The sequence below is a fragment of the Corapipo altera genome, unplaced genomic scaffold (genome assembly GCF_003945725.1).
Source record: "Corapipo altera isolate COAL_440 unplaced genomic scaffold, ASM394572v1 61167, whole genome shotgun sequence".
NCBI lineage: Eukaryota > Metazoa > Chordata > Aves > Passeriformes > Pipridae > Corapipo > Corapipo altera.
Window position 1 is genome coordinate 571,290 of NW_020884949.1, and position 72,089 is coordinate 643,378.

Genomic DNA, 72,089 nt, shown 5'->3' on the forward strand with positions numbered 1-72,089 from the left:
CGGTAATTTGATAGGATTTTTCTTTTTAACAAGTTTTCTGGGGGATAGGTTTTTGGTTTGGTTTGGGTTTTGGGTTTTTTTAATAATAAAGTTTACCATTAGTGATGCTATTGAGCATAGGTCTGTCCTGCACAAAGGTACTGCTTTAATAGCCATACCACTTAGTTGTGTTATGCTGGTAATGCTATGCTCCTTCCTAAAGGTAAATTGTGTTACAGGGGAACTTCATTTACTGATGTTGAGTAAACTATATTGGTGGTTAAATATATTTTCCCTAACTGATTTAGTATCAAAATGGTTAACAGGGTTTGATGTCAGACATGCTTTAACTGAGAACTGAGTTCAGGTTTTTTTGTTTATGTTTTTATTTAGAGGAGGGCTTTGCTACTTCATTACAGAGATGGGCCCCAAATCTGTGTGGCGGTTGCTCTTCCGGAGTATACTGCATACATAAATCACCTAGGGTAGATGCATGAGGTCTCAGGAGCTACCAGATCAGCAAAAGACTATCAACAGAACCCAAAAATCTCACATCCTAACCTGGTGCCTTACTCAGTTGATTTTGCTGCCCACCATGTAACTTCTACACACAGTGTTAACTGGGAGGTATTGCCTCATGCAGACTAAGAAAGTTGGCTCTGTATTTTCACTTAGTTGGTGTGGAACAAAGAAAATAGTGCTAAAAAACCCCCTTGTGATCGAAAAATCAGAACATTTGTTTGCCAGTGACAAGACACAGGCCGTTTTGGTGCTGCTTTTACTAAGTTAATCATGCTTCTCTCGAAAAAGCTAACTTGCAACACCAGGTGTCACTGTAACAAAGTGAAAAAGTTTGCTTGAAAGTTAGCTTCACATTGATCGATGATACTCCAGACTGGGTATCTCGAAAGAGCTTTGTTTGCATGCCCCGGAGTTGGCTGGCCAGCTTTTATCTCTTAGAGAAACAGCTCTTCTTGATCTATGCATTGAGCTGCAACCCAGATGATCTGTGCTCCTGGCAAGTTGCTGAGGAGAGGAGGTTGGCATTAAGAGCAGACACCTGAGCTTGGAATCCTGCTTTTAATGTGGAGTCTGCTCTTATGGAAACTTTAAAAGGTCATGCTTCCCAGCCTGGCCAACCCACCTGCAGCTGCAGTATCACAAGCAGACGAATATTGAATTTCCAAAAGTCAGAGCTACCAAGCTCATACAGTATGTTGGCCTCTTGTAATGTGAATAATTACTTAGAACCCAAAAAATCCCACCCCAAAACAAACAAACAAACAAACAAACAAACAAGCCAACGGTACACAAATCATATATCGATCACAGCAATTATAAGACTACACATTGTTAGATGAAGCTCAGCTCATGAATATCCTCAGAAGTCTTGGAGAAACTGGTGTAGAATTGTTGAGAGAGAATGAAGCCTGAAAATGAAAAATGCTGCCACCAAATAATATTTCACCCACAATATTTATTTTCGGCAGCAGCTTCTCAGGAGCACCCCTGAGCTGCGAGTTAAAAGGGCATCAAAGGTAGTGTGTGTCAGGGTCAACACAATTTTTACTTTTCTCTTTAGCTAACTGAAAAAAAGAACGGAAAAGATTTAGTTTGGTTTCCTGTGGTGAATTCCATCTCAATAAACACCTGCTCATTTACTATGCTGGGCCAGACTTGGCTAAAAGCCAAATCCCCACACAGCTGCTTACTCACTCCCTTCTCCCACAGCATGAGAGAAAGTAGAAGGAAGGCAAGGAGACAACTGAGATTGAGATAATTACAGCTTAATAGGGACAGCAAAAGCTGTGCACAGAAAGCAAATCAAAAAGAGGAATTCACTTGCCACTTCTGGGAGCTGTTTAGTTGCTACCAGAAGAGCAGGGCTTTGCCATGTGTAACACTTACGAGCTGCTGTGAGAAAGTCAACCCCATCCCAGACAGACCCAATACATTCATGTATTGAATTTGCTTTCTGAATTTTTTCAGTGTTACAGCAAACTCAGCTCTGAGTGACAAAAATAGAAACAACTGTAAAATTTTCAATACAGATCTTTGTTGATGCAAACTGAATAAATTTGTAAGAAAATATATCCACATACACATGGGAACCATATGCACCAATCTGATGAAATGTTTGCCCCTCACTAAAAGTTAGTTTATATATTCACTGAGGGATAGAATGCATGGTAAGCAGCTCTTTTCTTGAAAGAAAGATTTGAACCTGTATTTTAAAAAGAATGACTTCCTCATTAGTTAGCTACTTGAAGACTGTGAACAAATAATACCTGTAAGGTGCTGGATATCTAGGATTGTGTTATTTAGAATCAAAGATGACATTTGAGTTTATAAATGCTTGGTGGTTTGTCTTTTCCTCTTTTGGAGGTTCCTCAATCACTTCATTTCAATAATGTGTGTGTGTGTGTGTGTTCTAGAGAAGTTCGAGGGTGATCATGAGTTGGACAAGTTACAATCATAAGTGGTTAGGAGTAGACATCTGGAAACTACTTATTGGCCACTTCTCTTCAGACCTTTTCAGAGCCCCCTCTTTTTTATTTCATGATTAATTTCATATTTTGACTGAGGATATCTAGCAGATAGCCATGTGCATGACAGCATTCAAAACCACACCAGCATGTTGTTTAATGTAGTATTAAAGGTCTATGTTACTATAGTGCAGCTTTATAGAGCAGCACTGCAGAAGATTTTTGTTCTTGATGTACTGAAAGGCTTTCCGAGAAACACGGAATTGTTAATTTATCACAGGTGTCCTCTTTTTGGCTGGAATAGTTAATTTTCTTCCTAGTATTTGGTACAGTACTGTGTTTTAGATTTATGATTTTTGAAGGAAAAAGGAATTTAGAGGTTTAACACCACCTGGCAATTAAGCCCCTCGCAGCCACTGGCTCATTCTACATCATCTGCTTCCCCCCTGCCCCTTCCAGGGGAATTGGGGGGGTGAATTGGAGTAAAACAGAAGAGTCATGGGGTAAGATGAAAATAGTTTAATAAGTAAAGCAAGAGTGCACATACAAGAAAAGCAAACCAAGTAATTAGTTCACTGCTTCCCATGGGCAGGCAGGTGTTCAGCCAGCTCCAGGAAAGGTGCTCCATTACAGGTAATGGTGACTTGGGAAGACAAACACCATCACTAAAAACCTCCCTCTACCTCCTTCTTCCACTGAGAAGGAGCAGAGCATGACACTGTAGGGTATGGGATATCCCTTTGATCAGTTGTGGTCAGCTGTAATGGCTGTGTCCCCTCCCAACTTCTTACACACCCGCAGCCTTCTCTCTGGTGGAGTTCAGTGAGATGCAGAAAAGACCTTGTTTCTGTGTCAGCACTGCAAAAAATTCAGACTGTATAAAAATCAATGGGAGTTTTGATACTAAATCTACTGGTGTCTGGAGCTGACATTTTCAAATCTGTACTCTGCTAATGGTTATTTTGACTATGAAGCCTTATGCATGACAGCATAACAGCACTCAGAACAAAACTTGATTGTGCTGAGAAGACCTTGTGGGGCATATGGAGTCTCACTATAATGTGATGATTCACAAGGGTATTTGCTCACAAATGCTTGTTCATCCAAACTGGTCACACAGAAACTGCTTTGAAAAGCTGTTATAGCAGTGTATATTTCTGATGCGAGTGTTTCTTCACGTGAAGGTTGAGCTGAAGGATCCATCTTCCAACGGTGTAAGACTAGTGGGCAGAGAGGCGTTAAGTAAGAGTGTTATCAGCCATTCTCCTGTTTTTCTAGCCCTTTCTCAGCAGCACTGAAGGTTTCAAACATCCCTGCTGCTGCTAACTAGACTTCCACACACCCCAGTGTGCTGTCTGGTGGCCACAATCTATACCACTACATTGTCACGACAATAATCAGGTCACCCATTAAAACACTCCTAATGAACAGAGGCTTGATATTTTTCTGCCTCTGGGGGTATTTTGTGCACTGAAAACATAATACATGAAATTTAACAGCATCTGTTACATCTTCTCTAAATTTCCACATAATTTTTTGTTGTGAACTTAAGTGATTTCTATGGTAACAGCAGAAGAGTGTTTCTATATTTATAACATCACACTGGGGGTGGGCATCAGTGCTCTTCTCTGCTGAAAGATATTTGCAATTTGACAATTATAGGAAAAGTCTAAGACTTGCTTAAAACAGATGATACTTTTTTATTGTTTTACTTTGTAGGGAAGATATAGCAGTCAAAAAGTTCTTTTTTTTTTTTTTTCAGAATTTAGTTCATGAATCACTTCACTGCAGCAAATGTGGTGACTGGATTAGCTATGCTAGCAGTGTTCAGGTGTCAAGAACTTTTCCTTTACATAATGTAAATCATAAAAGTGTCAAAACCAAATGTCTGGTCATGATCATAGCTGATGATATAACCATGGTTTTATCAAGAATACGAGCGTTTTTAATTAAAGACCAAATCAAAAGCAAGAAATGGAAATGCACATGAAAGCTACAACTTTCACAATGCTGTAACGATTTAATGAAATAGTAACAGTATTAATATTGAATTAAATTAAGTAAAATTAGTATTTGTTATCACAGAATAAATCTAATAGTTCTTGACAGATATTCTAAGTAGGCATATTCCTAGTGCTTTTTGAAATGGATAAAGTAGTGGCTAGGTTTCCATTAAGTGTTGAAAGCAGCTTTTTTTCCTGAGGAGCATTTAAATTTTATCCACAGTGTTCCTTGAGTTGCGAATGGCTCTACAGTAAAAGGCACAAGCCATTACCTAAGTAAACTGTATATGGAACAAAGTAAAGGGAAAAAAAACATGTTGTAAAGACACGTAATATACCCTTTTAGGAATTGGATGTTACATTGGAATATCATTTCTCTCTGCATGCTTCCTGGTTTACGTAAAATAACACAGAAGCATATAAGGGTTTGAGTTGAAAGGGACATTAAAGGTCATTTAGTTCCAAATCCCCTGGCATGGGCGGACACACCTTCCTCTTCCAGAACTGTCAGTTCTTTTCCTTCCTAATTAGGAGTGAGTGGATGAGAATTTGAAAAAGTGGACAGGAAGAGAGAAAGAGTGTCTTTTTTTTAACCAGTAGACAGAAATTAATAAATAGAAAAACAGTTTTCAATAATATTTTCCTAATCATATTTTTCAGACACCAACTTCTTGACTAGCAATTTTTTTCTGATAGAAAAGACAGCTACAAAGACAAACACATCAACATAGAAGGCCTAGAAAATGTTCCATGAAACACAAACCACTTGTGTGTTAAACTTAAAAACTTAAATATTAGTCCTCTGGGCCTTGTGCAAACAACTGGAGTCTAATTTCACCTTCTGAAAAAAAATCAAATCTATTTTTGTACCACCTTTAAAAAAACAAACAACAAACCAACTTCGACTCTTTGAATGGGTCCGTTCATTTTTTTTTTGTTCCTCTCTTTTACAGTTGCTGTTTGCAGAGTGCAGGAACACTCTGATTAATGTCTGCACTGTTTCACATCAAACACAGGTCTGTTCCTTTCAACAGTTTTACTGAAGTGGGTCCAACTCGTAGCACAATATATGGAGCAGGCCAGTTTAAAAATATTAATTATACATTCACTCCCTGTTTCTGGCTTACAAATAAGTAACCATGGTGACTGCAAAAGCTGAACTCCTGCACAGATTCTGAGATTATCACCTCTCACAGCTTTCTTTCCTCCTTAACTCCCCAGAAAGAATTATCTTGCCAAAATAACTCCACTACTCCATGATGCCAATTGCAAAGCATCTTATAACTCAGTCTACCTTCAAACTTTTGCCATTTTATCATGCAGCAGGTTATCTCTAATCTCATATCTACATAGCAATTCTTATGGCAAACTAGAAAAAAAAAAGCTGACCAAACAAGTCCAAAGGACATTCTCAACATGCAAGATAAGGCTTTCAGCAACACTCCTATGCCTGGGGAGCCCAGTATGTGCTGACTCCTTGACACAAAAAGCTTACTGATGTGACCTCTGCAGCTCATTTCAGAGCACAGCGTCAGCCAGTGCGCAGCAGGTTTGTACCCAACCTGGGAAGTGTCTCCAGGATCACCACTGCCAGGAAGTCCAGCTTGGAAAGGCTAGAAGGGAGTCAGTCTCCAGAGAGAGGCAGAATGGGGACAGCTGGTAGTGGAAGGAGTCCCTTGCCTTCAGCCCTGTCGAGCCATAACACTGCCACTACCACTAAACACCCCAAGCAGTCTCTCTGCCTGGCAAGGGGCACGATCTCACTTCATTTAGGAATACACATCGGGCTTTCTTGTTCAGTGAGGTATCACCCTAACAAAGAAAACTAATGCTCCTAGAGTTGCTTTCCCATATGTGTGGTATTTACAGTATGTACATCAACCTGAATTGTGCATGGTCATTCCATGAAAAATCATGGACTGATCTACACATCTTTTGCCCTATTATAAAAGCATAAAGAATCACACATCTCATCAACAGATGATGGTTTTTACCTTTAAATGCATATGTCCATAAATGATTCTTACCATAAAGGGATGTCTGCAAGTGAAATGCTCTGTTTACAGGAAGTGCACTCAAATATATCACTTCACATGTCTCTGTCTGACAAAACTGGAGCAGCAACTGTTCTACCTGAGTAGCTTAGGTCAGCCAATCCTTGCTTCCATGAATTTCCTTGCATAAGACAAAGCACTGCCAGCCAGCCAAGGGAGGCGATTGTCCCACTCTGCTCTGCACTGGTGAGGCCTCACCTTGAATACTGTGAGCAGTTTTGGGTGCCACAATATAAGAAAGATATTAAATTATTAGAGAGTGTCCAAAGGAGGGCAACAAAGATGATGAAGGGCCTTGAGGGGAAGCTTTCTGAGGAGTAGCTGAGGTCACTTGGTGTGTTTGGCCTGGAGGAGACTGAGTAGAGACCTCATTGCAGTCTACGACTTCCTCATGAGGGGAAGAGGAGGGGCAGGCACTGATCTCTTTTCTGTGATGACCAGTGACAGGACCTGAGGGAATGGCCTGAGGTTGTGTTGGGGGAGGTTAGGTTGGATATTAGAAAAAGTTTCTTCACCCAGAGGTTCTGTGGGCACTGGAACAGGCTCCCCAAGGAAGTGGTCACAGCACCAAGAAGTGTTTGGACAATACTCTCAGGCACATGGTGTGACTCCGGGGGATGGTCCTGTTCAGGGCCAGGAGTTGGACTCAGTGGAGGTCCTTTCCAACTCAACCAATTCTGTGATTCTGTGATTCTGTGATTCTGTGAATTGTACACCTCTTGGAAGTGTAAAGAAAGACTTTTGCATAAAATTGCTTTTATACTCAACACCAAACACACTCTTACTTTCTCAGTTTCAATTGGCTAATCTGTCTTATGTTGTAAAGCCTTGTCAGAAAGAAGAAACTCAATTATCAAGATAGACATGGTGCTATTTTCCAAAATCACTTTGTAAAGAAGCCTCCAAGTCTTTAAAAACTTTGCTAAACAATCATTCTGAAAAAATAAGAAAAACACCTTCAAGCAAAGTTGGAACAGAGGTCCCACAGTAATTTTGTTGTTCATCTATATAACACATTTCTTCAAGCTGGTTCAGTATAGCTCCTTTTAAAAAGGACAAAAGTTCACTAGAGTATACTTCATGGAACAAAGTCTCAGCCAAGGAGGAAACTTGCATTTTAAGTACCTGCTGAACTGTGACTGCAAAATGGAAATGGAGGCTGCCTGTTTTTGTGATCCAGATGTAGTTTTAAAACTGAAACAGCTCATCTCTGCAGGGCTGTGACAGTATTAACACCAGAAGTGGACAGATTACTGCATTTTGGTGGAGGAAGAGAAACAGGAATGCTGCTGCTACCTATAAAATCAGACATCTGATGTGGTATACATAAGGTCTGACTAATGTATTGATTATGATTGATTTTTAGGTGCTAAGAGATTGCCTAGTCCTCTGTAAGACATTGGATCCTTATATTAATTATTGGCTCAGACCAACTTAAGTGTGTGGGGGTGGGGCAGGTGAGATGACACTCTGTCCCATACCCCCACCCCTGCGAGTGTCCTGGGGCAGCCCTGGAGCAGCTGTCAGTAAAAGGTAGCCCAGGAGCATGCCCACACCACCTGGAACCCCTAACCCAGCCTCTGATCAGCTGGCACAGTGGGAGCACCACCCCTCACCCCACCCCAGAGCGGGATGGGAGTCTTACCTGGGAGCGGTGACCACAGGGGGCCAAAGCACATAAAACCAGTAATATGTGCTGTTCATGTTGCTTGAACCCTCCCTCTTCTAGACTGCTAGAAGGTAAGCGGACCTACACTGGATCTAGGGATGAAAGAGATATTTCTCTTTTTCTCTTTCTTTACTTTTTCTTCTTCTCCTAATCTTCTTTCTTAATATTTTGGGTTAGCATGTGTTAAATCAGTGGTTGTATGTTACCCTTTAAACTTTTGTGAAGTACTCTTATCTTCTAAAAGTTTACCATTAGAAGTACCCTCTGAGAAATGTGTGTAGCTTTCCTCCTATGTACTCTCTCTTACAGTGCTAAAAGAATTGAGGGCTCTTTTAATAATTCAGTGGGTGAATTTTTGCAGCTTTTTATGTTTTTAAAGTAAAACTCCTTTGGTGAGCTCATAGCTCTGGAGTCTGTGGTCTTACATCTTTGAATGTAAGTAAAAGCACAGTGGAAATTTTGAAGTTTACCTGCTCCCATCACAGCAACCCATAGACATCTAACAACAACAGCCACATCACTGCCAAAATGCACTGCTGTTTATGTCCTCACAATGGTCTTGGGACCCAAGATTAACACTACTGTGGGGAAGATCTGAGGAACAAACCTTCCTCTTACAAATAATGTCTTTCACACATTGTGTTAAAATTTTTAGCTGCCCTTATAAATTTATTTTCCGTTGTTATGCATGCTAATATTCAAGTCCTTCACAGACCTAAGAGAATGTAAGCGCTATCATGATAACCATGGTTACATTATTATTACAGTTTAACTTTCAGATGGCTTTCAAAAAACATTGGTTTCAGCAGTGCTGGTAATCAGTCCATGAAGTCTAACTGTAATTTTTTCTGATTAATTAGACTGTTCCTATATCTCAGCCTTGTACAGCAAACTTTCTGATTTATTAGGACTAATTTTTCCTGGCTGTGCTTCCAAAAACTGGAAAGATCAAAATTTACTTCATGACTGGCAGGAGGCTGCTGATGTGTGGTGACTCATCACTCTGGCCGCTATTGGGGACCTCACCCTGGACTCCATGACCACCATTATATTACAGCCTTCAGCAAAGACCCCAGGCCTTGCTGCACCCCTGCTGCAGACAGCACCATGTCCCTCTGAGATGTCTTCGTTCTCTATGACCAGGAAGCAGTTGTAGAATTATGCTCAAAATCTTGTTTATGGCAAAGAGGAATCAAATCTTACATACAAGTAAAGCTGGAAATGTATTGTTAGATTATTGGAAATCTTAAAAGTCTAATTCATAAATCTTTAGGCATGTACTGGATGTGAGGGTGATCTGTCTGTGACTTCTGGCACCCCACTGATTGCAAGGGTTGGTTTGACTGATTTGGGTAGCTGGGCAGGTTCCTTTCTCCTTTTTTCTTCTCCTTCTCCTTTTTTCTTCTCCTTTTCCCTTTTTTTTTTTCTTCTCCTTTTCTTTTCTTCTCCTTTTTTTTTCTTCTCCTTTCTCCCTCAGTGTTCCCTGTGTGTCCCTCCCAAAGTTGTGTGCTCGGCTGATGAGGACAACCTTCCTCATAGAGATGGTATAATTCATTGGTCAAGGGTATACAGTAGCTGCACCCCCCTTCTAGAAACTCCAAACAAGTTCAAGGTCCATTTGTTTTGGAATGTAAGGTAGTCAAGCTTCCAAGACTGAAGACACATCTGAGTGAGGAGCTGCATGGAGCAGTCTGCCACTGCTTTTTTAAAAAATAAATTTTTAAGGCAACAATGCTGGTGAAGGGTCTAGAGAATAAGTTTTATGACCTGTGTCTGAGGAAGCTGGGGGTATTTAGTCTGGAGAAAAGGAGATTCAGAGGGACCTTATTGCTCTCCACAACTACCTGAAAGGATGTTGTGGTGAGGTGGAGACTAGTCTGTTCTTCCAGGTAGCTAGTGACAGGGTAAGAGGAAATGGCCTGGTTCAGGATAGACATCAGGATGAATTCTTCACTGAAAGTTTTGTCAAACATTGGAACAGGCTGCCCAGGGAGTGAAGGTGTTGAAGAAATGACTGGTCATGACACTTAGTTCTATGGTCTACTTGATATGGTGGTGTTCAGTTAAAGATTGGACTCAATGATTTTGGAGGTATTTCCCATAGAATCTTAATGATTCTATGAATCTATGGTCTAGATCTAATAATTACAGAACATGAAATAATAGTATTTCAGTCAATAACTGCTGTGGAAAAGTCTTGGTAATAATAAAATGAAAATTGAAACACACACATTCTGTAGTTTCTATCCCCCTTTTCCTGGTGCTCATCTTTCCACTAAACTGCATCTTTAAGTTAACAGACTTGGGCTTCCAGAGAGGACAATGTCAGAAGCTGTCATCCTCATGAACCCTTCAGGAGGAAAAAAATGTTGATGTTGCTGGTTTCTTCTTTCTGTCCCCAGGAGCCACTTGAGGGCACTTATACACATTTGCTAACATGATTTTCTTTTCATTTTCTTTTTTCTTCAGTGATCTGTAGTATCATGCTATATCTAAATTTACTATATATGGTGCCCCCTACATGTGTTAGTTGTCATTGATTTGTTCTCTTTGATATCTTTTAAACCAGTTTGTGGACATCTCTGGGTCTGCCTCTCTTTAACTGATCCAGGAGAGTTTTTCATAGCTGCAGAGTCTCTCCCCAGTGCTAAGCCCATCTCTTATCACTCCATGCCTATAGTACTCTACACCATATCCTGCATCTCTGTTTTTCAAGGGCTTTGCTATTGCACTAGACATGGGTTTCTCTGCCCTACATCATTATGTAAGAGATGTAATTATCCCATCCTGTATAGAATGACTGCTCATTACCCCATCTATAAAAAAAATGCATACTTACACAAGTAAAAGAGATTGATCATCAGCACTTGGTCAATTAGAGAAATTGCTTTCACAGCTAAGACAAGAAATACAAAGTTGTAGGTCAAAAAAAAAAAAAATTCAGACAGCCCAAGACTGACAAGCCTCAAGACTGACAAGCCTCAGACCCAAGACCTTGTGAATTCAACACAAAGAGTAAGTGTGGCAACTCTGAGACTCTGTTAAGCTGCTCTGAGCCACTGTGGAAACAGACACCATTTCTGCCATGTCTACCACAAAAAAGCCAAATGCCAAGTGCTTTAAGAACATACTTATTCTTGAAACTCTTGACAGGAGAGAGGTGTCACTTCCCAGAGATATTTGATAGAATCAGGATTAAAAAAAAAACCAAAACAAACAAACCATGATATTTTGCTTTATCTCCGAGAAGTAAAAACACTATGGGACTGTCTGGACATACCAGGTTTGGATCAAGGAAGGAAAATAGAATTGGCAGTGGCAGAATGAAGGATGAATGGAGAGCATGGATGGCTTCATGATCACAAGTATAAAACACCTATTGTGAAAGCCATATATCACTGTACCTTAAAAAATCCAAAACAACAACCAAAAAACCAAAACCCCAAATCCAAACTGTATATTAATTGAATACTCAGACAAAAACCTTCAATGTGATTCCAAATTAAGTTATATAAAGCTCATGAGTTGATTACCTTAAGTCACACTTAAAAGTTCTAGGAAAATACCACCTTTCAGATTACTTTTTCAACTCCTATAAGTCTAGTGAATGTCAAGTGATGGTGCAACTCCTATTATGTGCCTATAAGTGAACAAATAAAAATAGCCAGTTGTTCAATGATTACAGTTTACCTTTGTATGTTCAAAAATAAAGTAGAAAATGTTTTTGGATTAGAAAGATTGATGGTCAAGTCAGATCATGCAGGAGCACTCAATGCCCACACATGCCCTGGGATCTATCAGGCTGCACCCCAGAGTGCTGAGACAGGTGGCTGACATCCTTGTGCAGCCAGTTTCCATCAGCTTTCCAAGGCTGTAGAGACCAGGGAGAACGCCTGAAAGGCATCTGTTACACCTGCCTTCAAAAAAGGGCGAAAGACACCCTGAGGAACCACAGCCTGGCAGGCAGTATCTGTCTGAGGCAAAATCAAAGAGTGAGTTCTCTTGGAGCCCACATTTGGGCACATGTGTGAGCAATAGGGATGGGAAGCAGTCGGTAGGATTCAGGAAGGGTCAGTCTTGCCTCACCTACCCCACTGCCTTCTGCAATAAAATCATGGGGACGAGAGGAGAGCAGCAGATATCACCTACCTCTGCTCTAGCCAGGTTTTCTGGAGTGTCTCTCCCCCAGCATTCTTGTATCTGAGCTGAGACATTGAGGTCTGAGAGGAGTGACATGCTGGCAGGTGAGAACTGGTTGGGTGGTGGGCTCACAGCATGGTTGTTGATAGGTAGGGTGCTATTTTGAGGTCAGTGTGAACAGGACATGACCACAAGAGCCAGGGGAGGGCACAGAGTGTCCCTTGCCTACAGCTTGGACCCCTAACCCAGAATTCCTTTGTTATCATCTTTGGTTTCAAAATACCAATACAACAGTTAAAAAATATCTGAGAAGAAACTCAGCATCTATGTTCAGTTTGGAACCGGTAAAAAGATTTGGTTGACATTTGGATCAAAAGGAACACAGGTACAGGTCAACCAAAGGAAATATCAGTGCTAAAGGCAACATCTTATGTCTGAAGGAGCCTGGCATAATAATTTCAAGGCTGGTCCAGCAGAGTGAGATGATTTTTTCAGGAAAATTTAGACTGCTTACTGAGTATTTACAAAAGTGGGCTATCATTGTAACCAAAGATGCTGCAGGTTTTGACACTAGGCTTAAACTGAAGCTGCAGTCTCAGGAGGTATGAGCCTCAGATCACCCTGGAGATCCTGGCTAGATTAGTTGGAGCACGGTGGAAGTCTATCCAGTAGAAGAACTATGAGAGAAAACTGCATCTACTGATTAACACGAGCACAATCATGACATTTATAAAGGGGATTTCAAAACCCTCTGTCCACTATATCCTTTTTCAGCCCATTTCCTACTTATCTTCATTCAAACATCCAGTTAATGTGATGTATAAATAAGAATAACAAGCTGTGAAAGTGTTTGTTATGGACTGATAACTATTGCTACCTATCGAAGGGAAGGGAATTTTTGCCTTGAACCTGAACATTGTAAATTACAAAGCCAGATCCCTGAGCAGGTCTTCAGACACAACTTGTATTTGAACTGCTCAAATACAACATGATGGATTTTTGCATATCCAGATGTAGTGGGTTTCTGTGGCTGAGTTTTGGTAGCGGTGGGGGTCTACAGGGGTGGCTTCTGTTAGAACCTGCTAGAACCTTCCCCTGTCCCATGGAGTCAATGCCAGCCAGCTCCAGGATGGACTTCCTGCCGCTGACCAAGGCCAAGCAAATCAGGAGTAATAGTAATACTTCTGTGATAACATATTTAAGAAAAGAAGATTGCTGCACAGAAAAAATTCCAGCCAGGGAAGAGGGAAGTGATAATGTGGGAATAACAACGTAGACACCAAAGTCAGTGCGGAAGGAGGGACAGGAGATGCTCCAGGCACCAGAGCTGAGGCCCCTGAGGGCCATGGTGCAGACCATGGTGGAGCAGCTGTGCCCCTGCAGCCCATGGAGGACCATCGGGGTGCAGAGACTCACCTGCTGGAGCAGGTGGATGCATGAAGGAGGCTGTGACTCTGTGGGAGGCCCAGGATGGAGCAGGGTCCTGCCGGACACCTGAAGCCCATCGAGAGGAAAGCCCACGCTGGAGCAGGTTTTTCCTGGGTAAGACCTGTGGCCTCTGTGGGGGACCCACATCGGTACAGCTCATTCATGAAGGAGTGACCCACGGGACAGCAGTTTGGGAAGAGCTGCTGCCCAAGGGATGGACTCATGCCAGAGAGGTCCATCAAGGACTGTCTCCTGTGGGAGGGACTCCACGGGAGCAGGTGAAGGACTCCTCTGCCTGAGCAGCGGCAGAAACAACAACTGACCATAACCCCCATTCCCTGTCCTCTTGAACCACTGGGGGGGAGGAAAAAGAACATGGAAGGAAGGAGGGGTGGGGGAAGGTGTTTTTAAGATTGTTTTATTTCTCACTCTTTGGCTCTTATCCTGTTAGTAATAAATATAAGTATTATCTCCATTTTGAGTCTTGTTTTGCCCACGAAGGTAATCAATATCTGATCTCTCCCAGCCTTTATCTCTGCTCATGAATTCTTAGCTTTTTTTTTTCTCTCTCCTCTGTCCAGTTGCAGAGGTAGAGTGAGAGAACGACTTTAGCAGGTACCTGATATCTGGCCAGGGTCAACCCGCTACACCAGAAAATGGAAATCTTCTGGGAGCACTGGTAACTTTTCCTCAGGGAATTATTTCAATATGTCCTTGTGAGAACAACTTATTTAAATCTAACTAGTTATCATTGTCATGGAGACACATACTGCTGGTCAAACAAAATGCCTACAAGGCCATCCTGCTTCTCTGTTTGTTTATTATGCTAGCATTTACAACTATTTGTCCTTCTGTCTGTTAAACAAAGAAAAGGAGGGCCTGGTTATGTGCCTGGTTATGAGCAAGCCAGAAGGATAACACAGATGGAAAACCCATTGCACATCTGCATTGTGCCTCTGAGGGCAGCAGCATATAACAGACTTAACGCAGTGTCTGAATGCACCATCTGAAATTATGCCCTTTTCATGCTTAAAAGCCTGGTCTGCTTTCATCTAGCCTCTTAGTGCTTTAGTAAAAAACAAACTTTGAAAAAAACCCAAATGAAATATTTTTTTTTCTAGCATGTAGAAGCACGCAGAAGTGCTGGAAGAAGTATTGAGGCTAAAAATCCCTTTCTACTTTACCCTATGCTTCCTTCAGTAATGCATGCTATAACAGCTTAGAATTACAGAGCATTTGTATCCTGATGTCATGTTTCTGAACAGTTATGGTCTCCATTTCTGTTCCCTTCATAAAAATTAAAGCAAATAGAATATGTAAGAGTTCTGATAGAAAAGTTTTTATTTGGAACCTGTAGAAAGCAAGAAATAATATCAATTGGGAAACATTAATACAGTTTTAGTGTTGTATGAATAAAAGTAAAAACCAAGATAGATAATTTGCAATGAATCACTAACTGGAATCTCTCTGATTTCAAACCCACTGGTGGATGGAAAGAATGTATCTGTATTTTATTTCATCCATAGACTAAGAGACCTTGCTCATCTATTATATGAAATGTCCATGAATACGTTTAGCCTAGAAATTAGAAGAGAAATCCTTTCCATTAGGCAAATGAGGATCTAGAATGTGCCACTTCACAAGAGTCAGGACAGAAATCCTATCTAGCTTTAAGATGGAAATGGATATTGCATGGCTTTATAGGACTTCGTGAGATGGCTGATCTCAGTGACTGAGGAGGTCCTTCCTGCTGGAAAGTATCTGTTTTTAAGCACTTAACTGAGATTTTTCATTGACTCTGTAGTATGGCAAGGTTCCTAACTTTATGAGCTAATCCCTCTATCTGTTTCTTAATAATGACATGAGTTGTGTTTCTTCAAACATAGTGCAAATTGAAATGTGCCTTGGTGGGAGCAGTGATTGAAAGGGTCAAAACTTTCATACATGAAGTGCTGTTGGCTTAACAGTTACCAACACATGTCCAAACCAGCCTTGCAAACATACAGCAGAGTCAGTTCTGCTTTTCAAAGTAGTTCAGCAGGTGAATAGCTCAAAAACAGTGGTGTAGAACAGGTTGGTTCATATGGGCTCTGATGCAAGAAAGGAAGCCCTTGATTTGGTGAAGTATCAGTGTTCACCCCTATTTTGTGCCTTCTTTGCAGAAAGGGTGCTGGAGCTCTTCTGCCTACAAGCCCCAATGGAGCTGAACTAATGAAAGGAAAAAATTATGGAACTGTCTTTCTTGAGCTGTGTTCTTTGATTGAAGCAAGCAATGCTATTAAAAATGTGAAGGAGAGAAGAGTGATCCATTGGTATTAACTAGCCATGGCTCCACTGAAATGTCCTCTGCCTGAGCACCGGTAAGGTCTGGACTGAGATGATTTCATGCCATCGCCAAATGCTTTTATTGCCTCATAGCCTCTATCCTGGTTGCTGCAAGAGAAAGATTCTTAGTAAAACCCTTAACCCAAACAATTTACCTTGTGCAAAAATAAATGAGGCATTCAACTGAAGTAAACACAAATTGAGCTATATGATATTTATTTTTGCTGTGAAATGCTTACTCTTTGTCAGAGGTTGGGTGATTGGAAAGTGTGAGCCAATGCCAAATTCTTGTTACTCCCAAGACTAGATAGAAGATCACCCAATTTTGTTTTTATTCAACAGAAAAGATCTTTTGCTGCATTTTATTGTTTTGTATGCAGGCTGTGATATGTGGGCTGCTGAAATACTTATGTAATGTACAAATGCTTAGGCTTCATCCTATGCAGAATATCTCTTTTCCTGCTTTCTGCCAAGTCTCCCTGGATACAATGAACGATCATTTTGTAGGATAGTCAATATGTACCATCTTAGTAGCAGCACTAGTCGCACTAATTTCTAAGTAGTTAAGACAGTAAAATGCAAAGTGCTTTCCCATTATTTCTCTTATTGAACAAGAGCTGAAAATACATGATTCAAAATACACATTTTTTCAAGGAAGACAAAGACCCAAAAGGAAAGATCTGTAACAATATTTTAGATTTTTGAGTATATGTTCATCCTTTACTGTTCACTGAGTCTTCAGGATGATTGATTGGAAATACAAAGCCTCATTTTCAGCTAGTGGGAGTCAGATCAGCTCCATTAAGGACTGATGTGTGAAGCAAGGTGGCCTGTGAGTGTCAGGTTCAGTATAAATGCAACAATGAAGATTTCAGAAGGGAAATGCAGTGTAGCCATGAAAATTATCTCTTTTTATGTGCTGATAATGACTTTTATGAGATAAGGGTTTCCCCATTATTAAGAACTGAAACGAAAATTTAATCACACTTCCCAAATAGTTAGCTAAATATAAAAACACATGAAAAAATATGATACTGTGAAGAAGAATGGTCTGGAAACACACGAGACATTTAGTAATTCTACATTATTCCCTTGAGCAGAAAGCAGTCAATGATTTTTCAAGCCCTGACTTTCAGATACAAAACCAGCCAGTTACTCAAATATCTTTGCATCTGTAGAAGTAAGATGGGAAATAATGAAGAAGTAGTTTTATGTAGTGTAACAAGATAGAAAGAAGGGAATTATACAAAGGCAAAATTCTATTCCCTTTCTTCAAGGACACTGGACTGATTTTTTCCGTAATAAAATGATCAACTTGTTTAATTTTGTCCTTCTTTATTATGCTATTCACAAATCTTACATATGTAGTCTTGATCACCTCTTACTGTTGCAGCTGCAGGGATGTATAATTGGGTCATAGCAGGTGAGACTCGCATTACAGCCTCCTCTTATGGAACTCCTAGCTGGAAATAAAGCATTTAGTTTGATGTATCATCATTTAGGAATGGTATTCTCCAATTTAATGGTCCCAGTAAAAGCCTGTGCCACCTGCTTCCCCCTCCCCCTCCCTCCTTCCTTGTTGCAGGCTGGAGAGGAGAACTGGAGGCACAAAAGGCGAAGAACAATTTACTGAAAACAGCAATGAGATAAGAAAACAACCAGTAACAGCAACAATATTAATAACAGAAGTATACAAAACATAGAGAGTGATTCACATGCAAAATGTTCACCATGGAGCCTGACCGGACCACAGGCATGTCACCTCAACCAGAAGAGAATCCTTCTCCTCGAAATGTCTTTCCCCGCAATGACATGAGGTGGTATAGAATAACCTCCAGGTTCTGGCCATGCCCCCTCCTGGATACTGCAAAAATTAACCCTATCCTGGCCAGAACCAGGACAGAGGCGAAATAGGTTTATAGCTTTTTCTCTTCTCTCTTCTTTTCTTTTTCTCCAGTTACTGAAATCTCAGATTCTCCATCTAAAGTTCATCCAGTCATGATCTGTTGTAACTAGGACCTTCAAATGATTTAGGGAACAGGTATATGACCTGAAGTCAGATCTTGACATGACAGAAATAGCTGTAGCCATTATGATTGTGGAAGAACAACTTATTAGCCGAAAGAACAAACTGAAAGAACAACTACTTGTGTAGGTCACCTCACTATAAGAGGCTGGGTGAACTCAGTTATTCCTCCCTGCACAGTCCTTGAACTCTCTTCCTGAGGTAAAACTAAACTTTTAAATTTTTAAATAGAAACCTCATAAGTCCTTTAGCAAAAAACTTTGGGGGCAGGAGTCTCAAGGCTAGTATAGTAAGCTGTTTCACATCCTCCACATTGAAACCGCCTCCCTGAAACTTTTTATACCTCAGCTGACGATCTGTTAAGCAGAAAGCTATTAAAACTCTTTCTTTTTTGGTTATGAGAGCAAGTACCCAATGATAATTGGACAGTCACAACAAAAAGCATTGCTGCTAAGTGAAATATACAATTTCAGAACCTTAAATCAGAAAATAGGGGGAAAAAAGCAGGCCCAAAAGTACTGATTAGGTTTGCATGTACCAGCTTATCTACATCCCCTGTGAAATAGATATTGTCTTAGCAGGCACACTTTCACTGCAAAAGTATGTAATATGTTATCACTCTTTAAAAAACTCAAGATTGTATTTAAGCAGGTGCATCTGAGCATGATTTAAAGGAATGAGTTATCGACAAAGTGGGTGGTTGCATGTGGGAAGTGAATGAAAGTATTCGGCAGTGAGGAGTTAACGAATACTGGTGGGTGTTGTGATCTTTCTTTAAGGCACATGGACTGAGTTGCTGCTAGTGTTCATACAATCTTCAGCTAATGAGTTGCTTAGTTTTAACTGTTACAAGGTATTAGAAAAGGCATGTTCTCAGTCTCAAAACCAGTTCATTTTAGTTGCCTAGAAAATGCTACAAATTGGCTTTTCAGATTAACTCCTTCACTCTAAAAAGTTGTTTCACAATGTAAACATTCCTTATCAATCTTTGGCCTGGAGAAATAAGTGGTCCGTATCAGTAATAAAAGAAAGATTTAATACACACAAAATCTTGTAGTTCTGCTGTATTTTACTGCCAAAAGTATAGAAAAGTGTAAACCTTAGTTTCAATTTGTGAATGAAAAACACCCTCAATTGACCACTTTTTCATTTGTAATTTGCCTGTGTCAGATTAGCCTAGCTTTTTCAGTTCAAACTGTAGAGTCAATAATGCAAATAGGGCTCACTGTGCAGATCAGGTTTCCTTATAATTTGATACTTTGTGGTTACACAAGTGAAGTAAAATCAGGAAGTCTGACAGCAACCATTTCAAAATCACTACCCATTTTTTTCAGTTTAGCTAGTTCCAGCATGATTCAAGATTCTCAAACATACATGGGACTTAAGTTTTGCTGTAACAACAGAGTGTACTTTTAGGGCAATGTTTGGGGAGGATCAGCACTCATAGCAAGTGATCAATAAGGGTAGCTGAGATGCTCATAACACTTTTCACTCAGAAACTTTCTTGGATATTTTACATTTTGCATGATTCCTCTGGTGTGGCACGCCAGACCTGGCATCACTGAAACATAGTTAGTTATTGTCTAAAGCGCTCTAGATTTTGCTAGCACATGACTCTGAAATAGCCCACACATCTAACTTCATTGGTTTCCCAGTGTCCTCCAGCACTGCCCCAGCTGTGCAAATGCCTCTGAATCATACCATATGTTTCCTAGAAACCAGGAGCTGCCACACATCTCTTGATCTCATACCATCAACTAGATGATCAGTAGATACTTGGAATTCTCCCTGAATATTGGCAATCCCCTTCTGCATGATGAAGATGGCCTTCCTTCTCATTAACGATTGCTGTAATACTGGAGACCAGTTACATTACAGTTTCAAAATCTCTCTGACTTTATAATGGAATCCATCTATCCAGACCTTTCATCGAAGAATGATACATATATGTGACCCCTGATCTTTCAGGTTTGGGAAGTGTGTAATTCTTGCAAGAACAGATACAAGCTTCTCATCTAACTGTCACGTTTTAGGCAGGCAGGCAATGCCTTACCAAAATCTCTTGGAAAAAAAAAGCATTTAAAAAGCAAAACACAGAGTGATGCATTTTCTATAGCATCTATTTTGAGAACAAAATTTGAAATCGTTGCTGATACTGTGAGACTTACAGAACTTCTCCTGGGTATGTATGGGAGTATCTGTTCTTCTCCCTCAGCCCAGCAGATGCTTCTGCTTGCATCTGCCTTGGGAGCAATAGGGTTGGAACACATCAAAACTAGTGTGGCTGTAGAGTCACGGTGTAGAAGTTCTCTTTCTCCAGTGCCACAGCTAGAGCAGAAACAATACTTTTGGCTGGTACTTGTCTGATTTTCCAGACCTTAATTTTTTTCTCACTAACAGGGCAGTAGTATAAAACTACTTTTCCCTCAGACACTGAAGCTCCCACTGAGAATCTGTGGTAAGTGCCTTAGCTGTTTTTCTGCAGCTCTGTGTGGAGGATTGAGAAAGAGGAGCCCATTTGATTTGCATAAATTAACTGCCTTTTACAAAGGCTTAGTTTGTTGGATTTTTTTCTGCTGTTGTATCTAACAGAAAAAAAATTACAAAATTACAGTGGTTTAATACTTAAAGTGTGTGAATGAGTGTTACTTACCAGGGACCAACATTCTGGAAGGAGACAATCCACTTTGCCTGTTTCGTCTTGTCTTTCTGTCACAGTGTACTATTTAAAGCGTCATACTTGCATATCAAAAGGGCCTGTGAGTCATGAAAGTACTTCTGAATCACAAAAAGTCTTGCTTGTGCCATGGATGAAAAAATAGCTTCACTGTGAATGCTAGCAGGCAGCAGATAATTGAATGCCTGTGTGTATGTGAGTAGACATCCAAGGCAGAACTTCTACATTCCCAAGAAGCAGCCTGCTGCTTCTCTACTTGCAAGTCATGGGGTACAACTGTAAATATTGATAACACCTGGTCTAAATACAGATGGCAAGTCCTGAATCCTCCAATTCATGAAGGGACATGAGACATCATTTAAGAGACTGATCACACAATCTGCTTCTGTGTACAGACTATTCAGGCTGGAAAAGCTGGAGCCTAGAAAAGAGCAGGTGAAGATCCTGGCTGAAGGCAACTTTCCTCATACGAGGGAAGATTCTGGAGATCAGAGAGCTGGGTACACATGAGCACGAGGGAATGCCAAGCATCCCTAGCCAGCAACAAACAAGAGAGGTAACTGCACAAGAGAGGTGGCACAGCAGGAGGACTTTCTGCCTGACCGTGTTGCACCAGTAGTGAGCTCTCTGCTATAGACAGAGGTCGACAGCTTGGAGCTTAATGCCAAGGGAAGTGAAGATGTAAGTGCATGGGTCTTAAACAATCCCCAGATCCTTGATGGGCTGTCATTCAATTTGCCTCATTTGGGAAACCTTGACAGGTTGCTTCATATGCTTTATAATTTAATAATTTTGAAAGAATTTCAGAGCTGCCAGTTGATGCATGCAGTTGCTTTGGAGTGAAGGTCCCACTGCTCTCACAACATCTGAATGTTTAGCCAGCCTGTTACAAGCCAGCCTGTATCAGATAAAACACAGGATGGGGTACCATACACAGTCTGCTGTTGACCACTCCACCAGCTCATGAGAACAAAGGCAGATCTCTAGCCATACTATACATGTGGAAGTACATTATGGGTGTCTCTACTAGAATTGTGAAGATATTGCTGTTTGACTCTACACTCTTTTTACTAGTCACTTGAAAAAAAAAAACAAAACCAACCCAAATTGTCATTGATAGAATTTGCAAAAGACACAGAGATAGGAAGAGTAGCAAATAATACAGTCCAGTTCTGTGACCTTGACTGCCCTGTCTCAAGCGAATAGTACATACTTCAACAAAAAACAAGTGTAAAGTATATCCTCAGGAGGGAGGAATAGGTTGCTTTTATTCTGTAGCCAACTGTTCCATAGGATTGATTGTGATTGATAAGTAAGACAAAATGACTTGTCAGTGCAGTAGCACAAGCAAAATGGCAAATATGCCGTTTTCAGATGTATAAATAGGGACATTACATAACCCCTGCATTTGCCTTTAGCATGATTGTTTCTGGCATATGGTATTCAGTTCTCAATGTCCACAACAGAAATTGAAATCAGAAAAGTGACATAAGGAACATTTAAGCTGGGAAAATAGGTTGCATCTTGAAAGACAAAAAACATGATCTATTTAGCTTATCAAGGTGAAGGGATCTGCTTGATCTCAACAAAATCACAGCTTTCATAAAGAGTTTTTCTACTCAATATAAGCATACTGTTTGTTTGGAAACCCAAGGTGAACAAATTCAAAATATGAATAAGGTGGGTTTTTCCTGATTTGTTTTTGTTTGTTTGTTTTTTTCCAGGAAAGGTAATTAGCAATGAAAATAGTTTGGCACATCTTATTGAAAGCCATAATGAATCTCTACTACTGGCAAATTATTTACCAAGGTCTTCCTAGAGATGTTTGAGTAAACACGAGTAAACACACATAACCTCAGGTGTTGCCAACGGTGCATATTACATAGCTGATCACACTACAGGATCACAATTGTCCCTTCTTTTTTATATAAAATTTAGTTGCATCTATGGTCAAAGGGAACAGCCATGGAATACATGTGAGTCATGTGTTCAGTTTTGGGCCACTCACTATTGGGCAAATATTGAGGTGCTGGAGCATGTCCAGAGAAGGGTAATGAAGTTGGTGAAGGCTCTGGAGCAAAAGTCTGATCAGGGGTGGCTGAGAGACCTGGGGGTATTCAGCGTGGAAAAAAGAGGCCATTCACTTAGGAGCTGAACTTGATCTTCGTGGGTCCCTTCCATCTCAGACTATTCTGTGTATGTGAAATGACTGGACGTGGCACTTAGTGCCATGATCTAGCTGACGAGGTGGTGATAGGTCAAAGGTTGAACTCAATGATCTTAGGGGCCTTTTCCAACTGCAATGGTTCTGTGTGTGTGATTAACAGCAGGAAAAACACAGCATAAACAGGAATCACATTAAAACAAAACTGGAAAAGTGCTGTTAGTTACCATCTAATCAATAACTTGAGAGAAGTAAAAGATGACAAGCATGATGAAATGATGTTCTTGGACAACACTTGGCTAAACAGGGCAAGTGATCCAATGCTTCTTAACACTCCTCTGTAGCCTCTGCAACACTTCTCTATGTCTTCGTGTTCTGCTTTGTGGCAGTATGCTGTCTGTGTATGTATTTATAATGCTCCAGGCAATAAAGCTTCTCCACAGATGCAGATTCTCTGCATTTTGCAGATGCATTTCCAGCAGAACAATTTTGCCTTGGCATTATTTTTGGCAGAAGCATTTTGAATTTTTTGTGAATTCTGTCAGGGTTCTCTTCTGGAGTCATCAAAACCAGCATGGGATATGTGACTGCGTTTCCCTGATGTAAACTTGAGATTCAAGAGGAAAAGCACACTGTAAAATTGTGAACACTGATATTACTTCTGGGGGGAAATAAAAAGAAAAAAGGAAAAAGATAGGTATCCTCAGAAGAACGCAGATACTTAGAATCGCAGAGTGGTTTGAGTGTTTTTGGACCTTTAAAGTTCGTCTAGACCAACTCTCCAGCCATGAGCAGGGATAATTTTCAATAGTCCAGGTTATTTGAAGCCACATCCAACCTGGCATTGAACACTTCCAGGGATGTGGCACCCGCAGCTTCTCTGGGAATCTGCTCCAGTGTCTTGCCACCATTATAGTACAGAACTTCTTTCTCTCTTATGTACAGCCTCAATCAACTGTCTTTCTGTTTAAAAATGTGACCTCTTGTGCTATCACTAAAAGCCCTGGCAAAAGTCTTTCTTAGAAGAAATAATTATATAAGATATATGTAATAAAAATATATATGGAAAGGACAAAGTAAAATCTCAATTTCTCTTCCTCAGGCTAAACAATTCCAAGTTTCTAACCCTCTCTTTATAGGAGAGGTGCTTCAGCCCCCTCCTCCTCTTTGTGGTCCTCATTTGGACCCACACTGGCAGGTCCTTGTCTTTCCTCTGCTGGAGATTCAATGAAACTATGTGCCAAGTTAGTTAATTCAGTTTAAACACGTTGCTAGTACCACTGGAGTGTCTGATTTTTAATTTTTAGGGTTTTTTTAATTCTCACAGTTTATACATTTATGTTTTAATACTTTCTGGAATAAAGTGATGAAATAATAATACTGTGTTATTAATTTTATATTTCTAGTAGACTGTCTCCAACATGATCATGAAACCTTTCATGACAATTTTACTACTATACTGAACACTGGCACACATGAAGAGATCCCTTGAACAGCTTAGAAATGCAATTGCTGGTTGATACATTGCAATTATTAAGTGATTTTACAGATGTATGTTTGGATACCTATGTTATTAATTAAATTTTTAAATTAGATTCGTCATCATGGTTCAGTGTTCACAAATCACTTTAGAAGAAAATAATTCCGGTATTACTGGAATTTGCTTCTAAGTAAAGCAGGAAAAGTGTTCACTTGTGGACAGCAATAAATGGGAAATCAATAGTAACAGCTCATTTGAATTCCTTATGACAATTTATTTATGTTTACATGTCTGAAGTGTTTTATGTTCTGTTAGCAACGAAAAGTTAGGTAAATCTCTAGTCACTTAAGAATATATGAAGAATATTATTTTTTATTGGTTTTAAGCATAAAAATGAGACTAGCAAGAGAGTGACTTTTGAACAGTTACATGGAATGGTTTATAATGTTGCCATGACCAGAGATTGGCTGATCCCATTATATTAAGTGTGTTGCATTCACCATGCAATGTAATTCCACAGATCAAGTTCTTGTCAGTGAAAGGTCTCAGGGAACAGGAAGTCATGTCCAATTTGTTTTCCATAAACCCCTGTTAACAAGAGCAGACACCCAAATTGCATTCTGGTTTCTTTTAACATGATCAGAGGTTAAGTCTAGCAAATGTGTGGATTGATCCTGTGTGTCTTGTGGAAAACAGAAAGAAGTTTGCCATCAAAACCTTTTGACATATTTCACCCATTCATGTTAGTGCTTCTAGTGAGAGATGACTTTTACTGATATTGTATATTTCCTGGCTCTTCTAAAGAACTTTACTGAATTAGTTACTACAATTCCTGTTATGAACAAGCCTTGGCAGTAAAAGAGAAAAATTTCAGAAGTGTTAGAACTAACATCGGTCAATCTGTGTTTCAGTTAATTATGTATCAGTGAATAAGTAGGACACACCATCTCTAAATTCTAATTATGGGATATTTTATGACAGTACTATGGACCCTTTTGGAGGTAGAAGCATCAGAAGGTAACTCCAGCTTCCCCTTGCAGTGTTTGAGGCTTGGCTTCCCAAGCCTTCCTAGAATTGGATATCAAAGGCCGAAAGCTCTATCTGGGACCTGCAGACTGAATACCCATGGTGGTAAATGACATGGAGTTGTGTGTGTGGTCATTGCTTCTTATTCTTTTTGGGTGGGACAATTTTCAGTTTTAGATGGAGTTGGAAAAATTAAGTAATAAAAACAGATTCTGATTATATAAATGTTTGTGGGGAAATGAGGTGTCTGAAGTAGCCTATGCTGGATTATCATCTAGCTCTTGACTTAATTTCAGACTTGAGAAGAGATATTGAAATCATGCTTAATTTTTTTTCTGAGTAATCCCAAGTATTAACCACATAATCCGCTCTTTCTTATACAGAAAAAAAAATCACTTCATAGCAGATAAGTCAACTGTATTTTTTCAATCCATTTACCTAGTTGCTACGTTACAAATTATAGACAAGGTACATTTTTCATAACAAATGCTATAATAACATTCATTGCTACATCAGAAAAATAATAATTTTTGTGATCTGGTGCTCAGGCTCCACAGGCACTGGCCTCAACAGACTCTTGACAACAGGTGTTTTTGGCTGGTGGAAAATACCCCATCAACTACTTTTTGAAAGCAGTGGAGAGAAGTAGGTTTCTTTTTCTTTTTATTTCTCAGATGTTGGAGGGTCAGCTTAGGTGCCCTGAAACTTTGAAACAAGTAATTGAATTATTCATTTGTTTAGTGTGACAAATGAGAAAAAGATCAGAAACTGGAAGTGTTAAGGAGAATGAAGGCACTCTAATCCTGTTAAAATCTTCCCTGTCCTCCTGGAAGTACATTGACTGATTATTCTTCTGATTTAAAATATGTTTGGCTTCAGGACTCAACTAAGGAGTCATTTCTATAATTGCTCAGAAGTCAATAATTTAGAAGACACAGAGAGTCTGATAAGCTAGTGAATAGTGAGGAAGATTTTTTTTAAAAACAGCATTAGAACAAAGTACATATTATTAATTATTAAATGTCTTAACACATGCATGATAATTTCAAAGAGTTTTGAAAGTTAAGATTTATTTTGAATGCTATTTAAAAAAGCATAATTTTAAAGAAGGTAAATCTCTCTCTTCAGACTCTTAACCAATTTAAAAAAAAAAGACAAAAAGCATAGTATTTCACTCACTCGTTAAGTTAATTACTACGTAACAGTCACAACTGAGCATCACATTTCTATCCCAAAAGGTGAAGTGTCTGGCCCAGCATATCCCAGCAAAACTAAACATACATCACTGTAAGGTTCTTACAATATTCTGGAAGAATGACTCAGTTTTTCATACTTGGCCAAGGTTTCACCTTGAGTCATGCAAGTATCGAGGGTGTGCATGTGTAACCGTTGCAAACTAAAACCCAAAGAAATTCTGGGAGGAGAGAAGGGTGTTAGCACTCTTCCACGACTATCATCCTCTCCCATGTGACAGCTGGAAAAAGCAGAAGAGATCTCTAGTTCTTTTGACAGTGAAATTATACAACTTCAGAGTGTTTGGAACCCACTAACAGAAACAAATTATCATTAACAATGTTTGTTATTGACATTTCTCCACCAAAAGTGCTGAAGGAAGAAACTGTAAATAGTTTTTTATTTTCTTCTCTTGAATAAATTCTCTCTGGATTATATCTCACTGAAATCACTGGACTATCATTCTTTTTGTAAGGAAGCTGGAGGAAATCTCTGAGGCTTTCAATGGAAAACCAGAGTTTAAGGAGCGTCAGATTCTCGGGAGCAGCCCACTTCCCTACTGAACATAACCAAAAGGTTTCTTGGGAACTGTGAGTTCTGCTGAATATTATTTTGGACAGCAGTGTACGTGAGTCTGGGTAGCAGCCAGCACAAGAGCTTGGGATTCTGAACCAAAAGCTGTGTGTAGCCTGATTTGCGTTAAGTGAAGCACACAGCTGTCCTAGGGCAGCACACTGGAGAGGAAAATCAAACTAGTTGCTGCCAACAGGGCAAAGGCAAGCTGTATGGAGCTGCAGCTATTTCTGGGGAAAGTTGTTTTCACTCCTCTCTGCACAGAAAGAGCAAGTGAATTTACCTCTGCAGGGCTTGGTCCCTTCACCCTATTTCTCATCTCCAGCCCCTCTACCTTTATTATTCAATAGCAAAAACAGCCCCTCTCTCACTATTTATCCTTCCTACAGCAAAAACCAATTTTCCTCACCTGGAATAACAGCTTGGAATACAGCTCATTTCAGCTGCAGCCTTAAGAAACACAATAGCATCACCCTGAGAAACAACTTTGGAAGAGGGATTTTGCAAGTGCTAATTTAGAAGACTTTTGGTTCTATTTTTAAACATTTATTATTCTGTTCTTCAAGGAAGCCGGATTACTATTAGCAAACTAAACTGCATGAAAGATTCTTACGCCTGCTTCTTCTTCAAACTAGATTAACCTGCAAGACCAATTAATGATTTGTTTTGCGTGCTAGATTCTCATGTCAAAGAAGATAGAAATAAACCAAAAAACTGCCTTGTGTCTTAAAACACTCAATTTTATCTTGGGATATTATTTTTAAAGTCTTCTTAAACTTCAAGACCTGTCACAACAATTGCCAGTATAGTATGTAAAAGTCACTTTCACATGTTTGTTTTATTCTGAACACCCTTTATTGCCTGATTAAGTTGATCTCAAAATCCAGGTAAAGGACATTCCATTGATATCAGTAAATACAATTTTTTTAAACTTCATTCTCAGCAACCTAATATATTCTTATAGAAGGGAGGCAAGTTAAAGGCTGGTGACTTGTTCATAGCAGATCAAAATTAAATTTATTTTGTGATTTCCCAGTGTGTTTCTCTCTCCTACCAGCACTAATCTGGAGAGTTTGTCAGAAAGATAATCTGCTATGCATTTGTATAGTGTCAGCACAGTGGGAAGTGCAAAGGTCTTTTAATGATAAACCATATAATGACAAACTTTGCAATGCAGCCTTGAGAGCAATAATGTCAGTGCTCTTGGTGCCAAGTTCATTCATAACTTGACAAGCTGATGAATAAGGGTGTCTTCAAACAGGAATTCAGAGGACATTCATGGTGTTATCCTTGGTATACATCATTCTGTCTCTGAAGTTTTATCCCAATATTTTCAATAGGGATCCTCTTAGCATGTGTTCATGATATACATTGACTTAGGTTGCTGGAGGGAATATGGTTCTGGGAACACAGTTCTCTGAGTTAACAAAATTAGTTTTTCCCTGTCTTTCATTTTCCTGAAGTTGCTCTCTCTTTTTCTGTAGATCATCCTCATTGAATGAGGCTGCCTATTTCTGGTAGTTCTGGTACTTCAGCTGGCATCTGTTTTCTGCTCCTATACCCTACAAACGTGCCTCGCACAGAGGCCGAGGACCGAGGAATCAGCCTGAGACTTTAAAATCTTAAAGGTCTTTTCCAACCTCCAAACCCAATCTACTGTAAATGAAACTTTTGCAAGTGGTTACAACCTTCATGTTGTTTGCAAAAGCGAGTTGCCAGACACTAGTAAAGCATTAACAGACACCTTGTCGGCTTATCCACCGCTTCCCAGGGAGTAAGTGGGACCCCAAAACTCGCCGGGCATTGGTCCGGGCTTGCGGGACCCTCGCACGGGGGAGGACCCATCCCTCGGAGAGGGGATCAGCGTCGGGGAGGCGGGGGGTTCCGGGTTCGGGGCACCCCTCGCACTGCCCGCGGGCACCTCCCGCCCTCCCTTCGTCGAAACCACTCCCCGAAGAGAAAGTCACCAGGGGGTGGGGAAATGGTGACAGCTCCAGGAAGCCGCCGGCGGCACCGGGAGACACCGAGGGGCGGCAGCCCGCTGGTGGCAGCTCGCAGCGCCGCCCGCCCATCCCGCCGCCATGGGCTCCCCGCAGCGTCCGCCGCTCGCCCACGTCTTCAAGGGGACCTTCGTGCACTCCAGCGCCTCCGCACCCATGGAGATCCTCCACGGACACCTTCTGGGGGTGGACGATGACGGGACTGTGAGTGGGGGCTCGGGCGGGTGCCGCCAGTCCGGTGCGGGCGGCGGGGGCGCGGGGGGTGCCCGATGAACCCCTCGGGGCTGCTGCTCCGCTTCGCTCCGTCGGTGCGCTGGTCTTTGGGAGTCCTGCGCTCCACAAGGGTCCGCGAGGGGCGGTGGAAATAACCCCTTTCGGTCCCGAGTCCATGTCCGGGGGTGGCGAGGGGCAGGGCTGGCTCCGTCGGTCTGTGGTGAGAAAGCGGAAAATTTTCGCACTCATGTCCGTCGGGGAAAGCGCCGCGGAGAAGTGATTTCGCACTTGCAGGAGCCGAAGGTAATTGAAATGGAGCGTCCCCTCAGCACGAGTCTGCAGTTAGCCGAAATCAGTTTTTGAGGTGTGCTGCGTGTTCCCAGAAAAGCAGCGCGCCTCGTCTGGACATTCTTTCAGATTCTCTGTTTTCTTTCAGTTTCAGAAGCAGGTTTTTCATTCTCAAAGTGTCTAAACAGTGATTGTGGGTAATTGCAGTGTGCCCCTTGCACAGCCTTCCGAGTGGAGCTTTTTTATTTTCTTGGCAAAAAATGCCATGGCATATACCCATAGAGAGTTAGGGATGTTAGTGGTACAAGCCAAGCTTTAAAAAAGCATTGCACTTAGTGATAATGCAAGATCGAGTCTGGCAGGGAAGCTGTGTCATTCCCTTAGCAGCATCACACTTGAAACTCAGTTTCACAGTGCAGGTCGTGTGGGTAGACTAGTGATTTGTTATAGACTCGATAACATATATGGGCACCCTATGTAAAATTTTAAAAAGTAATTTTCTTTCTTGTGGCTAAATAACAGGCTTCATTGTGTCAGGCTTCAATAACATTTGAAATCTGTGCAAAGCACATTTTAAGACCTAACAGTATTTATTTTTTCTATTCACACATGTCTGTGAGGATCTGTTTCCAGGCATCTTTTAAAGATGTTGAGGATCATCTTTTATAGATGCCTGGTGCAAGGTGTATCAAAGTCTGTGAGAAGCTGTCTTTTGATGTACAGGAGGGGAATTACGTAATTATTTATTGGCTGGTGTCCACTAAAAACAATAGAGTTGAATGAAAAAAGGATTTAGTTGGCGTAACTCAGGTGCAGAAGGCAGAAAGTCATACCCCATCCCACTCTCTCTGATGGCAATTTCCATTAAAGTGTCTCTACACAGCATCCATAGGAAATCAAGATTTTAAGTGATTTTCTTGAAAAACAGATACCTTAGGAAGCTACACATAGGGGTCTGTGCTCTCACTCTCTTCTCCTAGGGATCAAGGATTCACAGTATACTGTTTTCCTTGCATAAACTGGCAGAAAGTGTTTTTTTTCTTTCAAATATTTTCCATTAAAATGGTGTTGCCCAAAAATGAAATACCCAACCGAGTATGGTAACAAGCACTTTTATTTTATTCTCTTTTTTTAAAAGTTCTTGGCATTTTACTATTTCAGTGAGTTTTGGCATCCCCCCCATATGCTTTCTTCCCTCCCTATTACATGAAATGTAATCTCTTTCAGAACAACCACTGGAATCACAGAAGAGTTGGCTTTTCAAGAAGGATATAGTGGTTAGAAAATTACTTATCTTTATTATTCAAATTTACACCAAACCTGCTTCAGTATTACTCCCAAAGAAGTAAATTTAACTAAGCAGGTATTGTTCTTCTGCCTCATGTTGCTAACTCCATCGTAGAAAAATCTTGCACGGTCTCTGACACTGTGAACAGATCAGCTTCTGTGAACAGCTGGGTCCCGTACTGCAGTGTGAGGTCCTGCCTGTCCTTCAAGGGACATAAAATGTCATCTCTCTCTGCTTTGCCTCTAGATGAAAAGGAAGGTTTAGCAAGGAAAACACTGCTGTCAGGTATGAAAACCCAAACTATCTTCAAGTTAGCAAAGTAGGGACCGTGTTTAACTGAGTCATTTGCAGAGCTGTGTAGTGTCATTCTTGAGGAACAGCAAGTAGAAAGAGCAGCCTTCCTTAGGCTAAAAAAAACAGACACAGGTGCAAAATGTGAGTTATCATTGAAACGTTGGAGTAATTAACTTAGCTGCGTAGAGTATTAAGTAAACAGAAAAAGTATTAAGCTAAAAGCTCCTGTTGAAGTCATGAAAACTCTTGCTAGTTGTGGAATAAGAGTTAATATTTTTAAGTGGTTTTTTTTCAGTGATTGGGACAGCAAGAGGATGTGTGTTAGCTGTACAAGGAGGAAGGTACTAAGGTACCAACATCCATATGGAGTTCATTGCTTAACATTTCTCAGCAGGTTTTGTGGTTCCCTTAGCAACTGAGTCTAATAATTGTTCTTGTCTCTCATTAAGCCTCAAATTCCAGTTTTGGGAACTAGGCAAGCAATAGGCCTCAAGTCTCTAATGCAAAAATCATTTAATGACTGTAGAAGCAGGGAGGGAAGAGAGCATGTGAGTAGGGAAAAAAGGGATGGACCCCTTCCCATGTTCATCTGTGAATGTCATAGCCAGAAATAAAGAAACACAGGCACTGTTGGATCCAAAAAAACTGTGTTCCTTCAACCAGTATCATTCACTTTCCATTCTCTTGTTAGCAAAGTTATTTGCACTGTGGTACTTGGAGGCACTCAAAGTTTTCTGCATCAGCTTTGATCACAGTTTAGTTGACCACCTATGCTTTATGGAGGAGCTTTGGGCATCACTTGGATTAAAAAAGGCCTGAGTTAGGGAGGTCTCAGCTCCTCAACTTTGGATCCTTTAGCCACATCACATGGGTGGCATATGAGAACTTACAGAAGTGTTTGAGCAACCGTTTTTGCAGCTGTTGGTGCTGTTTTTTGTGAATATACCTTTCCCAAAGTGCCAATTATTCTCCTTGACTTCCTCCTTGACAAGCTGAAGTGCCTGTGCACTTACTTCTTGACTCCGTGGTGACACTGCTGTAGAATTTTTTCTTACTTGTACAGTGTTAAGGTCCAGAACTCATTTAAAGAACTGTTCACCAGGTTGATTAGTTTGAATGCACAAGCAAATACTGGAGCAAATGTCCAAGAGTAGGACCTCAAAGACCTTAAAGCATTCAGTTTTAGAAAGGTGTCCAGAGCAAATGTATTGTAAAGCAAAGGGGAACATCTTGAGTAAGGAGTTCCATTGACAAGTTTGTTTGAAGGGAGTATAGATGTCTTGCTGATATACCCATAGTCTCATTTGACCATAATGGACAAGTTGTCAGGTTTAGAACTGATTTCTTGTGATCATATTTTCTTCATTTTTTTTTGTGATGTAAGTATTTTATTTATCTGCACCCTAAGAGTATATAACAGCCACTGCTTTTCCATGGCAACGCCTGTTTCCAGAATGTGTCATCTGGTGTTTCATGTTTCTCTCTATCTTTTTTTTTCTCCTTCTTTCCCCTTCTTCCCCCAGCAGATCTAACCTTACTCATTCTGCATCCATTTTGATTTCAGTATCTGAATGACATTTTCTTTTTTGCCCATCAGTAATTTCAGTAGGTCTTAATTCCAAGCATTCTACAGCTATACAGTTCATTAAGTTGGCTGTATTCCTCTTTGGAAGGAGAGAGATACTGCTTCAAGTGAATTATTAATGTAGTACTATAATCTTGCAATTTTTGCTAGTGTGGTATTTATTAATAAGATGTGATTTTAATATGTTTTTCTGACTAAAAATGTAAAACATCTGATCTTTAGACCATGTAAATCATATAAGCCATATGTTTGTTTAAAAGACTAGTCAGCTAAAAACTTCTTGTTTATCCACCTTTGCTTATTTTCGTCTATGGAAAAATTAGAAAATGGTGAATTTCTATGCAAGAGGTCACACATACAAAAAAATGGCATTCAAATAACGGCCAAACAATGCTTTTTTGCTTCTCTTGCCCTTCCTCCTAAATTCCTTCCTATTACCTTTTTTACAACTACTTGGTCTTGCCTTTTCATTGTTGTTTTTTGTTTGGTGTTTCTTTGGGGATTTTTTTAACTGCTGCCTTAGAAGCTCTTGTTATAAGGGTGATACAGGCCCTCGGCATGGACACCTTCCCAGGAGCAGAAGGATACTGGTAGCAGTAAGATTATTCCTTTGAACTTAGAGGAATGAGCTCTTATACCAAGGGAGTTAGAAGACCATGAGCTGGTTTCTGGCAGAAGCTGTAGTTAGGCAAGTGTCATGGGTGTAACCTATAGCTGCGTTTTAGTAGCAGGGAGGGGCTATAGGGTAGCTTCTGTTAGAAGCTACTAGAAGTTTTCACTGTCCTATGAAAAACCTATGGTAGTCAGTTCCAGGAGGGATTTCCTGCTGCTACCCAAGGCTGAGCCAATGAGATGCACTTCTGTGATAACATATTTAAGAACAGGGGAAGAGAAGGTTGTTACACAGAAGAAATTCCAATCCGTGAGAACAAGGAGTCACCAAGACCAGTGCAGCTGGAGGGAGGAAGGGGAGAGGGGGGGTGCTTCCTATAAAGAACCACTGGAGTGCAGAAACCCTTCTACAGCCTATGGAGGAGTCCATGCTGGAGCAGGAAGACACATGAAGGAGGCTGTGACCCCCTGTGGGAGGCCCAAAATGGATCAAAGTCCTGCTGAAGACCTGTGGCTCGCGGAGGGGGAAGCCCACGGCGGAGCAGTTTTTTCCGGGTAGGACTTGTGGCCCCCATGGGAGACCACGTCGCTACAGCTCAACCCATGAAGAACTGCACCCGCTTGGGGAAGTCGTCCACAGGGCAACACGTTGAAAAGAACTGCTACCCGAGGGGTGGATGGACTCACACTGGAGAGGTTCATCAAGGACTGTCTCCCGTGGGAAGGACCCGATGGGACAGGGGAAGGACTCAGAGCTTTAACCCCCCTGTAGTCCGTGGTGAAGACCATGGTGGAGCAGGCTGCTTCCTCTAGCCCATGGAAGGGTGACCCACAGGTGCAGCAGACTTGGAAGACCTGTTGCCCTATGGGTAGACTTCTCTTTCTGCATTGATGCAGGGGGATGGATGGAGAGATGGAAGGAAGGAGGGGTAGTTGGAAACTGTGTTTAAGACTGTTTTATTTCTCACTCTTTAGCTCTTATTCTGTTACTAATTAATTTAAGTTTTATCCTCACTCTGAGTTTGTTTTGCCTGTTATACTGCCTTCTCTCAATCCTTATCTCTACTCATGAAATTCCTTTGCTGTTTTTTTTCTTCCTCTCTCCTCTGCACTGATGCAGAGGGGAGGAGGGAGGGTAGTGGAGTGGTTTTAATAGGCCCCTGACATCTGGCCAGGGTCAGATCACGATAGCAAGAATTCTTAAAAGCCCAGTTTAGGCAGTCTTTGGCCAAGGGAGGCGTCAGGGTCCTCTACTCTGTTGAGTGTTGAGGAAACCTGGATCCCACGTGGAGCCTGTAGCGGGCATTGCAGTGCCTAGGCTCCACATCCTTTGATTCTTGGACAGTTGTCATGCCTATTATTGATAGACTAGAAAATCAAAGAGTTGAGAATTCAGTTGCCAAGAGTCATGTTGTAGATTAAAATACCATGGAATTTAAAAAGAAATAGAAGATGTTCTAAAATTATGACTTGGCAACAGCGACTCATCATCAGTACAGTCAGTGCTCTCCAGGAGTCAAATGGGGTTTAGTTTGGCTCCAGATTGTAGGGTTTTGTTTTGAAATAAATGAAGATCTTAGCCTCCTTTTAGCCTGTTCTGTAAAATGAAAATGTTATCTGCATTTTTCCCCTCAATTTCTTTTGTCATCCTAGGCACCGAAGAAATAAAAAGAACCCCAACATTAATGACACAAACAGAAAATTAGAAAATACTTAGCTTGATGTCAATTACTGCTAGGCAAAGCAAATTATTTGCCCCCTGTGGTTGTGAATACTATAATTATATTCCCATAAGGCTGTTGCATACCTCCACAGCAAGTGACTACTGCTAGCATGATGTTACGTTGCAGGAATGCCGGTGGACACTGAAATCTCTGCAGGTCTGCCTGGGTATTACCTGAAAGTGAATTAATTGTTTTATTCCAAGTTACAAGATGGGTGCGGTTATTCACTGGATTGTGAAAAGATATTTCAAAATCATGCTTGATAGTCAGGAAGAACAAGTATTTCTATGCAAACCTGTCACCTTTGTGGTAAGTGCGTAAAATCTGCTTTAAGATGTAACTTGTTTTGCCTTTACATAAAGCTGATGTGGGATACAGGCTTAAAGTACCTAACTATGTTTTCTTTCTTTCAGATTGTGTTTTTGGAACAAAGTGATCAGCAAGAGCAACTGGCTGAGAAGTGGGGTTTCAAAACATCTGACATAAGACAACTGAGTAAACAGTATGTGTTTTGTTTAGATTAATTTCAGCAAATGCAGTTTATTCTTTGAATGAAGTAGAGCGAGTCTCTGTGAATACAATTTCACAGGGAACACATAAAATCCAATTCAATGGGCAAAACTTCATTTCAGCTCCATGAGAGCTCTTTACCCAAAGCTGCCTGTGTCCCGGATGGGACTCAGAGGGTGGACAGTCCGTGTGCTTTTTGCATTCCTTAGTTTGGGACTGCAGACATGGCTGACTTTTGCTGGCTGATGTACACTGTGCAGAACCAAATGCCATATTTAATTTTCACACGTAACCACTTGTGTAGTCACAGACACAAATGCTGTTCTTTCTTGAGATTACATTTTATATCCATTCTGTTAGCAGTGAGCTGTGCCTAACTAAAGTGGAACTCTAGACTTAGTAAATGTATGTAACACCGACATTGCAGATATAAAACTCATTACCTTGGACTTTGACACACTCCATAATAAAAGTTAATACAATTAGAAGATTTAAACCTTCTAAACACAGAGCCTTGGATTTCTTACTGTACTGCACCTAGAGCACTTCAGCCAGTGAAGTCCCCTGGCTTTCTGGTGAAGTGAAATAGTTTCGAGTGCACTTACTATGCTTTGTCTGTAGCAGCACTGTAAATGTCTTGTGGCTTAGCTGCAGCATCCTTTTAGTAATCAATTGTTAAAAAATCTGTATGCTTTTTTGAAAGGCTAATCATATAGTATATATGAGTCATCAGATGTTTTCTTAACTTGAAATAGCCTGAGGAAAGTGGAAGGTGCTGAGAATATGGATCAGGTTGAGGAAGATCTTTCAGTATTTATAGAACAGAGGAAAAACAGAAAGAAGGGGAACTACAAAGAGATGAAACCACTGTTCATTCAATAGTCAGGGAGAAGGGGAGTGACGTGAGAGAAATTTACAGTATGGAGTTTCTGCCCAAGCCAAAACAATTATAGCAACTTCCTAGTAATGTTGATATATTCATCCCTGTATGGATATATTCATCCCTGTATGAATATATTCATCCCTGAACATTACATGACAACAAGTAGTTTTACAGTTCCATTATAAATATGCCTTTCCTGTCAAGATGCTGAGAAGAGATTTTTTTAACTGATGTCCATGTCTGCATTTGTAGACACAGTGGCTGTTTTTCCATTAAACCTGAAAATTCTTTAGTTTTGTATGTATATATATATATAGAGAGAGAGAGAGGATAGAGAGAGAGAGAGAGTAAAACTGGGATATTTTTGTAAATATAATGGTCAGGAAGTCAGAGGCATTCTAAATATATCCATACTAGAAAGCATGACCATGACCAAATTGTCTCCATTTCAGGTGGATTCTACAGTGGAGTAATTTTAGTTACTGTGAAGTCAGTTTGCATTTGTTGCTATTTAAACTGGATCCATATTAGAGATAATTGGATTCATCATGTTCTTATATTGTTTTTCTCATAATTAGCCGTTTATATATGCGTTTCTGTGTAAATGTTATTATTCAACTACTTCGTACTGAAAAAGGGATATAGGCAGAATTACAGTAGGAGTTGATAGGCTGATGCTGAAAGAGGCAGGGTAATCTGTACTTGCCATTTACTCTGGTGGGTTTTGCCCTGGTGGATTTGTTTAAAACAAAGCTACTTACCATGGAACATTTTGAGAGATTTTGAACTATTATAACTTTATTTTCCTTCCCTAGTGAATTCTTCATGCCAGGATTGGTTGATACACACATTCACGCCCCTCAGTATTTATTTACTGGTACAAGAGTAGACCTGCCTCTTTTGCAGTGGTTGACTACATACACGTTCCCAACAGAAGCCAAATACCAAGACAGTGGTTTTGCAGAAGAAGCATACACCAGAGTTGTTGTAAGTCCTGCAAACAACATTTACCTACTTGACAACATTCATATTTGTGAAATATAGATATGTTTTCAGAAGGTCAGCAGAAAGAGTAGAGCATGTTTAATGTCGTGAAAACCAGATAAAACCAACAGATGGCCCCTGTTCTAATTGCTGACCCTTACTAGCTCCAGTCTTGTTCTGTTGACAAGAAAGTTCATTTAATCACAAGGCTAATGATGAACCTGTTTATCATCCTTTCTCAGTACAATGACCAACACTTATGACTACTCTCAGGGTTAGTATAGCCAGAAGGTGCAGACAACTTCAGTGCAGAAATAACCAAACTTAGTAAAAAAAAAAATAATTCAAGAGATATTTCCTTTTCTGCATAAAAATCCTTTATTATGAAATTATCTTCTACAAGGACTACATCAAAGAGAAAAGGCAACAAATCTGAGGTGTCTTAGAGTAGTTAGGGAAGACATATCTACTGCTGAGGTCCTTGCAGCAGGAATGCAGGGGCATTTCACTGCAGAGGCTTTAGATGGAGTCAGTCAATGGTATTGTGGCACAAAGAGAGACTTTGTTAGAGCTAGATGGGTTCTGAACAATATGAAGGCTTTAAGGTCTACTGGACAATAAGCAGCTAGGTCACATTGCAAAGTAATAGTTTTGTCCTACCATTGAAATTTATCCTGTAATATGTGGACTGAAATATCTTCAATATATTAAATTAATTGACCAGCATAATTTACTTTCCATTTTTCTATTACTATGACAACATATGTTGTCAAAATAATAATATAACAAATCTGAAATGATTAGTTATACTGTCCTTGCCACACAAATTTAAAAAGAAATTACTTTCTGCCATCTGCCATAATAAAAACATGTAGGAGCAGCTTGGTCATAAGTTCTAGTGACAGATACCATGCCTTCAGCTGCTTAAAGCATACAGGTGATTTCATCTTCCAGCTTGTGCCTCAACACTCTGTTGCAGTTCACATTCAGTGACCTCAAAATACTCACTGTGCAAGGTGTTTAACAGTATCATCTGGAAAGAGACTGCCAGTGAGAGATGCAAGTTAGCTGTAGGAGCTTCAACACAATGGTAAGGCTCTCCCCATGTGTATCTAAAAGGACAAGGTCAGGAAAATGCCTTCACCCACAAAAGCTACAGAATATCAGTCACTTTGCAGTGTTCATTGAGGCTGACAATAACCTTCAGCTGTTAGAAACAGGACTAAACTTACAGGAGCAGATATTTTTTCATATGTATCATTGTAGTTTTGGAGTTGTAATGAAAACACTGAATTTTTTCAAACCAAAATCTTATTTCCAGTAAACACTTTCTATACTCAGCAAAAGAAATAATTTAGGTGAAATTTGCCAGCTTTCAGCTGGAACCTTCTCTGGTCCCTTCAATTTTAGGAAAGTCAATTCTTTCTGCTGATGATTTGGAAACAGAATGAATGTTTTTGGATTTCATTTAACAATGTTGTTAGAATTCCAGAAGTAGAGAATTCTGGATTTTAAAAGCTAAAAACGACAAAGGTAGTTTATCTCAGTAATGACATTGTTATTTTCGAGACTCATTTTGGGAACCCTTAAAGACTTTCATTTGAATATTGTAGAGAAAAGACAGCTTGGCTTCGTGTTTGTCAGATAATTAGCCCTAGCCGTTCTTAATATTGTGTTGGATGTCTCACCTTCTATCTCACTAAAAAAAATAGAAGAAAATTCTTAAATTACTTGGTAGCAAGAATCCAAATATGTAATTTAAACCCTTATGTTGGATGAATAGTCAATAAAGTCATCAGTCCCAAGATCAGTGGAAGCTTTAAATTTCATCATGAATTAATGTAACTAAAATTGCACTTCATTTGCTGTTACGTTCTCCAAAGGTAATATGAACAGGTGTCAACCACCATCTCCTTTCAAATGGTATAATTAAATAAATAATTAGATTACAGTCTGAGCAGTTGTGCTTAGTTTACTTTTACTTTTAAGTTTTTTGCTTTGTATTTGGCAATAGCAAATGGTTTTTTTGATACAGAAAAACTTGATTAGTTTTTCCAGCCACATCAGATGGCCAAAAGAAAACCACTGCTTTTCCCAAAAGCCTTGATTTGTTAACACCAGATAAACAGTGCTTCACTGTGAAGATTGGAGAGTTTTTCAAACCAGGAAATAATAAAAATGACTAGTTGTTTGTATTTCTAAATATAAATTGGAGTATTTCCTATTTGAGGGAAGAAATATAGAGTGGTTTCTATGGGCTTAGTCATTGCAAAAATTCTGTGAGGAATTTTTGTATTTATTAACACACAGACTTAAAAGAGCTATTATGAAATTAAAAATCTATATTTTACCTTCCCACTTCACTGCACAATTTCACAATAACTAAATGTTCTCACAGTTTGAAATGAGCCTGCCTGTTCTGCTTTTTGGCAGCTTTACTGGTTTTTTTTTTCAGACAGTTGAAACTGATTTCTTTTTATAGAGACGAACTCTAAAGAATGGCACGACTACAGCTTGCTACTTTGCAACAATTCACACAGATACTTCTCTTCTTCTTGCTGAAATTATAGGTAAGACTAACAGTGAGTTTTGAAGGATGCCACATGTATCATATTAGTTGAAGGAAGCAGAGTTTAGGAGTTTCAGACTTGCTAGGAGTCTGGCTGTCTCTAATTTGTTTTTAATTTGTTGTACCTCTGTCCCCAAAACCCACCTCGGTTACACTTATTCACTTCACTGCCTCTGTCCTGCTGTTGTTTCTGCTTGTCTGTTCACTCCTGAATCAGCTGCTGACTGAGCTTGAATTAGGTCTGCTGGAGTTGTTCTCCAGCTGCAGCTCTCTGCTCTTTCTGACCTTTTGTTATTTGAGGTTTAAAAGGCTAAATGTCGGCACATTAATGTCCTAATACTCCCAAGTTGTAGCGGATAATCAATGTCAAAAATCTTCACACACCTTCTGAAATCAGAAAAGTGAAAGCTGCATCAGGATCTTTCCCTTCTGTTCACAGTTGCAAGCGTCTGCTGTTTGAAAATGTTGTGGTTCTTGCAGGATTTCTGAAGGCTCAGACAGCTCCCAAAGCAGAAAAATGTAATAAGTGTAAATGTAATAAATTTTATTCAAAAATTACCTAGTCTTTCTGATTTGGTTGGAAAATTTTGAAGCCATTGCATTCAGCAACTCCAACAGTAAAAGTGGACAAAGAAATCTAATTTAGAAACACATTTGACAGCTTAGAATTGAATATTATATGCATGTCTTGCACATGAATTCTGATTTATTCATCTAGCATGGATAAATCTTAAGAAAGATGCTAGAATAGCTCCGAAATTTTCTCCCTCTAACTGTGTGTGGGAGGCATGTTAACAACCTCATTCCTTTCTTTTAAGGAGAGATGGTTTGCTGAGATCTTTGTGCTTTTTCTCATCTCAGGGTAGTCATCTACTACAGCTACTGTGCTTTGGTGCTTGTGTTTCTCATCCTCTATTTCACAGCCATTCTTCATATAGTACCATTATGAATTCTGGTTGTAGTTAAACTACAGTAATCTAGTCCTCAGTAATAACAACTGTAAAGTTGGGTACTAATGTACAAGAGGAGAACTCCTATTTAAATATAGTTTGTTTACTTTCTTCCTTTTTCCTTTTTATCCTTAAAAGTCACATGAATAGTCCCAACTTAGAGATAAGACAAGAGCATGAATTCTGTTCGTCTTAAATTAAGCTAGATGGGGTGGACTTTACTTTCATATTTCAGTATAAGTGATGATAGTGGTTTTTGAGAACCAGTGATTCTGAGATTTATATTCTAATGCATCTCAACAGATAAATTTGGTCAACGAGCGTTTGTTGGAAAAGTCTGCATGGATATGAATGACAGTGTGCCACAGTACAAAGAGATTACTGCTGACTCTGTCCAAGAGACAGAAAGGTAAAATGATTAAATTGATGGCCTAACCTTTTAAAATAAAATTTTTCATACATATGAATAGTGAATGTGAATCTGACTAAGAACTTACAGGTGTGAATTTATTAGGAACAGGTTTTTCTCTTCCAGCAGTATTGTCCCCTGCAGTTCTGGCAATTTCTGCATACCCAGTTGCTGCACAGCCCAAGTAGCATCTCTCTGGCTTTTGCAAAGAAAGGGAGAAGCCTTTCTAGGGTTTGAGAGAATATGTGTGGTTTCTGCCTCCTCTTTTCCCTTCACAGATGTGTGTAGAGTGATGTGACCTGACATGGGATGGTAGGGTGGCAGCCACTTCCTTTGCCACCATTATCTTCTGAGCTATTTCCTTCCACCAAAGCCTTAGGATAAGGCTTTATTCAAGTTATGGAAGTTAGCTTTCATATACCCCATTTTAAACATGCTGTGGTTCTCCTCTTCTCTGTCACAGCACCAGTCAAACTATTCTAATAGGCAGCTGAGTGAATGAAGGAGAATCAAACAAAGGCAATGCCCATTGTAGAGGAGACCCAAGACTGGAGTATGACATCCTGCTGTCTTACGTTTCTTGTGTCTTTTGCGCCCTTGCTCAGAAGTAGACATACAGCTCTTCTCATGGGACTGTTTGTTTACTTGTATGAAGGTTTCAAATATCAATACCCAAGAGGAATATAAACATCTTATGGCCCTTGTGTGAAGTTGCTATCCTATTTTTGCAAATCATGCTAGAGGCTTGACAGAAAAGTAAAAAATGGTCATGAGTTTCTAACAGTGTTTATACTTAGACATCTTTAAAATGTGTAGTATTAATCATTTTCACTCTACTAACATTTGTTTTCCTTCTTACAAATTCCCAGTTTTCATAATACAGCACAAATCCTGCTGAATGGGGCTGAAAGTAGCAGAACTCCCAGTTCTGATATTTTTGAAAGCTTCAGAATGATCTAAATAGCTTTCTTTTAAATATCTATCTTGTGCCTCCAACTCGTTCCTTTTTAATTGTGTTAATAAAAAATGTTTCTCAGCTTTGAGTGAGAGTGTGCCACAAGTACTCCAGAACTGACTAGAGAAGAGGGCTGTGTGCTTCTCAGCATGGATCTGGAGTACTTACTGAATCACAGCCATACAATTGGAGAAAGATAAAAAAGTTCTCTCTTTAAGAGGGCAATGTTTTAGTGGGTTTTTTTGTTGTTGTTGTTTTGGTTTTTTTTTCCCAAGGAAATGTGATCTGCCACACTTTCAGAAAACGGACTACACTGATTTTAGTTCTTTGCAGTTACCAGCAGAACTATTTATATTGTATGCATGGAAATAAGATACAATTCCAAGTGCTTCATATATTAAATCTAAATTCAAGTAAAAATTTGAATGTACTATTTTCTGTCAAAGGGGATTTAATGAAAAGGTAGGAAATGGAAATCCAGAATACAATATATGCTACTAATAGTTATAATCACTTGGAAAGAGGAGTATGTATATTCAAGTCTGTTCTGCTACAGAAGACAGTGATTTGAAGCTGAGCTTCCTTTCTCACAGTGAAGTATATAAGCCAACAAAGTATAAGGTATATTTGGTAAAGATATTTCAATTTTGAATCAATGTTCACACTGTTCAAAGAATGTGAAAAAGAATTAAAACAGCCATACTGAAGTTTTGGCTTATCATCTGAGTGTTATACTTCTGTTACAGTTTCAGCTCAAGTGAATCTTTTATTATATCAGGTTAATCAGTAAGGGGAGAGGCAGGCAGATGATATTGAATTCACATTGCATTTTGGCTCTCCAAGGTAGACATGGGTGGGCTCAAACTCCTTTGGTCATTGCAGAAGTTGAACTAGGGTATTTTACCTCCAGCTGGTGATCTAGCACCAGCTGCAGTGCTGTGAATCTATCCTCCAGCATTATTTTCTTTTCCATCTGAAGATATTTGATAAATTTGATTCAATGTTTATTGTAATTAAAATGCACAGTTTTCTAAATATAAACTATGACATAAAAATTCACAGAGTTCCTGTCCAGAAACCGTCTCAATCTGGCTTTTGGAAATTACATACACTGAACATAATGAGCTTTCAAAGAACTTCCTCCCTCCAAAATCAGAGGAAGTTTTATTTGCTCATCTGCATTATTCGTATTGACTGTTTGAGGTTTCTTGTAGAGATCTGAGGTAACTCCTTTTATTTAACAGAGTAAGTAAATCTATATTTTCCATAAGGTGGATAATCTGTACACTAACATTAATATAATAATTTCCAGAAAATCAAGGTTCTTAAGTGAACAAAGACATTTGCAACTAATGTAAGTGAGGTATAAAATATTGCTGCATCTTTTAAAAACTGGATTTTAAAAGAATTTATTTAACACTGCAGTTTAAATTTATGGACACACAAAATTAAGATGGTTTGTTTTTTCTATCTCTAATGTTGCATCTATACCTTATAATTATGCTTTCAATTCATTTAATGTAGCATGTGTTTGGTTTTCAGGGAGAACGCAGAATAATTACCACTTGTCTAATGGTAATTATTGCAAATGAAAAAAATAATCTGCATATTTGGGGTCAAATTCAAAACTAGCATAATTTGGTGTAACTATTCCGACTGTATTGTGTTGCCTGTTTTTATTTCATCCGAAAATCTGGTTCAGCTTTTTGTGAAAAATTGATCTATGTCTGGAGTGTTTAACAGGGTATCCAAATATATATTTTCTTTATTTTTCATAATTTATGACATAGATCACAGATTTATAGTAACTTTATTTTTACCTTTTTTCAGGTTTGTTAAAGAACTGCTGGAAAAGAAAGTAAGTAGAGTTCTCCTTTGCATTCACTTCTGTATTCAGAAGACATTTTGTGAATATATGAAATCATTAATCATGCTGTCCAAAGCTGTTGTCTTAATGAAAAATGAATAAAATAAACCTCTTTCTTTGTACGAAAGATGCCATCAGTCTGAAAAATGGACTTGTAACAGTGTAAAATCAGTTTTCTGTGGTCAGAGCAAAGCAGAGTAATGTTGTATGTGTTTCTCTATTGACTTTAAAATATCTGGCTTCTTGGAAAGGATAATTTTCTGTTAAAGAAAGGGGGAATTCACTTGATCCTCTGCAGTATATAAGTAGACTAATTAAAGAAATTTTCATCAGCAGAAAAGAGTGTTTTTTCAGTACAGTTAGTAATCCATTATAAAATTAGTATTTTTGGTCAACACATGTCTTACACTGTGTTTCTAAAGAAATTTGGGTTCACACTCCTGTGGTAAACATAGATGTTTACACTCCAATATTACAAGCAGAGGTATTTTCCTATCAGCCCTTAGTTTTCAGTGGCTTTTTTGACATTGTATCTCAAAATATTCGAGGGCAGATGCCTTGAGTTTGACACCTAAATGATATCTATTAGCAGAGTAAGTTGGCTAATCTGCAAAGTCCTGAGCGTCTTGTATCTGGGAGATGATACAGGAAACTGCAATCCAAAATATCATATGCTGACTTCTGCACAAGTCTATCCTGTGACTGAAGGCAGAATTGTAATGCTGTTGTCTATTTTTTATAAAATAGAGGTGTAAACCTCTGCAGCTCTACTCTCAGTGTTTTCTCCCCTGTTTCCTGCTGTGTAGCATATCTGATTCTACCACTATTCTTCCTATCTAGGTAGTATGGGGATAGTTTGTTGCTATTATGAGTAGAAAAGATTAAACAAGAAAATGGCCTTGGTTTTACAGAAGCTTGCAGTTTTGCATCATTACATCTTTCATTGTCATAGAAGGGAAACTCGGAAAAATGTCTGGTCATTCATCTGACTTATTTCTGGTGATACATATAGGATTGTCAGCAAGGATGAAAAAGTACCCAGTGCTCCTGAAGACTGGTAAAATCTCACTGACTCAATGAGAGACTTCTAATTAAAATAAATTCTTTAATAAAGTTCATTAAAATTGTTTTAAACACCACCCCCCCCACACACACACTTCGATTCTCTATTTCTGTGATGAAATGTCTAATAAAAGTAAGGAAATAACTATACAGCTTAATTTGAGTTGGTGAGGATGCAGTATGCAATAAGCAATGAAGACAAAATGTAATTGCCATGTAAATGTGTATATATATAGATAGATAGATAGATAGATACACGCACATGCACGTGCATGTGCGTGTAGAATACAAAGCCTGTCTTTTTAATATTTTCAGTATCCAAGAGTACAACCTGTAATAACCCCCCGCTTTGGCCCTTCCTGCACAGAGGACTTGCTGTGTGCACTTGGAGATTTAGCACAGGCTCGTGATCTCCATGTGCAGGTAAGCTCTGAGAGCTCTGTATACAATTTCAGTAGTTTGGACAGACAGCATACTGACCAGGGAGTTTTCATGATTGCAGGAAAACACTTAAGCCTCTCCACTTTGGAGTCTCTTTTTAATTCCTCTGAAATTACAAAAGATACTCTGTAAGAACACTGTAACTTGTACAGGAATTGAGAAGGCTCATAGCTGGATGCACAATTCAGCAAGTCCTGGTGCATGGTCACACAGGGACACTGGCACCTTGTACCAAAGGGTAGAGCAACCCTTGGATTGCTGAAGGTTGCTCACTCTAGTCAATTCTATCCCCCTCCCTTCCTTTGTTTCTCTACAGAACAGATTTCAGTAGATAAGAATATTACTCATCTTTGTATCTTACATAACATGTTTAATATAACTGTAGGATTTCTAGTTGATAAAGTTTCTGTGTTTAAAAAAGCGATATTTTAAAGCTTGCAGGTGCGTTGAAATGAATTTTTTTTTTTTGTTACACAATTCTAAGCATATACTGTTTTAAAGCTATGCTACATGTAGATTTTTTTTCATTACAAAGTGGACATTTTGAAAATATATGCCCCAGTGGGAGTACAGAAAGGTCATATTTTTATTTGAGGACAGTAATCAATCAGCCCATCTGCAGATACATGGAGGAGCTGCCTATCAGCTACCATGATCTCAGGGGCCATTCTGTTGTAGACTGGTTCTCTCTTTTACCTCACAGGCATATCATGTTTTATTTTATCTATTATTTTGACGTTTTCCAAGCCCTAAATTGACCATTATGTCACCACACTACTGGGATGGACATGCATACCATCTCATATCACTTTTAAAGGAACAAATGGAGCTACTCCCTTGCGTCCCAGGGATCTCTCTGGTGAAAAGAGAAACCTAAGGACTAGATCTAACTGTAGTTTTACAGATACTAGTTTCTATCATTGTGTGCTTAGCACCAGTAGATTGCTCAGAAGGTTGTAGTGTGAGGTTCAATGTTATTTAAAGCTTTCACTGCTATATATTTTCTTATTTCAGAGTCACATAAGTGAGAATGAAGAAGAAGTCAAACTTGTGGAGAACATGTTTCCTGCCTACAAGAATTACACTGATTTGTATGATAAAAACAAGCTGCTAACCAGCAAGGTAGCTGCATAAAACTTCCACAACATAGCTTAGATGGTTTACTGCATTTACCTGAGAAGTTTATATTGTTTTGTCAAGGTCAGAGACATTTGGGGTAAGGTATGGATTCGTTTTATGTTCTCCGTTGAGGTATTGGAACTTCAGACAAGCCCACAGTTTTCCTAAGCATTTTAGGGGAGATGAACAATAAACATATTTTATGGTCCCTGATCCATTTTCCAAGGGCTCCAAAGGGAATTAGGGCAGTGGGATTAGAAGGAGCTGTTATTGTAGGAGCTGGTAATTCTTGGACAGTACTCACTGATCCTTATATTACAATATCTTTGCACACTGGTTTACCTGAAGATTTCTTTTATGGTGTTATGGTAGGACCAACTTCATTTTTTTGTCAATTTCCTAAGGGAAAGCATCCTACCCTGTTGTGTTCTGAGTCTCAACCTCACATGCAGACAAGTACACATTACTGCTTCGTTATTCAAAAGCATTCTCATCTCATTACCTGACTTTACCCAGCATTGAAAGGCACAGTGGCCTGAAGAGCTGAAATTCATTAAAGCTTTATGCTGGTGAGATAAATGTAACCAGATCTGATACCAACCCACAGTAATTACAGGTTGGAGTCCCAGGACACACCTTATTAGAGAGTGGAGAACCCATGCAAAAGTGAATATGAACAGCTCAACTACAGTCAGAATGCATAAATATCAGTCAATTGATTTAAAAGTTTAGGAGAGAATTTCCAGAGGCATAAAGGGCAGCTGGAAACTCCCCAGGAATTAGCTATTGAACTGCCATTTTTGTGTTTGAAACTGTATCCCAATAAATTACTTGTTTACTGTCCTTTTTTACTTGAGAAATCAATATTGACTACTGAAGGAGGTACACAGTATTAACCTTTGTTTTCTAGCACAGTCCTATGCGTGCTGATTTGATGTGTTAGTGAGTGTACTAAAGCAAATATTAGTGCTGCAAAAACATGGTTCTTAATTCTGTCAGACTTTTATATGCACAGAAGTGAAAATGGTAACTAAAAATCATGGTTACTGGTACATTCTGGAGTCAGGCTTCTTGGAGCCAGGTTGTTTGGAAAAGCATTCTATTAAATACAAGCATAACAGAACCTCAGACATTCTCCGCTGTCCAGCCACCAAAACTAAGACATCAAATCAATTTTTAAAGTGTTTTAAAAGCATGGTTTTTTTGAAGCTGTTGCCGAAATATTTCCTTCTTTTTAAAGAACAGTACAGATCAGCACAGATGCTTCAGCAACAACCATATGTATGTCCTCAACTGCAGATGTGGCTGTCCTTGCATTTTCAGCTGCACTGAGCTTGATGAGTAGAGATGTCAAGGGTACAGTGCTATTAGGAGATACTGAGTGGAAACAGCCTCTGTGCCATTCTCATTTTTATCAGCAGATTGCAAGATATGACAGAGCTCTTGCTCTTCTCTTTCAGTGGGCATTTGGTATATGAGGTAATGCCAATTAGATTTGTCTGGGAGTAATTGGTTTATGTGCTATTAAATTATACTATACTATGTTTTGCATATACTGCTAGTGAACTTATTTTTAAAGTCAACTATGTAGGCTAAGAATTCAAAGCTGCACAACAAATTTCATTATTTTACTTAAAGATTATTTCATATATGTATATATATATGTATATATATATGTATATATATATATATATGTATCTATCTCCACCTGGTGCAAACCTTTAGAGAGCAAATGAGAAACATGCTAAGAGTACATATCTCTTCCATTGTGTCTGATAACCCCTACTTAATCTCTATGTTAGCTACAAAGTATAAATCTCAAGGTTACTACAGTGCTAGGACAACTGGGGAATTCTTGCTTTTGCTCCTTGAAGCTCTTAGATCACAGGAGTCACTGCAACAGTCAGCACCCTATCTTCTTACATTAATAAATGAAAAAAAGCTGAAGGAATATCTCGGGCATATTGAAGGTAAATACCAATTTACACTTGTGAATTTTAAGAGCTTCATTCAAGAAGTGCCTTAATTTCACTTGATGGTAACGTATCCTTTTGGCTGTTGAAAGCAGTGTAGCAAAACATACAGCCACTTAAGTAAATGCAATATTGAGTAAATTGGTGATTTTCTTTTTCTTTAGACAGTGATGGCTCATGCCTGTTATCTTTCTGAAGAAGAGCTGAAACTTTTTAGTCTTCGTGGAGCTGCAATTTCGCATTGCCCCAATTCTAACTTTTCGTAAGTAAAAAAAAAAAAAAAAAAAAAAGAATGATGTATAATCAAATAAATCTGTTGTTCATGTAGTACTCTGAGTCTACACTACCACTGAAATGCTATTAATGTGATATCCCACTTCACCATAAATGACCTATTGGACTGAACATGACCATTATGATCCACTTCTGTGTAGTGTGCTCTGGCCTGACTTGTGATATTTCAGTCTTGTCACTGCATCTATATTTATATTTATATCTATATGAATATTTATTTGGAAAAAAATATTTTTGACTGTTCTATCAATGGCAGATTCAGGCCATCTCTCTTCCCCCCAAACTATGCTTGTGTTTTGGGAACTGGACTATATAGTCTTCTTTCTATTAAGCAGAAATAACAGTATCCAGCCAGAATAAATAATAAATCAATTCTATTGCACACGTTCTGAGAGCCTTTGTCATAAAATGGCTCTGTAGCCCCACTCTTCTTGAACATATTTCTTCTTAAATCCAGGTTGCGCAGCGGTGTCTTAAATGTGCGAAAGGTCCTGGAACACAATGTGAAGCTTGGTCTTGGAACAGGTTAGTAATTTGCTGTAAAAATGGTTTCTTTTGGAAACCATTGGGAGATACAAAAACATGCCCACCCCTTCATATTTAGAAGTCAGCCTGTCTCCAACTTGTAGTCCTGCTTTTATTTCTCCCGCTAATTCTAGAGTAAGGAAGTGCAGAGTATTGAAATCTAGGGCTGGTCCAAAAGTGTTTCAAAAGAAAAAAAAAAATTAACAAAGAGTTTTATTCCTGTTTTGAGAGTAAATAGGGCTTGAACAATGACTTCTCAGGTTTCTGATTTTGTGTTGTGTTCTCTTCACCTGATTGTGTGTGAGAACACCTTTATTGGGAACTACGTATTCAGAGGCAGTGGTTAGTGGTAAAACTTGCTGTGTTTACCACATCTACCTCTTTGTAACTTTCAATAGAAATTTAACATAGAGAACTGTGCCCAAAGCTTGTTTCTAAGAGTCTGATCCCTTCTAGATGTTGCTGGTGGATATTCAGCTTCTATGCTTGATGCTATCAGGAAAGCAATGATGGCATCTAATAGCCTTCAGATCAATAAAGTCAATGAAACAGGATTAACTCTTGAAGAAGCTTTTCAACTTGCCACTCTGGGAGGAAGCCAAGGTAAGAAGAAAATTCTTCGGTGGGTACACAGAGCGCTACAGCTGCTTTTCATATTATTTCTCCCTGCCTTCATGGGAGATTCACAGATTTCCTGGTGCTGGAGTGAAGTTTAAAATGGTATCTGGTGGGCAGAGATATCCTTCAGTCTCTCATACTCATACTACGCTTATTACAGAGGAGTACTCACATTGATGTGGAGAGTTTAATAATGCAATCTTAATGGCTTTTCAGGGTTGTACATTTGCTTTGCAAAGATCCTCAGACTTCTTAGTCATAAGGTCGTAAGTGCTTGTATGTTTATCTCACCAACTGGAAATTTTTTTTCTCAGCAACCATCATATGGAGGAAAAACTGTGCAATTACTATAGGATCATGTATCCTGTTTGTCATCAGTTTCTAATTTTGTTTCTGTTTTTTGATCTGTCAGTGAGGCAGCTGACGATTTAATTTAAACGATACCCACCATGGTTGTTTACGACACAGTTGTATCTGCAGAATAGTCATATCATATATGGGTTATCCTGGTTCACTGGCAAGTTTTGTCATTATCAGTGTGCACCTACTAATATATACAATTTTAAAATGTTAGTGGAACTGGTATGATTTAGCAAAGACCAAATCCACACGTAAGTAAAAACTTATTAGTATTTCAGTTAGCAGAAATGAAGTCACTACCTGCTAAAGAACTGGTCTTTCAGTGTAACATTTTTGTAGATATCAGAAGGCATGATTGGGAACTATTATTGGCAGTTTGAAAGATGTAGTGAAAATGTCATCAAACAGGTCTTCTAAGGACTATATTTGAATTCCTGGAGCGTGTAATGGAAATAGAGAAGAGAGAAGATGGGCAGGGAAAAAAAAAGGGATCTTTTTCCCCCAATATGTATTGTTCCATAAAGTGTGAGAATAAATCAGCTGAGATATAGAAAGGAAAAATTCTAAAAATCCCAAACTCATACATGATTTCCCTTCCCAGCTACTCTTATGTTTTTTCTCTCTTAGGTTTACTTAGTAAAGTTGTGATTTTACATATTGATTTTGAGCTGTTTTATCCTTACTGAATCATATTCAAGGGTAGAATATAAATTACTTGTATGACCTTCCACTAGCCTGGACACTGGAAGTAGAAATTCCAGTAGCAGAAATTTAAATGAGTGATTCTTCGTTGGAATAATTTGCTTTGTTAAGAGTCCTGAACACTTGTCACCCTCTTGTGTTTAATCTAAAAATTGCATTATGCTCAAAAACCTGAAGAAATGTGAGATCATTTTAGTTGAAACTAGTAGGTAGTCAAAATATTTCACCACTTGTAGGAGTTTAAACATCTTTAAGGTATTGTGATATTACTGCCACACTCAAACTTCACTGAAGGCTGAAGTTCCTTTGTCACAGCAATCTGAAAAGAAGTGAACAAGTTATTTGCCGATATTATCCTCTTCAATAACTTAGTTTCAGAGTATTGGAAAACTTGATTTAATTCACTGGTACTTTCTACAACTTAAAACTATCCTAGTGTATTTCAAAGAGACAGAAAGGCCTCTCTCTAAGTATTTTAAGCACTTTCAAGCATCCAGTCACTGAAGACGAATATGTAGGTTTTCAGTGTATGAGGACTTGAGAACCAGAGGTTGTAAGGAAGCTTTGAAAAAACAAAGCTAAATAATAGACTAAAGACAAGCCTTACAGGTGAGTATGAGACCTTCAGATCTGGCTATGATTTTTTTTCCACACCACATTATTCTTTGTTCCTGCTAATTACAATTAGTTATCCTCACTGTACACCTTTTATTATCATATGTTACTACTCTAATAGGTCTATACAATCTGTCAAAGTTGCTTAAACTTGGTAAAAAATTAAATCTAATGCTCCCATACCAAGGTGAGTGTTATTATATACTCTACTGTTTCTCTGACTTAATTTCATTGCCTCTTTTGGAGTTTTAATGTTTTTGCAATGTAACAAATTGTTTCTTAAGTTCTTAGGTTCTTAGGAATTCAGATACTGACAAACTCACTGTTGAATTTTCTTTTGTGTTTTTCCTCAAAATCATCTCAATTCTTGTTTTTCTTATGAGTATCTCAAGTAAGTTGCCAGGTGCTTCTACGTGGTGGAAAGAGGCTGGTGCTGAAGATGTGTTTGTGAGCTTATTTTCTTCCTCAGCTCTAGGACTAGATGATGTGATTGGAAACTTCGAGGTGGGCAAAGAATTTGATGCTCTGCTAATCAACACGAAGGCTTCAGATAGCCCTTTTGACTTGTTCTCTGCTGATAATTTTGAGGTAATCAGAACAGGATTAATGATAAAAAAAATTAATGGAAATGTTGTGGGGAAGGTCCATGATGCAGATAGAATAAGTCTCTTGAGAGTTATTCTGGTGACAGGAATCAGATGTACTGTACCACTGCTGTCTGTGCTTCAGCCTTAGAGGTTCAGCGTTTCTTTTTCTTCAGAATCTTGCTGTCCTCAGTGACAGTCCCATAACCCCATGAGCAAAAATGCAGGTAATACCTTTAACGCATGTTTTATTAGCCCAAGATGACAATTAGAGTTAGCTATTTGCACTGACAAATGGCAGCCAAGGAAAAGCAACTGAGTTTTAGTCAACACTTCGAATTCAAACTGAAGAATGGCAACCTGTTCCCAGAGAAAAGTTAGACTGTCTTTGCTGCACTGCTGTTCTAAAACTAAGCAAGAACTCAAGACAGCTAATTTGAGTTAAAAGGACAGTTTTTATGTTAAAGCAGTGTTGGCCTCATGCAATGGACACACCTTCTCATATAAAAACCTTTTCTGACCAAGAAAGATAGTTAACAGCAGTTACTTGAATTTATTGATGTGGCCAGACTGTCTGGAAACAATTCCAATGCTGTAAAAGAATTATTTTTCTGTTTAAGTCTAAACCTTTTTAGCTAAGTTAGCAGTTGTTAGGACCCTAAAAATGTTTAGGTGTTGTCTTATTTTTCAATGAGTAAGTGAATTTGAGAACTCTAAATAAGGGAAAGAGCACATACTTGTTTATGCCATCAAATTTGTGCAGTGTTTTCTTCCTCTGAAAGTTAATTATGACGCGCATGTTAAGTTTTGATTTCACCATTACTAAGAATATTTGGGAAAACAATTTTTATCAGTTCTTTAAAACTTTGAATAATTATGATCTGGGACAGCAGATACTGCTTTCTGAATTTGGTTTTCTCCCATTTTTTTATAGGACATTCTCCAGAAGTTCCTGTATCTAGGTATGATCTGATTTTCAATCCACATGAAATTCTCATTTCCTACATCAAACATTGTCTAAATTAATTTAGAGATTAATAATAAATTTATACATAATTAAATATACAATTGTTTACAGTAATCAAGTATATTTATTTAACTCTTATGTAAACATTAACATGTCCCTGATAATTATTGTTAATGTTTTACATTAATAAATAAAAATTGACTTTTATTTAATAATATATATTTTAAAATACTGAGTAAGAATTGAGTGGTTTAACTTTTGATCTTTGAGACATAGTTAAATAGTCAGTTTCATATGATCAGTTGCACCACATTTATTTTTATTTATAGCACGAGCTATTGTATTTCTCAATAAAGTAACACTGACATGCTAGTCACTAGTTCAGGACCAGTTCCATTAAGAAGGACTTCTGTAGACCAGTTGTCATTGTGGTTTTTCTACTTTCAAACAGAAATGATGGCCTTTAAAACAAACAAAACCAATCCAAACAGTCCAACCCCTAAGGAAGCAGGTACACTTTACAGGGCAGTGTCTGGACCAGAGCTGCACTGCCTGCTGTGTTGTTATGTTGAGGTAACTGGTGTTAGCTCTGGCCACAGTTGTGTCACCCTCTAACTAGATTTTTGCCTTTTTGAGAAGCTGGCTGGGGCAAATAATCTTTTCAGCTGAGCCAGTTCAAATACTGTGCAACAATGCATTTTCTGTACAGATATATAATATTTTCATGGTTTGAATCTACTGAATATACATAAAATCCATTACACCATTTCAACAGCTGAATGCTATGTTTCTTTCTTAAAAAAAGCATGGGTAGTTTAAACATTTTTTGGTCTTTGTGGTAGCTCTGTCTGTTTCTCTCCAAATGAACTTTCTTAGTCCTAGGAGAAGGTCATTGCAAATTATGTATTCCAAAACTGATTTAGTGGACTGCGTAATTCTCATTAATTAAATCAGTGTATATATTTATGTGCAAATCTCTATTTTGACTATGTTATTTCAGGTGATGATCGGAATATTTCCGAAGTGTATGTGGCTGGAAAGCAAGTGGTTCCTTTCTCAAGCTCTGTATAAATCCATTTACCATTTGCAAAATACTCTGCTGATCATTCTCCATCTGATTTGGAAAAGATTGATTAAACACAGTGCCTGATCATCAGGAATGACACCTCATTTTTGTTTAGTGTTATGTTATAAAATTTGCAAACATTAAAGATTTTGTTAGACCTTTCAAGAGTTACTTTACCAAAATTGTCATAGTTCTAGAGTTCTATTTAAATTTCACTGCAAAAATAGCATTTTTGCATTGATAGGGGATTTGATAAATACCTTAATTAAAGAGGACACCTGCTGTTCTGTTTAATAATAGTATAGGAAGCACTATATGGAACAATGAGATACTCGTTGACTATAATGCATATAAATGAAAATAAAAACACTTCTAGTAAATAGATTTTGCAGCTAATGAATATTATGAAAGAAGGTGATTTCCATAGTACTATCACGAGGTATGGAAAAAAATTGTGGAATTTAGAACAGTTTCCAGTTTTTCTTAGGAACTTTTTAAAAAAAAAAAAAAAGAAAAAAGTAATTACTTAATTTAAAACGTTATTTTTTAAGAGGAATTAAGTAAGAAGTGTGTGTTTATAAATAATTCAGGGTCCTTATCATAGAGTTTAGAATTGCCATTTGTATCAGACACTTCATTGAATTACCTTCATGTGAGCGACAGCTGAATCAAACTTCTGCTAAATTAGAAGCAGGGATTAAGATATCTCTGCAGGCTACACAATGGTCAACAAATTAAGAGAGTGTTCTGGACTAGAGGGAGTGCTCCATCTAGTTCAACCTCCTGCAAAATCTTCCCAAACTCATTTCCTCCTGGCTGTTCAGATGGGATGATATGATGCCCCTTCTCCTTTCTGTAAGGGAAGTGAGTGCATTTAAAAAATATCCAAGAGAAATGGGCTCTTTCTGGCCATTACCACCTTTGACTTGAGGTGAAGATTGTCACTGGAAAAAAGCAGCTCAGCTCTGATGTGCTCTTTGTGTCTTTCAACATGGCAGTCATACTTCCAGCTCTGTACAATTCCGGGTATAAAATATGCCTTTTTGGTTTTAGAAATCTGCGTGACTTCCTTTCCTGAAAAAACGTATTTCCCTACTTTTTATCAGAGCCTTTTTTTTTAAGCAAGATTTTTTTGAGGAGGGAATTGCTTCCTGTTTCTCTGTTATGTTTTTTGCAACACAAAGGATGTAAGCTTTAATTTCAGTGTTATTAGAGACAATATTGTGTCTAGATACTATAAATATGGCTTGAATATGGTTTTAAGGCCTGCTTCAAACTTCTTTGATTTCACTAAAGTTTGTTTTGCACTTTTATCTCACTGCCTGGGGATATAGGACTTCCCTGTGTTCACAGAACAAGGGAGGTCACTGCACCAAAGTTTCACTTCATGTCTACTTCAGAGAGAGTGCTTGGCCCAACATCACTCATAATGTTCTGATTTTAAAAGCATTTTCAGAGGCTTTGTATCATTATGATTATATCTACACGAGACAGCATAGCATCAAGGGGAAATGTAACAGCTAATTTGGGCACTTAAAGCAGTACAGTCTGCCCAGTGTGGTTTTTTTGCTGAAGCTGAGGGGCCCTACTAAACAGCAGGGAACAGTCCTGCAGTCCTGCAGTTGCATGGCTCACTGAGAGTTCACTCAGGTGTTTTCCCAGGGTACTGCATTGAGCTGCTGCTTGGCTGAGGTACAGCCTCCCTACTCATTGAGTTCAATCATTCCTGAGGCTTTAGGAGTAAAGATCTAAGGATTCAGATTTCCACATTCCATCAGGGTGTTTTCTCAACCATTTTGTTTTTCATGTGTCCCAATCACCTACACAGTAGCACAGTCATTTGGCAAATACAATCTTCAGCTTTTTAACTTGGTTTCCTGATTCAGGGAGCACTTTTTCTCATGAATTTTGACATGAATTTAATTGACCAGATTTCACTTTCCAAAACCAAAGATCTGTGAGACACATGTTTTAATCCTCCCAGTTACTGTTTGAAACTATTTTTAGGCAGTTACATGGTTTCCAACTTTGTCTTTTCTGCAAGAATATTTTCTGTTGTGAAGAAAGATCACACAGCCTTGTATACAATGTATGCTAGTGCTCTACTGCTATGCCTCCAGAGCTATGAATTAAATCAGTGCTTTTATTTTAGTGGTAGTCTTAACTGTCTCTGACTTGTTTTTCTATTATTTTGTGGTGTTGTTAAGAAAGAGATTCAGGATTTCTTTTTAAAATACGTGGGTGTGGAGAGGTTGCTTGTTTGCAAACTGGGAATACAGAAGAACTTTGACAAGTTCAAGACTGCACTACTGGCCCAGTTACAAAGGGACTCCCTAGGATAACTGCTCCAATGAGCTTTGTATCTGACTATTCGCTGTGTCATGAGCAGTTTGATATTTGTTAAATTCAGGAACAAGATAGGAATTCAGCCTACCTTTATATAGCTGCCTATAGCTTTACTAGTGTCTAATATCCAGACTTAACCTAGACTTAGAAGTGGAAAACTAACTTTTAAGAATCTCAGCTGGAGGAGGAGGAGCTCTGCCTGCAGGTAGTGCCATGGGCTGCCCGCACCACCCTGCAATGCCCAAGACAAGGAGGAGTGAGGACCAAGATTATGCTGAGGTGCTTAGGGGTAAATAAAAGAATTCTGACTTTGATATTTGAGAAAACCAGTGGTGGCTTCAGATAACAAATAAATTGTGAGGGTCTTTTGTCAGCAACATCTTAATTAGAATTGAATGGAAAAATAATGTATGCCAAAAAAAACCTAATTAAATGGAGTCATCTGAGGCAGACCCAAAAGCTTGTTCAGTGGAAAATGGCTTATGCACAGAAATGTTAAGGTTTTAGGTCATACAGAGAAGTATTTAGTAGTCAAACTTCTCTGAAGTAATTTTGGGAAAGTCACTGAGGATCCCACGGAGAAGTTTTGGTCCTTGGGACTCTCTACCTCTGTGTACATTGCCAAGATACTTATTACAGTTGGGGAGGATCAGTAGATGAAAGCAGTTACTGCTGAGACTTGTACATCTACACTATATGCAACTCAAGACTACATATATTATGTTTCCTTGGACAAATGCCTCAACTGTATATGCAGTTTGAAGCAGGCCAAATAATGGGTTCAGATTCTTAGTCTCTCTTTTAGAGACTGGAGTGTATTTGAAAGGCAGCTGAGCCTCCACCGTAGTTTCCTCCAAAATAAGCTTAATTCTTGTGTACGAAAACCATCCTGCAAACTGAACCAAGGTTCAGTAAGGGGCGATGATTGAGAATTCACTTCAGAACAGCTTTATTGTCTCAAAGCAAAATGCTAATGGAGACTAGGACTTCGAATGTTCTCCCTCCATCCTTCCTGTCACAGAACTTAGTAGCTGAATACAAAGTGAAGCAACTCTCTTCCCCTTTCCTCCATTTTCCTCACACCAGAAAAAAACAAAAAAAAGGGAAAAAAAAGAAAAAAAAAAGAGAAAAAAAGTTAAACCAAGACAACTGAACATTAAGGGGATATGAATATGAATATGTGGAAGAAAATTAAGAGATAATTTTCAATTTGTATAAATTGACAGATATATGACAGTATAAATTGGCTGATTTGAGATGAAACCTCTGGGAAAATATACCATCAACAGATTCCAGATGTCTCTCCCCATGAGTTCTGTTACCAGATGGTGGATGAGATCTTTGTTTCTTAATTTGTCTTTATGTTCAGTGGTAGCACACCATTCAGACAAATGAAAAAAAGGATATTTGTGAAGAGCTTGCTTGTTGGGACAATATGCTTATTCTGTTCTATGGTCAGATAAGCTCTTATTTATTATAAATAGAATGTATTTGAATTACTGTTATATGTTGATCTCATCGTGTCACTTCAGGTTTTGAAATACTAGTAAGAATTGCCTATGCATTATGCAGCATTATTTGAATTATTCATGTGTGGCAAGTGGAGTTCTGCACTTTAAAATGTTGCCTTGGCCTAATGTTTATATTTATTCTGTATTTTTTGTGCAATCCTATGGCTTTGTAGGGGAAAAAATGTGTATTTGTTCACTGTACTGAAAGTTTTGGTAAGTGGACTTTGGAAAAAGGAACTTTAAAATGACCCTGTTTAAAAGTGTGTGCCTGATTATTCACTCATGAATGGAAAAATTATAATGATTTTATGAACTTGAAGAGAAACATTTTAATTAAAAAATATTTTCAGATAAATAGAATTTTTTTATATTTTAATTGTGATCATGCAATGCAAGTTAGCAAAAGGTAATAAAAATTCTTGCTAAATATCTATGGCTTTACTGAGCAAAGGTGAGCATAACTGTTCTGGATTATTAATTTAAAAAGAATACATAAGTCTTCAAAAACAAAAGGCCCAAATTCTTTCAAAGAATATTCAAATTTTAAAAGAAAAAAGCTCAGACAAGCTGTTTAAAAATATTCTTTTAAACATTTCCAGGAACAATCCATAACAGATGGTGGATGGCTTTTAAAATTCTATATTTGTATGAATAAATGGTGTTGCCTTATCTGCAGCCCTTATCTGCAGGGGTCAATTCATCTGGAAAGTTATGGTGTAGAAAAGAAGAAAGAAAAGCCAAGGGATTTTGAAAATTCAAGAAAGGACAGGGCAAAAATTAATTGCAGAAGAGATTTGAAAAGAGTGGTAGCAGAATACAAAATATTGCAAAGCAGAAATGAGATAGATTAGAGGAACTCATAAAAAGAGGATGACGTCACTGAAGTTTTAGGTGGAAAACACTGATTAAAGAAGATACCTTCTCAGACAATGTTTTGTTAACTCATGGACTTCATTCCTTCAGAAAGTCATTGAGGTCCAAAAACTGGGCAGATTTCCAAAGGAGTTGCTTACATGCTTAATAATACAAGCTCAAATAGTTGTTCCTGCTCACAGTGCAATTATATAGCAGTTTAAAACCTTTCAACCTCTGCTTCAAGATTTAAATGAGAATTACCTGTAAGAGCTCCCGAAGAAAGGTAATTCAAGGGCATATTTTGTTTTATCTGCAATTGTCCAACGAAATTTTTGGCACTGATCAGGACAGAGGCAGAATTAGTTTGATCCCAGGGAAGAATCTCTGTTCCTGTATGCCCCAGACACCATCCTGTGTCATGTAACTGTTGACTGAGTCCAACACAAACTGAACCTCTGGTGTGACTGAAGTGACTAAATACAAGCTGTTTTAAAAATCAGACTGTTTTGAAGTTAAGCATATTGCTGAGACCATAGCTTATTTTAAATTGCACAATCAGGTATCTAATACTGAACTTTTAGGTTCTAGGAGCTTTGGCTTAAAGCTGTGGGGCTTTTAAGCCTTCACGCTATATGTGCAACAACTTGTGCTTCTCTCAACAAGAAACTAGCAAATTACACTTGCAAGGCTCTCTGTACAAAAAAGAGTAACAAAAACAACAGAAACAATTCCTGGGAAGCCAAAAGGTCATTAGCAACATTAAAAACAATCTGCTGTTTAAGGTTAATAGAACTGCTAGTTTTTGTCGAAAGGCTGAGAAATATTTTTGGAGAGCAGTTTCCTGGAAAGTTGAGTGGAAATTCTTTCTTACAAAAAGCCCAGAATCAGAGTTGTGCTCCAACCAAGGAGGTTCCCTGTGGCTTTTGCAGAGGCAGTCACTTCTGTAGAACTGAATGCAATAGTCATGCCTAGATTCACACTTCTTTACACTGTCATGACTCAGAAGTGTGTATTAGCTTTAATTCTGGCTTTGGTTTATGGTTTCTCATACACTTGGTTTTGGTTTGGAAATAATTATGCTGAAGAAGTGAAGCTGGGAGAACGACAAGGTTGAAAAGCAATCTTACTTACACTGACTGCCTAATGCTTCAGTCAAAATATTTGTCCCTCCAGGTAGGTGTTATTGCATTTGCACAGCTCAGACTCAGTGATTTGGCTCTTAATGACTTGAGTCAACTTGTAACAATTAGACTCAGCCAAGACCAAGACATAAACCATGGGCAGCTGACAAAAACATAAAAATGTTTTACCATGATTTGCACTTGAATCACCAATGGCTTTCTTTAACCAAGGGCTCCTAGGTACAGTTAGGTAAAAAAATTCCCTGGAGATAAGCCTTTAGGAGATGGGGCTAGCGTTAGTGACAACTGAAGGCTTTAAACTGCATCCTGTCTGGCCTTGCAGCTTTGAAGCTGGGTTGTGTACCCCTTTAACAAATTTTACTGATAAAGCTTTTAAAAAACATTTGCATACTCCTTAGCTAAGGAGGTTTGCATCCCTTGCTTCAAGACAAACTCTTTCCCCAAAGGAGAGTTCACATCTCACTGGAGTAGGTTTTCCTGATACTGGTCTTTGATTTGTCTGCTTGTGACCTGTTGTATATAAGCTCTGGTACTTTCACATGTGAAAATGCCTAACTGGAGTTAATGTTGTTGAATTTATCCTTCCTGTTGTACTCATGCAGTTTCAAGGAAGAGCAATGTGTTAAGAAAAATGGTGTATGTGATTTCCACTGTTCTGCTTGGTTTTGGTCATGCTAAATGGGAAGTAATGTTGAAACAAAATAAAGAGGCCTTGTGTTTACACCAACCCTCATCTCTTTCTGTGTTTGACTTTTGAGGAGGGAGAGAAAGCTAGCGAGCTGTCTAATGAACAATGAAGACCAAAATACTCAGCAAAATGGACTGTTCTCTGGGAAACTTGGGCAACCCCTCATCACAGGAGTTTGCAAAGTCTGCATAGTATGTACAGCATCATTTTAGGGGATCCTTTTCCAGATCCAGAAATCTTACAGCTTTTGATGTATCTTTATTACCAGACTTGTTTGCTTCATAAGTCAAAGCCAGTGCTTCAGTAACCTTTTATTTATTTATTTATTTATTTGTTTGTTTATTTTAAATTTTATTTTTTGTGTTGACCTATACTGTCCTGAAGTGCTTGCTTCCTGTGCTTGGCAGCAAGCATACAGAGTCACATCTCCTTTAATTTGTGTTTCTTCACTTTCTTACTTTTCAAAGCTTAAGCATAAAAATGTCTCCAGTCTATGCAGCTCTGAAACTCTCCAGAAGTGAATTTTCTTAAAAGCTGCCATAGGAGGACCACTAATTACACACTGAGGAGTTGTATACTGAAATTTTGAGAATTATGTGCAGCTGTTATCAACTTACTCAAAATTGTGTACACAAGAAATAAAGCTGGTCTGTATTTTCATCAATCAGTTTATCAACACAAGTCATGCAAACTACCGAGAAAAATCAAGTGAAAGAACACTTCTTTATATACTAATGTTCTTAATAGAAGGGCCCATTTAGGCTTTCAGCATAGGAATTGTGCCACTTAATATTTTATTTTGAAAAATAGCAGTAATAAATGCTTTTGCGGTATTTCACTGGAGTACTAAATTGAGACTTACCTATTTAAAGCAGTATAAAACCCAGATGAAAACACAGTTCTTATGGTGTAGAGGGTTTGTGAGTCAATTTGAAAATCTGAGAGCCTTTGGGTACGTGCTCAGTAAATCTCAGGCTACAATTACCTGTTTCGCTACAGTGAGTTGATATAGACACATATTGCATAAGTGGCAACACAGTTTGATTTGCAATCTTAAAAAAAAAAAAAAGCCATTGGATAATCCTGCACACTTTACCAGTGTAATTTTCATTAGTCTTCTCCCGTGGCTATTAAGAAGAATACAAAGACCCTTCTTGGTTTGTGATCAGACAGTGGATCACTTACAGTTAAGCTGAATGGGTTTATAGTTCATGACATGAAATCATAGCTAAAATGCAAAAGGAAGGTTCCTTGCCCTATGCTTGTACTCTGTAATTAGCTGTCTTCCTTACAAAGCAACAAGTTTGTGACTGCATTCTTGCATTAATTCTGAGTAAATATGTCCTTTAGGAATTACCTCTAAATGTATGGCCATAAATGCCACGAAATCAATTTCAGCTAGCTGTGTACTGCACTAATGCTCATTGTATTCTCTCGGTACTCTAAAAATTATTCCCTGGGCTTTTATTTTTGAGGAGGAATCCCAATTGTTGTATTTTTATGGCTTGTGAAATAGCAAACAGATGTGGCAAACAAGAGCAGTGTGCTGTCTTGCATCACATAGAAGCCAGTTCTGAGTAACCCTCCCTACCCAGTTGAGGGGCTGTATCTGTTGGGGGCATTTCCACCATTGTTATAAAAATTCATATTCTCCAAGGGATAACTGAGTGAAAAGAGAAGAGTTCGAACTGTGTGCAGAAGATGCTGTTACAGAAACAGAGATTTACAGATTTTTAAGCCTAAACCTATAAAGAAGTGAACAGTTGCAATCCTCTGCTCTGACCTTTCCAGGTCAGAAAGGGGTGGCTGAGGCATCCCATGAAGCCATGTCTCATGTCTTCAGCCCCACCTTTGGGGCTAAATGTCTCGATGAAACACACAGAGTGTGAGTTTGAGTGACCAGGACTAGAGTTGTTTCAGGTACTGAACATAAAGAGCGGCATGCACATGCTCAACACTCACTGTGTTGACTTATTATGGGTTTTGTTCCCTTAAGTGAAGAACTCTGTGCTAACAGTCTGGGAGGTTGCTCGAACACCCTGTTGCTCAGCCAGCCTACACAAGCAGCCCAAACTCTCACTGGAGGCCTGTTGGAGAGCAGGGAACTCCCATCACTGGGGCATTTTCACTTCAATGACATCTCAAACTGTCAAGAATAAAATTAAGTTCAAATTGCTGCATTTGCACTTCTTCTGATACAAAAGGCATCTCAAAGCAGTTCGTGTGCACTAACAGCTCTCAGCTGCATCTCTGCTTGGTTTGGGAGCTGCTGCTGCCCTGTAGCAGCTGCCACTTCTGGATACAGGTGCTAATGTGGAACTGTGACAAGGCTGAGGCATCATGAAGTGGTGTGTGTCATGAGCAACCTTCATAAACTCTTGTACTTCAGTTTTAACTCCTTAAAAGAAACAGTGGTTGCCAGTACTACCTCTCCTTTCTAAAATCCTTTGAGGAGTTAACGGGGAAAGGAAAAGAATGAAAATAAGTGAAAAAAGACAAGAATGTAAGAAATAATGAAAAGAAGAGACGGATGGGAAAAAATGGGAGGGGAAAAGGCCTCCTGTTTTTTCCTACTGTATTTCCAAGACTGTATCTTATCGAGGTATTTCATACCAGTGGGAGCAGCCCAGGGATCTGGGTGGAGTGGGACAGACTGTGAATGGAGGGTGGTACTTGCCTATGCTGCTTTCTCCTATCCCTGCATGGGCCTTCTGCTCGTCTCCTGGAGCATGTCTCCTCAAGGCTGGCTGGCAGGACATCTACAGTAATCTTAAACCCTTGGTACACCACAGTCTTCATGATACTGTCACAGTATCATGTTGCATCACATTGTGTGAGCCTCTCAGACTTTCACAGCACAGTGCATACCTAGAGAAGCAACTGCTTGCATGCAATATACAGTCATTGCCCTAGATGCCTACTGCCATTTCATACTTTTGCCTCCAATGACATATAAATCTTCCATTAAAAATGTCTGACCCATACAGATAGTTAAGTAATAGGAGAAATCCAGGGTAGGCAAAGGGATTAGAGTTGTGGATGCTACACTGTCTGACAGTTGTGGTACTTCTTTGAACAGTCCTCCAGCCTTCTTGTGGTATTGAAATCTCACTGGAGAAGACAACACAACCTGCCCAAAGAAACACTTGATTCCTTGGTGTTTAGGTCATGCAAATTGCATTTATAAAACCACTACAACAATAACAAAACCCCCCCAATAACATAGACTGTCCAGGATCTGTGGAGTTGCCAGGTGGTTATTGTCTGAAGAGTATAAGCTGCACAGGCTGCAATGCTGAGGGCTACAACCTGTGAAAGCATAAAACGAAGGTTGATCATGGGATGTCCCAACTCACGGTGCCTCATTTTGTCTCAGTCCTATATGAGTGTTTGAGTCAACAGCACCATCATATGTGTGTGGCTGCAGGATCTGTGCCAGACCTCATGGTAGTCCCCATACAGGACGTGAAGCTGTAGACTAGTGTGTGCTTGTGCTTGGAGCTAATCCTCTTCAGTATTTTTTAGGTCTTTCTTGCAAAATGTAATTTAAAAAAAAGTGCCTGGAACTTGCTTGGTAAGGACCCCCTCACTTTTTAAACTCCTGGGTGCAGCTGTGTCCAGACTCAGCCTCAGACTTGATTAATGGTCTATATCTAAAGGTTTAACAGCCCTTAATGATTAATTAATTTAACACTAGCAAAATTTAACTCAGCACTGGTGAGGCCACACCTGGAGTGTTGTGTCCAGTTCTGGGCCCCCCAGTTCAGGAAGGATATTGAGGTGCTGGAGGAGGTCCAGAGAAGAGCAACAAGGCTGGTGAAGGGACTTGAGCACAAGTCCTATGAGGAGAGGCTGAGGGAGCTGGGGTTGTTCAGCCTGGAGAAGAGGAGGCTCAGGGGAGACCTCATCACTCTCTACAACTCCCTGAAAGGAGGTTGTAGCCAGGTGGGGGTTGGTCTCTTCTCCCAAGTAACTATCAGTAAGACAAGAGGGCATGGTCTTAAGCTGTGCCAGGGGAGGTTTAGGTTAGACAATAGGAAGAAATTCTTTACAGAGAGAGTAATCAGGCATTGGAATGGGCTGCCCAGGGAAGTGGTGAATTGTCCATCCCTGGAGGTTTTTAAGATGAGACTGGATGTGGCACTTAGTGCCATGGTCTAGCAACCCTGGTGGTAGTGGATCAAGGGTTGGATTTGATGACCTCAGAGGTCCCTTTCAACCCGGCTGATTCTATGATTCTAAGATTAAATAGAATTCACTATAAGCACAGGAGTCAATTATAATTCTGAGTGAGAATTAGCCCCCTGTGCACTGGCCCCTTAAGGGCTCTCAGGAGGGCATGACAGGGCTGTCCCTGCTCTCCTAACTGTAGTGTGCCCACTTTGAGGAATAGGAGGCTTTCCCCATCAGAAAAGCGGAGCTTGGAGAAGAAAACCAAGAAAAATGCAGGTTTTCCTTGGGGGAGGAAAGGTCAGCCATTTCTTTTAGTCCTTTTATTCAGTACAACTGTGATTTCCAAGACAGTCTACTTTTATATTAATGTTCCTGCATTTTTGCTCTGTTTTAACCCCAATCAGAAGAATGGATCACCACAGAATTTATTTTATATATTCTTTTAGGAGCATTTTTAATCCCTGCTTAAGTAAAGAGCATCTGTTGTTAATGCTGTCAGGGATGGCTTTTGTTTCTATCCAGATGTTAAACTGCAAACGGAGATACAAGTATTCAGGCACCACTGACTGTGCAGAAAGAGAGAGAGGCACTACTGGTACAGTAAAAATCAAAACTTTGTGAAATACAGAAAAATGAATGACTCTACCTCATTATCACGTCACCTCATAAAACTGAGGGGTATGGAGGCCATGGAAGCAGCCTGTAAACCACTGGGACACTGGGGTCCAAGGTAGCCTTCCTGTTCCTTGCCTGGGCACTTGGGCTTGGGGTCACCTGAAATGATGGAGGGGATTTGCAGAGCGAGTGCCCTTTGGGGAAAGGGCGCCACAAAAATTGATCCATTTCCCACCAAACATGTGTCCCCCTACTCTGGTTACCCTGAATATAAACAGCAAAGATGCAAAATCATTCTTCCTCATAGTCAGCAACTTCAGATCAGCTTTCCCCTACAAGGAGAGCCAGGCAATTGTCCTGCTTGAAGCAGGTATGTGCTCAGTGGTGCACCACCCACTGCTTACTCTGCGTCCTCCTGCAGGGATAATTCCCGTCTTCATTATGCAAGGATGTGAAAGGGACAGACCTGAGTCAGACCAAAGGTCTATGGAACAAAACTGTCCTGTTTCTAGTAAGGCTGATGAATAAGGATGTGCAGGAGGACAGCAGGGCACAGCTCAAACCTTCCCTTGTAGACTCTCCTGCTTTCAGCCAACAAGTCAAATAAGTTTAAGCGCAACACTGCAGCAGAGAAGTTCGGTTTAGCTCCTTAGTTTGTCCAATTCCTTTCTGCTACATTAACATTTTTTCTCTCTGTAACATCCAGTGACTGAGTCCTACCTATTCATTTTGTATTGGTTGGCAAAGTCATTTCCTCTGTTTGTTTTGCTGGCTGCCTAAACACATACCTTCTTCCCAGAGGGCAAGCTGTAGTGAATAGTATAATGTCACCTTTTCCATTAGCATCACTATCCTTAAAAAATGGTTTCAAGGAAGAGTAAGGATGTTTTATGCCTCTTATATTTTTGTTTTAGACTTATCAGAAGGGTATTTTCATGTATTTATTTTGTAATTTGGTTCAACAGAGAAAGATCAGGGTTGAATGGCAAATTACATGTGAAGTAGACTGGGCTGGTTTCACAGGAAAAACAGCCAGTCCTGCCTATCCCCCAAACAAAACACATGGTTTCATAGACCTGAAGCAGCAGAAAATTTTTCAAGTGCCAAACAGCTTTGCATTTACCTGCAGCCATGAATATGTCTTGTTTCTCCATACCAAGGCTGATAGACATGCTGGGCTGGGCATTGCTGAAGGACGGTGTCAAATTCAGGGTTGGCCAGACTTTAGAAGACATACTGTGCAGCTAACACCCGTCTCTTGATCCAAGACTGATTTACCGCATCCTTCCTGTACAACTGTGGTGTGTGCCGTGAGAGCCACTATGAAGAGGAAAGCAATAACTCTGTGACAGGGCACAGAAAGAAGAGAGAGAGGAAAGAGAAGTGTGTTTCCTTTCAACCCACTTGCCCTTATGTATGTAAAACCTCAAAAATAGATCCTTTCTGAAAGAAAATGAATACAATAAGACATGGTATTTTACCCTCCTAATAGGGACATGAGAGGTACCGGCAGCAGTATCACCTTTCAGAGCTCCTTTCAGAGATGTTTTTTGAGTTCCTGCCTGTGTGCTTTCTGTAAGCACTACCAGAACTTTATGTTCTGGGAGAAGTTTAAAAATCTGCATCAAACCATAGACATACTTGAGCTCTAACTTCAGCAAATTTAAAGTAGCTTGACAGCAAATGGATGCACAAAGTGCAAAATATCCCTTTGGATCACTATTGATACTCACTTCTGTTATTCACATGAACACTCAGAAAAATTACATTTTGTTTTCTAAATTTTCCCAATAAACATCCAGATACTTTGGTGACAAATGTGGGGTGGGTGGAACGAACTGCACAATATTACTAATAGCAAGGTAAAGCACTTGGAACTTGTTTTCTAAACCCAAGATTACCATGCAACCTGAACATTCTTATAGATGCAAAGACCATGAAAATTTCATTTGTCCTTCTTTTGTGGCATAAACCCAAGGTATTAGAATTACCAAGAGTTAATAACCACAACAGTCTTTTGGCAAGACTTACTCAACCTTTTACTCCAGAGGGCAAGGCTAACAGAATGGCCCCACTGCTTTTTATGTCTTTGGCAGAGCACAGGAGAGACCAGCTGGACACCGTTGCTTCCCTGACAAGATAGGGGGTAAAACAATGTGTATCTCCCTTGGCCTCAAGGATCACCTGTCAGCTCTGTCCTCTCTGGAGCAAAGGAAGCCAATGCTGACTGATTGCAAAGGTCTAAGCATCTTGCTCTGATAGGCAGTGAAAGATTGCATCATATTTCTGCCCTGCTGCTTTGGGAGAGTTAAAGCTTTCTGCAGGCATAATTTAACCAACTGCTTCCAGTCTCAACAGCTTGCAAAGATTTTTATAAAGGAGATTCTTTCCTGTTCAGCAAACAATATTGTACCTTGGTTACTAATGTCATCTAAATAATTGCTTTGGGTGTTCTTATAATTTGGGCAGGCTTCTGAAGTGTTAACTGTGGTATTAGTGTTAAGTGCACTGAGCTGTGTTTTGCATTTACTGAGATTGTGACTAATCCAGTTTGCTAAATCTCTAAATGTTACCTTCATAAAAATGTATTTCCAAGTAGTATTTGATAAGTAATTATTCCACTGTTCACAATGATCTATACCAATAATTAGACAAAATTAAGTATGAAAGTGATTTCACTGACATAAATAGCTCCCACACTCCTCTCTGCATTTCCCTTGGTCCATTCACTGCACAGAAGGCGAGAATCTTGAAGTAATAGTGGTCTCAACATGACACTGGAAGTTAAAAAAAGTGTATACTGGACTTTGAGACTCCTATTTTCACAATTTATCGTGTCATCATAAAACAGAACAAATACTCCTATTTATTGCTGTTTGCATGTCAAACCACCTAAACATGACATAAAATTCCTGGTTGCAAATCTCTATAAAATCATAAAACAGGGGAAAAGAAGTACTCCCTCTCTACCCTGACAAGAAATAATATTTTTTTTGTGGTGTTTTCCTTGCAGTTTCAATGGGCAGCCAGGAAAATCTTTGCTGTAAAAATCTCCCAAGTCAGATCAAATACGGAAAAAATTTGCATGGAGGCCCTATAAAGAATGATCACATATAGCAGACATTCTGTCTTCATGGCAGCATGCAAGGCTTTGTGCAAGCTTTGATGGCACATTTTTGCCTTGCCTTTGAGCACAAGTAAAAGCGATGTCAGCATCTCTTGGTGATATTCAATCTTCCCTGGCACTTGCAGCAAGTGTGGGGGTATGAGACTGCTCATGCTGAAGCAGCGCTGATGGAGGGGATGCTGTCGTGTCCTCTTGCAGGCTCAGCTCTGTCTGCTGACTTCAAACATTTTCTCCATCTGATAGTCACTTGTTTCAGCATCCTGGGGACCAACACAGGTGATACGACAGGCATAAATACTCACCCCCTTCGGGGTGCACTTGGCAGGGCCTGGCAGCTGACCACATCCACACACTGCTGAAGCTCCACATCCAACATCACAGTGGTGGTGTGGCATAGACAGCCACTGGGGCACCATGCCCTGCCCTTCAGATAGCCTTTTGGGCTACTGGAAGTCCCTCCGAGCTCTCGTGCTTAGCTGTATATGGCCAGAGCGATCGAATTTTGTGGTGCTGGAGTTTGGCACTATCAGCACAAATAAAACAAACATGCCTGCCCAAAATATTTACTTGTTCCTGAAGTCTTATTCTGGGACTAGCCAATGTCTGACAGTTTTTTTTAACTGAACAAATGGGGTAGTTTTGTCCTTAATTTGTAGCCTTGGGAAAGGGGAGCCTTAAGACATCAGTTAGTTTATTTTATTGTAATATTCTTCTAAATGTAGTTTATTTATATTGAAATTCCTTGTAAATACCTCGGAAGGAGGAAAAAAAAAGCTGTTATTTAGATGCTGAGTCACTGAAGGGAGAGGTTTGCTGTGGCTGGAGGATGTGTTGCTGGGCCAGCATGGGCTGGGGTTGGCACTGCAGCAGGTAATGGCTACAACCCCCACAGCCTTGCTAGCCAGCCCAGGGTTGCTGGAGGGACACAGGTTGCCCAAACTGGACTGTTGAGAGGGATGGCAGGTGGGATTATGGCTTGCATGGGCATGGTATTGTCAGGGCTCAACCTGCAGCATGAGACCCTCTTGGGCTGTTGGGGCCATCCTTCCTCTACACCTGATTTTTGTGAATCCCTTTCAGACATGTCATTAGGGAGCTCAGGCATGGAGAAGAGTGTTATACAAGCTGAATCACTCTCTTGAGCTGGTTGTTATTACCTTTGTGGGCTGAGAATGGCTCTTTCCTTGAAGCAGAAAGAAAGAAAGCTATAAAGTGTGCTCATGACTGTAACCCTGCACACATAAGAGGTTTTGAAATGCAAAAGTATGTATCTGATCTCTGAACACAAGGCTTTGCTTCTCTGCAAGTAGCACTCAGACAACTGAGGTGGGAGTGTGAAGGGCAGGGATTTTCAGATCCAGCTCTCATCTAGAACAGAAAACAGGCATGTTTGAACTACAGACTTTTTAAAAAACACAGCGACCAGGCTTGGGAAAAAACAGAGATTTCATAAGATCTCTGTGTCTGTACTTTACCTAACTAAATTGTGCTTAGTTAAAAAAATAAACACAAGTCAGCAACTTAACTGATGCTAGTAAAACACTCCCTAAAAAAGGTATAAGAGGGTGTATTTAGCTGAAAGAAAGTGGACTTGCTTAGGTCTTGCAGTCAATAGTGGGATTCTTGTGCCAGCTTTTTTAAAACTAGCTCTGGATTTGTAGCCCAAAATAGCATACTACTTACACTGCAGGCTGTGCATATATTAATGTACTTTCTTTAGTACTAATAAGGTCTGCAAAGATACGCTCTTGGCATAACCTTTTACCACAGTTAGTTGAAAAACAACACACACACAGAGCAGCTTTTCAAATTATTTGAACTGCTTTAACAAAATCAGTTCGTTTCAGACTGTTAAAATGCTACCACGAGAGGGGGATGAAAAGAAAGAGCAAAGCAAAGGCCAACCAAAGCTTCTGCAGGACTTAAGTTACAGAGGGTGTTCGTGAGGTCTGGCAGCAGTAGTGTAAAGGTATTCTTGCCTACTGCCGCTTTTCTTGTTTGGCATGGGTGCGACACAGTTGTTTCCTGTGCTGAAGTATCAGCAATTGAAGAATTTTAATAGCCTGATGAGGACCAAGTGTGGTGGTGGGTGGATTTTAGCCTACAGAGAAGCATGCTGGAGTTCACAGATATTTTGGGGCAGTGTTTTTTGTAAGGTAAAAATAGAAATGGTTACTCTAGGCTTCATCTGGTTTTGTCCACCAGCACGATATGGTGGCCTTGGGTAGTGCCTGTTCAGGCCCCGGCCAAGGGGCTGCTGAACATCCCCTGGTGCTCCTTTATGAAAGGGGAGAAACTGTTGCCACTCCAGAGCTTGGGGGAAGCAGGTATGAAGCAGAGAAACTCCTGTAGAAGCAGGGAGAGCTGGGTCCACAACCTGGCACTGCTGCTTTACACAGCCAGGGGACAGTTTAGAACTCAGACATTGTGCTCCTCTTGCTGACAGATGTCTGCACTTGGAGCATCCCCAGATGTTGTATCTCTGCTCCTGATAATGTAACTCACTCACCCTCTTTGAGATCTGTGGCATTCTCTCTAAAATGGGGCTTTTTGACTCAGATCACTGGACCAAAAACAAATCAGGAAGAAATTCCATGTGTTAGGGTGGAGCAGGGAGCCAAAACCAGGGCTATAGGACAGTCAAGCAGCTATGGCAGTAGTCTGCTAACATGAAACAGCTGGAGTCAGAACTGCAGGACCATGTGTGTCCTCACTGACCCCTTCTGCACTTCATCCTCACCTCTGTGCATTGGGACAGCAGCTCTTACCCATCACCATGAAGGGCTCTGGAAAACAAAGAGGAAGAGGCTGTAAAAGTCCTAATGCTATTATTCATTGATATAACCTTTGGTCTCCAGCAGCTGTTTGCAGACTGAGTGTTAAACGTCTCTATTTACTGAAGGCTGGTCAAC

The 72,089-nt window shown here is 39.4% G+C and overlaps 1 protein-coding gene and 1 long non-coding RNA gene across 3 annotated transcripts; one reads left to right on the top strand and one right to left on the bottom strand.

The window, feature by feature from the left end:
- Positions 1–24,260: 24,260 nt before the first annotated feature.
- Positions 24,261–29,265, bottom strand: LOC113956372. Its single transcript, XR_003530824.1, has 2 exons — positions 29,025–29,265; positions 24,261–26,162 (listed from the first exon to the last, which is right to left on the bottom strand). It is a non-coding gene; the product is annotated as an uncharacterized LOC113956372 (long non-coding RNA).
- Positions 29,266–29,282: 17 nt separating this feature from the next.
- Positions 29,283–58,336, top strand: GDA (guanine deaminase). Of its 2 annotated transcripts, XM_027662876.1 has the most exons (14): positions 29,284–29,467; positions 35,681–35,769; positions 37,476–37,647; positions 40,127–40,214; positions 41,467–41,572; positions 44,358–44,385; positions 45,772–45,879; positions 46,912–47,019; positions 49,154–49,251; positions 49,741–49,808; positions 50,265–50,411; positions 52,573–52,691; positions 53,622–53,649; positions 54,655–58,336. In XM_027662876.1, the coding sequence occupies exons 1-14, from the start codon at positions 29,345–29,347 to the stop codon at positions 54,723–54,725; spliced, it is 1,353 nt and encodes a 450-aa protein (XP_027518677.1). In that variant the 5' UTR covers positions 29,284–29,344; the 3' UTR covers positions 54,726–58,336. The 2 variants fall into 2 exon arrangements, with proteins under 2 accessions (XP_027518678.1, XP_027518677.1); XM_027662877.1 differs by lacking the exon at positions 45,772–45,879 and having other exon boundaries at positions 29,283–29,467.
- The last annotated feature ends 13,753 nt before the right edge of the window (positions 58,337–72,089 follow it).

Excerpts from the sequence above, each read along its gene's own strand:
- GDA (XM_027662876.1), top strand. The coding sequence starts at position 29,345 with ATGGGCTCCCCGCAGCGTCCGCCGCTCGCCCACGTCTTCAAGGGGACC. Across the intron at positions 29,468-35,680 it reads GGGTGGACGATGACGGGACT|ATTGTGTTTTTGGAACAAAG; the intron begins GTGAGTGGGGGC and ends TCTTTCTTTCAG. Across the intron at positions 44,386-45,771 it reads AAGAACTGCTGGAAAAGAAA|TATCCAAGAGTACAACCTGT; the intron begins GTAAGTAGAGTT and ends TAATATTTTCAG.